General features: G+C 34.0%; 3 protein-coding genes across 4 annotated transcripts; 1 reads left to right on the top strand and 2 right to left on the bottom strand.

Annotated features, from left to right (window-relative positions):
* Nucleotides 1-13418: 13418 nt before the first annotated feature.
* LOC131626883 (uncharacterized) lies at nt 13419-32993 on the top strand. Of its 2 annotated transcripts, none has more exons than XM_058897721.1 (18): nt 13419-13827; nt 16905-16984; nt 19284-19334; nt 20437-20943; nt 21164-21415; nt 22303-22368; nt 22824-23003; nt 23721-23772; nt 23864-24148; nt 24579-24689; nt 26437-26628; nt 27437-27712; nt 28873-29496; nt 30201-30703; nt 30809-30869; nt 30958-31026; nt 31445-32027; nt 32552-32993. In XM_058897721.1, exons 1-17 carry the CDS (start codon nt 13660-13662, stop codon nt 31529-31531), a joined length of 3564 nt encoding a protein of 1187 aa, XP_058753704.1. In that variant the 5' UTR covers nt 13419-13659; the 3' UTR covers nt 31532-32027; nt 32552-32993. The 2 variants fall into 2 exon arrangements, with proteins under 2 accessions (XP_058753704.1, XP_058753703.1); XM_058897720.1 differs by having other exon boundaries at nt 21164-21419; nt 22307-22368.
* A 3523-nt stretch (nt 32994-36516) lies between these two features.
* LOC131626857 (THO complex subunit 4A-like) lies at nt 36517-39557 on the bottom strand. The gene is made up of 4 exons (XM_058897696.1): nt 39325-39557; nt 39074-39214; nt 37208-37512; nt 36517-36977 (listed from the first exon to the last, which is right to left on the bottom strand). The coding sequence occupies exons 1-4, from the start codon at nt 39469-39471 to the stop codon at nt 36710-36712; spliced, it is 861 nt and encodes a 286-aa protein (XP_058753679.1). The 5' UTR covers nt 39472-39557; the 3' UTR covers nt 36517-36709.
* Nucleotides 39558-43569: 4012 nt separating this feature from the next.
* On the bottom strand, nt 43570-46063 carry LOC131626869 (THO complex subunit 4A-like). The gene is made up of 4 exons (XM_058897705.1): nt 45917-46063; nt 45625-45786; nt 43993-44312; nt 43570-43726 (listed from the first exon to the last, which is right to left on the bottom strand). The coding sequence occupies exons 1-4, from the start codon at nt 46061-46063 to the stop codon at nt 43570-43572; spliced, it is 786 nt and encodes a 261-aa protein (XP_058753688.1).
* Nucleotides 46064-72089: the final 26026 nt, after the last annotated feature.

The raw sequence follows: 72089 nt of genomic DNA, 5'->3' as shown, positions 1-72089 counted from the left end.
ACTCCAGAGGTCGAGCAGCGGAGTGCGAATGTAACTTCGTCCACTAAAAACACAAAAACAAACAAAAACTAAAGAGCCGAACTATGGCGCTCTGATTCCTAAAAAGGATACGTAGGCATTAGGTCGCGGGGCCTAAGTGAGCACAACTATTTATAAACCTTATTTTCCCCGTGTTTCTTCTTCTTTCATTTGCATGCATTCCCTTAGCATTAAGCTTTAGATTTATACACCCTTAGAATAGAACAAACATAAGTGGATCCTGTGGAGTACCACAGACATGAGGGGTGCTAATACCTTCCCCTTGCGTAACCGACTTCTTACCCGATCTCTGGTCGCTAGACCTTTTCTTATCCTTTCTTTATTCTAGGTTTTCTGATATTCCTTTCCCTCTTTGTGATAAATATATTGGTGGCAACTCTGTCCATCATTTCGCGAGCGTGAAACAGCTGGCGACTCTGCTGGGGATTAAGCTTAGTCGATCCTAGCTTCTGTTTGTTTTATTTTCTTTGGGTGTTTATTTATTGCTTTATTGCTTTACTACTTTATTTCTTTATTGCTTTACTACTTTATGGCTTTATTGATTTACTTCTTTATTGCTTTATTGCTTTATTTCTTTATGTATCGCATTTTATTTTCATATACTATGATGCTGTTCTGTTGGGATGGGATGTTACTGATTTGAGGTAGAAGGCCCAATACCCAGGCCAGAGTGTTACTTAGGCTACCTAGGATAGAGTGGATAGTCATGACGCCAACAGAATGTCAGGTTCTGTTGATTGTGATCATGAGACCCATGACCAGTTGAGGTTCAAATGAGATACCATTGTTGGCATGTATTTGCAACAATGATGGTGTCTCAGGAGAACTGTTAACGCTGGAGACCTTTTAACCTACCTTGTACTAGATCATACCTGTGAGAGGGGTTGGGAATTTTGTTTTGCAGGAAAACATGCCTCCATCCCACCCTATGCCCATTCAGACTATCTATCATAATCAACGTCGAACCTCTGAATCTGGAGGGTTCGACCTTATGTGACTTATGCAAAGGTTATCTATCCTGAATTAACATCGAACCTCCGAATCTGGAGGATTCGACCATCTTTGGCTTATACAGAAGTTCTACATCAGTTATCTATCAGAATCAACGTCGAACCTCTGAATCTGGAGGGTTCGACCATCTTTGACTTATGCACCGCCTATTTATCAAGAAAGTAACGTCGAACCTCTGAATCTAGAGGATTCGACCATATCTTATTGACCATGAGAAGCTGTTATCCAAGAGGCCTTGATCCTTGATCCTGATTCCTGTTGCATTTGCATCATCATTAACATTTTTGCATTCATGCATATGCATCCATGGTTACCAAGACTCTTACACTCTTCCTCTCCATCAGATCAGTCAAGACGATTCCTCCACACCGATATCTGACAATACAACAGGCAAAGAATCATGGGGAATTACAAACAAGATCAAGCTACTATCAGAAAACTCCATGCCTCTTCATGGGGGCACCTTCCACCATTGGAGCCTAAAGACTTTGTGTTTGTTAGAGAATATTTCATTAGCATTAGAATAAGGCCAAGCCTGCCATTGTTTAGACTTCTCAAGCATTTTCAATTGTTCTATTTTCGTTGTTATCAAGTACTATTCATTGTAAGAAACTCATTCTGTTTGAATAAATAAAAATAATGTAATATACATGTTTTTCTCAAATCATTTCATCCTTGTCATTATGTTCATTGATACTTCACTCATTTGTCTTAAGCAACTAAAAAAGGAGAATGATGAAAATCAAAAACACATGAACTACTAACTGTATGCCTTTGGAACAAGATCCTGCTGACGATGTACAAGCATTGTTTCAATTCCTAAACACCGGAGTTATAAGGGTGTGAAACCTTTGTCAACCCCTTTGAGCCTAAGGAGTAGTAGTTTCTTTTCAAAAAATACAAAACCCTCAATCTTAACCAGGGACAGGGTAGTCTTCAGTTAGTGCGATCGAGCGCTCAACTTTCAGGTATTCCATCAGAGGATCAATCATATCTCATATCTCACAACAAAGAAGAAGAGCACAATCCACAAGGGATGTCTCTCATTCACTGAGAATAAGGCAGTCACAACCTTTCCATCAAGTCAATCACAAAAGTCATACAACTTGTTCCCGAACGAGACAAAAAAAAAAGAATGAAAAGAAGGTTATGAATCATGGTAAAAAAGAAAGAAACAATAGCCCGCTAAGTCAAAAAGAAGGAAAAGCTTTGAAGCAAATGACTTAAGCAAAAATTAGGGCATATCCCGCTGGACAACGGAAACCAAAATCAAAAGAAACTTTTTGTCCAGGCAAAAATTAGGGAAAGCAAAAGGCAAAAGCAAAAGAAAAAACCTCCAAGGGACAAGTTGTTGTGGTCATCGACAAAAGCACCAAAGGATGGCTGCCACTTCCATGAAAGCCATAAAGGATCCTCATCCATCATAATCCTTACTGAAAGGTGAATACTCGTGTCAAACTAACTGAACGTAGGACTGAAGAACATCACGAAGAAGGGGTGGGTTAAGTAGAACTTGAGCCTTTATCCTTTGTTTCTTAAACCATGAACCCGTCCACGTTACAACCCTCACAAGTCCTAATTGAAGCAGGATTCGTTCCGAAAGCATACAAACTGTAAAATCATGTCAAAACTGACTCCTAATGTTGCTTGTCACTTGTGTTAGTATCAATACAACCTTTTGACAAATAAAATCTTTCCTTTGAGATTAACATGTGCATTGCATTCTCATTATCTTTTTCAAAACAGAATTGTCTCTAACCTGAAAGTAAGTACTTGATACCAAGGAAAATCCAACATTGAAATTCCATCGAGTAATCTTACACAGGCAAAGGTTGGTTATCCGTTGAGCAAATATCTGAAGCATCCATCTGGTGGAACAATTCCTTTCAATCTAGGGCATTCATTCCATGATCTACACTGGGGCAGACCATTACAAATCTCCATGATTCAAGCATATTATAATTCTTTCTCAAGATCCAACAAGCTGGGGCAGACTAGTGAAAATTCATTTCTTCATCTTCAATCAAGTGTCAGATATCGAGATAGGTGTCGAGGAGTCAAGCCGAACACCTCACCTTCATAAGTTCTATCTTTCAAGCAATGACCTTTCAACAAAGGCATCCTCCATCCACTCCTTGTATCCTGGAAACAATCATTCCATTCATGATCATACATTCATCATACATATCATTGCATTCTCATTGGCATATCTCCCTCAATAATCCAATCATCAATAAAGCAGGGGCATCCACCCTACCTTCAATCAAGCAGAGTTTCAGAACTCCACCTAATCTATCCCTCAAAGTAGAAACTATGATCAATCAGTACACTTCATATAGAAATCATTGGACCGCATCTTCAGAAGTGCATAGAATAAATCAAACATTGCATATGAAGCATAAGCCAAGTTACTCATCAGATGGGTTCTCTACAAACATTCAATTAATATTCCACTGGATCACTTAGAGTTACTATTATGGTGTCATCTCCCAAAGTCAATCATGTTCATCTTTCTTCAACCCAGAGTTGACGGTTGTCTTTTCTTTTATTCAACCCAGAGTTGATTCTTCTCTTTTCCCGCTCAACCCAGAGTTGACGGTCATCTTTTATCTTTTCCCACTCAACCCAGAGTTGACGATTATCCTTTGTTCAATCCAGAATTGATTATTTCTCTTTCCCACTCAACCCAGAGTTGACGGTTATCTGTTGTCTTTTCCCACTCAACCCAGAGTTGACGGCTAACCTTTATCCTTTTCCCACTCAACCCAGAGTTGACGATTATCTTTTATTCAACCCAGAGTTGATCTTTTACTTCTCAACCCAGAGTTGACGGTTATCTCTTGTTCCTTTTCCCACTCAACCCAGAGTTGACGGTTATCTTTTGTCTTTTCCCACTCAACCCAGAGTTGACGGTTATCCTTTGTTCAATCCAGAATTGATTATCCTTTTCCCACGCAACCCAGAGTTGACGGTTATCTTATTCCCCTTTTCTCGCTCAACCCAGAGTTGACGGTTATCTTTTATTCAACCCAGAGTTGATCCTTTTCCCGCTCAACCCAGAGTTGACTTTATTTCTAATTATCCAATTCCTCGTTCAACCCAAAGTTGATTTCCTTTTCTTCTTCCTCAACCCAGAGTTGACGGTCAACTTTTGTCTTTTCCCACTCAACCCAGAGTTGACGGTCATCTCTTGTCTACTTCCCACTCAACCCAGAGTTGACGGTTACCTCTTGTTTACCTTTCCCTCTCAACCCAGAGTTGACGTCTATTCCTTGTTGATTCTCCTTTTCTCACTCAACCTAGAGTTGACGGTTACCTCTTATTCAATCCCGATTTGATTCCCCTTTTCCCTCTCAACCCAGAGTTGATGTGTGTCTATTATTCAACCCAGAGTCAATTCTTCTTATCTCTTTCATCTCGCAGTTGATGTTCATTTCTTGTTCAACCCCGAGTTGATCTTTTCTTTTCTTTTAACCCAAAGTTGTTATCTAGTTTCGTTTCAACCCAGAGTTGACTTTCCATTTCTCAACCCAGAGTTGATATCAATTTCACCCAGTGGATTCCATCTTTCCTCAGGCAAATTTTTAGGTTCTTTTGATATTTAATCTTCTTCTACCTTGAATGTTCGAAAGGCTAGCGCCAATCTCACCTTCAGGTTTAAGACGATTAAATAGGGGCAGCTGTTGCACCCCAAAATTTGCCCATCTTAATTTATTTATAATTGGCTTAAGTTTCACATTCATTTGCATACCTTTATTAGGTCATCTAACACTCATGCATTCATTTAATCAATAACATTGACAAGGGATCAAGGATCATGTAACAAATCAGTGTCTCATATAAATTTTGGTACAAGCTTATTTATTTCTTCAAAAAAAAAAGCTTTATACTTTATCAGGAGATGAATTAATGGCCAGATGTTTCTTCTTATGATTAAGGATTTCTATGTACGGATTAGTTCCTAAATTGGTAGGAGGCTTATTTGATTGCATACAAAGTATTGTCAGAAGAGATGTTGGTGGATTTACTTTCTATCAAGATAAATTTTATTCTCATCAGGGTTGCTTCAATTGCAAGTTGACTCAAATGTTGAGAATTAAAGTTAGAAGCCCATCAAGAAGTTCATTCATGTTCAAATATTTAATCTAGCTTCTAGATGTGATCGAGCAAGCCAAGGTCAATTCATGTGGTTTTTTGTTATTCAAGTCAAGCTCACAAGAAGAACATCATTCAACAAAACCAAAAGAGAACTTGAATTTTGGAAAGAAAAAAATACATGTTCAGACTTCATGTTTGAGAAGGATAACCTTGCATTACAAATTCAATACATTTCGAAGACTTATTTCAATCCAATTATAAGAGAGTTTTCATAGTTGGAGCACATTACAATCCATCACAGTGTTCATTACACCTTGAATTAACTCATAAAGTCCAAAATTCTACATGTTCAAAAAAAGAAAAAAAACAATAAAACTTGCTGCAACTATCACAATTCAGCATCATACAGCCATTACAAGACCTCCATTCATGCTATATACTTGCTGCCAGACCAGAGGCGAACGTGTTGCGAGCCGACACAATGATACGTCGTTAACAGCAGTCCTGCAATACAAAAATACCACCTGCAAATCAACCGCAAAACCAGAGTTCAGAAATTTAATATTGAATAACAAACTGTTAACCCTCCAACAGAATCACAACTGTCAATAACCATTCCCTAACAGTCCCCCAAACTTTCAACTGACTGTTAACAGAATTGTAACCTCCCACTAACAGTTTTCATAACAACCTAGTACTAATTCATAACTAACTTTTCCAACCCTTCAACCAATAACTAACTTACACTCAACACACATTTCAACACTAACAGTTTTCATAACCTCGTAACAGAATTCAGTTATTATTCCCTAATCGTTTCTAACCTATAACAGAAATAACTACCAACTAACAGAAACAGATCCCTAACTGAAATCTAACAGAAAATTCAGAGAACTGAGCTAACCTGAATCTCTATATAACAAAGATTTCCATCATTCTTCAGGCTCTTCACTTCATCACCGCTTTCACACATCTTCATCACCTGCAACATTTTTTTGCTCTTCATTCTCTCTGCAACAACATCAACACACCATCAGTAATCAACGCATACAACAACTTTCACAGCACTCAGAAAACGCAAAGAATAGAAGATCGAAGAAGAGAAGAAGAAAGATAGAGGAAGAAGGGTAGAAGGCGAACGAAAGAGAGAGGAGCAAAGTCATTACCCGAGCTTCGCGGTGGTCGGGAATCTCCGCCACCGCACCGGAGGTTCAAGTCGCCTTAACAGGTTCGTTCCCTGTGACCTTTGACCCATATCTATGCATCTATGATCTGATTAGAACTCCGCTTGCTTCAATTTTGTGTGAATCATGCTCGAATCTGGAAATCCCAAAATCTAGGGTTCTTAGTTGAATGTCGATCTCGTTGATTCAGGAGTTTGTTGCTAAATCTAGCTGCTGATTCGCAATTGGAGTATAATTTTAGATAGGATTGGTGTTTTGATTGTGGTGATTAAGGCGGTCGGAGGCGGAGATGGCCGCCGGAGAGGTTAGGGGTGAACGAGAACGAGAGTGAGAGAACTCGAGAAAGATGAAACGTCATAATTCAAAACCCTAAGTTCCCAATTTCTTTTTTTCTTTATTTTTATAAATCATTCTTTTTTATTTTATTTTAACTCTTGTTTTTTATAAATAAAATGAAAATTGGATCACATAATAATCATTGGGCCAAACGAGTTATGCACACCCCCTGTGGCCCGTCACTGTCATTTTTTGGCACACAAGAAAAATCTGATAACAAAAACAATCTGTGTGGGCCGGTTCTTTGGGCCCTGCGCCCAGTTTCTCTTCACACCCTGTAATTCAGAATTACACCCCCCTGTTTCCCTTAATTTTAATTTAGATTTTACTTATTTTTAGTAATTTCTTCTAGTAATAAAAATACTAATTTTCTACCATCATTTTAGACCTTTTAATACAAATTTTGACATAAAAATAGTCACAAAAATATTAGTTTTAGGCTATTTGTTTTTAGTCTTTTACTTGATTTGTAATTCAATTTCTCCCATAAAAATCAATATAAAAAATAATAGTATTTTACTTCATTTTGTACTATATTTTGACTTGTTACTTCATGCTTGTGTGTATCTTTGTACCATTGTATCATTCTCAAATCTTTGCTTATAATTGTGACTTTATTTTCATGTCTCTTTAATTCCTAACTTTAGGTAGAAACCATGATAACATTAGGATCTAGAGATTCCCTTTTAAACACTTAGGCTAGTTACTTCATTTTAGGCTAGTTTGCTTTTCCTTTTTCTTTTCGACATTAAAACATTAACAAATGGAGATGCGAATCACATTAAGAAAGTGATAGAGAAATGAGTGGGATTCATTCCATAATCTGTTTCTCAATCACTTAGTGGCATAGAAATGAGTGGGATTCATTCCCTAATCTGTTTCTCGGTCACTACTTAATGGGAGAGAAATGAGTGGGATTCATTCCCTAATCTGTTTCTCGAACATTAACTAATGGGATAGAAATGAGTGGGATTCATTCCCTAATCTGTTTCTTGAACATTAAATAATGGGATAGAAGTGAGTGGGATTCATTCCCTAATCTGCTTCTCGATCATTATACATTTTCATATGATTCGAATCGCGAAGTAAATTCCCTTAGGCTATATTTGGGAGTTTGGAGGGGAAGGGAGGGGAGGATTTTGGAAAATAGGAAGAATTGGGTGAAAATGATAAAAAGATTTTGGGTTGGAGGGTTTTGGAGGGTTTGAGTTTATTCATAACACCAAAAACCCCATAAAATGGGGGAACTCAAAAATTGTATTGAAGGAGGGTTTTGAAGGGTGTTGAAGGGCTTATATAAATTTTCCAAATATCTTTTAGGTTGTTATAGTATTCTGAAAATTAAAAATTTAGTAATGATAATGACTATTTTATCATTCTAAACAAAATCATTTTTTCAAAAAATGTCAAATATTTTCCTATATTTTTTTAAATTTTTGTTTTTGGAAGCCTTCCCCTCCCCTCCAAACTCCCAAACATAGCCTTAAAAAACACTCAACCAAAAACATCTAAAACACTTAATAAAGGCTCAGACCTAAATCAAAGTAATGAAGTGGTGCGAAGCCTTGTATTGGGTTTTGTTCATCATGGAATTACATCTAAAAGACACAAACCAATTTTCTCTCTTCTCTCTTACCTCCGAGGCGTTCTTTCTCTTGCCTTCAGGGCATTTTTTCTCCTAATCGGACACGTTATTTCGCTCCATTCCCAGCTTAAGACTCCAGAGGTCGAGCAGCGGAGTGCGAATGTAACTTCGTCCACTAAAAAACACAAAAACAAACAAAAACTAAAGAGCCGAACTACGGCGCTCTGATTCCTAAAAAGGATACGTAGGCATTAGGTCGCGGGGCCTAAGTGAGCACAACTATTTATAAACCTTATTTTCCCCGTGTTTCTTCTTCTTTCATTTGCATGCATTCCCTTAGCATTAAGCTTTAGATTTATACACCCTTAGAATAGAACAAACATAAGTGGATCCTGTGGAGTACCACAGACGTGAGGGGTGCTAATACCTTCCCCTTGCGTAACCGACTTCTTACCCGATCTCTGGTCGCTAGACCTTTTCTTATCCTTTCTTTATTCTAGGTTTTGTGATATTCCTTTCCCTCTTAGGGATAAATATATTGGTGGCAACTCTGTCCATCATTTCGCGAGCGTGAAACAGCTGGCGACTCTGCTGGGGATTAAGCTTAGTCGATCCTAGCTTCTGTTTGTTTTATTTTCTTTGGGTGTTTATTTATTGCTTTATTGCTTTACTAATTTATTTCTTTATTGCTTTACTACTTTATGGCTTTATTGATTTACTTCTTTATTGCTTTATTGCTTTATGTATCGCATTTTATTTTCATATACTATGATGTTGTTCTGTTGGGATGGGATGTTACTGATTTGAGGTAAAAGGCCCAATACCCAGGCCAAAGTGTTACTTAGGCTACCTAGGATAGAGTGGATAGTCATGGCGCCAACAGAATGTCAGGTTCTGTTGATTGTGATCATGAGACCCACGACCAGTTGAGGTTCAAATGGGATACCATTGTTGGCATGTATTTGCAACAATGATGGTGTCTCAGGATAACTGTTAACGCTGGAGACCTTTTAACCTACCTTGTACTAGATCATACCTGTGAGAGGGGTTGGGAATTTAGTTTTGCAGGAAAACATGCCTCCATCCCACCCTATGCCCATTCAGACTATCTATCATAATCAACGTCGAACCTCTGAATCTGGAGGGTTCGACCTTATGTGACTTATGCAAAGGTTATCTATCCTGAATCAACATCGAACCTCTGAATCTGGAGGATTCGACCATCTTTGACTTATACAGAAGTTCTACATCAGTTATCTATCAGAATCAACGTCGAACCTCTGAATCTGGAGGGTTCGACCATCTTTGACTTATGCACCGCCTATTTATCAAGAAAGCAACGTCGAACCTCTGAATCTAGAGGATTCGACCATATCTTATTGACCATGAGAAGCTGTTATCCAAGAGGCCTTGATCCTTGATCCTGATTCCTGTTGCATTTGCATCATCATTAACATTTTTGCATTCATGCATATGCATCCATGGTTACCAAGACTCTTACACTCTTCCTCTCCATCAGATCAGTCAAGACGATTCCTCCACACCGATATCTAACAAGACAACAGGCAAAGAATCATGGGAAATTACAAACAAGATCAAGCTACTATCAGAAAACTCCATGCCTCTTCATGGGGGCACCTTCCACCATTGGAGCTTTTGAGGCCACGAGTGACCCCAAGAGATCCCTTTGGATAATTTTTTTAATTCTCTTATATTCATCCACATCGATGATCGCAAAAATCAGTATTCTTTCTGTGTTGTGACAATCACTTTCAAATGGACCGAAGGCTATTGCATATAGTCTTGCTAGGATGGATCATCCTATGACACATTTGAAGGCGCTCTGACACGATAATATCACAAAATTGAGGATCACCTTTCTTTCGATATCCATTTCTCCAATAATCACCGCCAGATCCACGACTCCCTGAGAATGAACGATTGAATCATGAATGCTAGTAGATCTTCTTCACAGTATGGATTCATATCCACTTTCTAGATTCCTATCAGATCCATCATATTTGAATAGAGGATGTTACACAAACTTTTGTCATCCGCAGAGAATTTGGTTATAATGTGACCAACTATGGTGGTTGCAATAATCAGAGGTAGATCAATATTTGGAATTCCAATGATCTTGTCACGATCTAGGAATCCTCATTTCGACCGATGTGTTCCTCGTCGAGTGTCAACGTCAGTTATAAGTATATAGCGATCTAGTGAAGGATAAGTGTTAGACGGTGTGATATTGTAGAAGTCATGAATCGACAATGCTTGATAAATAACTGATTTAGGGAACGCGTTGAAGTTTCGAGCTATAAATATCTAAATTACCATCTTTGCTTTCCCTGTTGCGGTTAGAAATTTGATTTCAGATCAAAATTGATCTGGAAATGAAAATTAACAGGAAGTATATGTCATTTTTCATTGACGATGCCACTGTTTCATTCAGGAGTCATAAATTGATGCTCCAACTCGGCGAAGGAACACAAAATAAAGAGGATTAGGTAATAATGATCTTGAACGGTGACTCCGATCTCCTTTACAATGGTGTAGGATGGACCTGCATGATTAGCACTTTAAGGCTTAAATCAGCCCAATAATCAAGATGGGTATATTGAAATTGGAGATCAAAGATTGTGTATCTTCTCATAGTATGCAAACTATTTTTATATATCGGGCAGAGTAAAATGAGCTTTTAAAAGATTGAGCCTTAGTTAATTGGGCCTTTGGTCTCTATGACATCCAATCATCAAAGATTCAAAATAAATAACGTGTCAAACTTTTTTTTAATGACACGAAACTACTTAGTTGATTTTCTAAAATAAAATTCCACTATGGTTTTAATATATTTTTTTTTGCATGTTAAAATTTAAAAGACAAGAATTCCAAAATTTAATCTTAAGAAAGGTAAATCCTTGACCTTCCCCTCAACAACAGGGCCTATGATCATTAGGCTAAGCATTTTGTTTGTTTAGAATTTACTAGAATTTATGATTTATATATATAATATTAAATCTTTTTAGTTATTTTAAACTTTTATTTCAACTATCTCTCATTCTCACACACATACACACTTACACTTTTATTTCATTATTTATATTCAATATTTTATATTTATTAACATTAATTTATTGTATAAATATTTATTTTATATTTAATAAATTATTTATTAAATATTTAAAATTTATTAAATAATACTTATTACATAATTATTTTAAAAGATATTTAGTATATAATATATCTAAATAAATATTTGTACATATCACATAAATAAGTATTATTTTAAAATTAATCATAATTTAATTAAATATTTATTACATAATACTAATAAAAATATATTAGTTAAAAATATATAAACATTTGAAATTTTAAAACATATAAAAATAAAAAACATACTACTTAAAGTTCAAATATAAAGACATTCATAGAATGACCAATGACCATGCTGCTTAACCATCACACCAATATTTTTTAAAATATTTAAATACATTTACATAGAAAAATACATAAAAAATATATTTGAATATTTTAATGCGTATTTAAATATTTTTAATATATACTTAAATATATTTGAATATCATTTATGACATTTTAAAATTTTAAAATACTTAAACAATTTTTAAAATATTCAAACATATCTTAAAAAATAGTTAAATATTTTAAGACTCTCCTTGTCAAAACAAAACTCAACAAAACATTTTTTCAAGAATAATTTTTTCTAGTATACTTTTTAATAATATTCAAGTTTATATAATTTTTAATATATTTAAATAATGTATTATTAAAGTAATTCATTTTTAAATAATTAATTTAAAATAATATTTATTTAGAAATTATATATATATATATATATATATATATATATATATATATATATACACTTAAAATATTGTGTATTAGATATATTTTAAATAATTATGTAATAGATATCATATAATAAATTTCAAATATACAATAAATAATTTATTAAATATGAAAAAAATATTTGTTATATAAATTAAATTTATTAAATATAACATATGAAATAATGAAATAAAATTGTAAGTGTGTGAGAGAAAAATAATTCAAATAAAAGCATAACTGAATAATTAATTTTTTTTAATATTATAGACCAATTATATAATATGTAGACATTTTAACAAAATTATTAATCAAACAAAATGCCTAAACCAGTGGGTAAACTCTATGCCATTAAGGAAAAATCCTGGGTTAAATCTCTCTCGAAACTAAAATTTTGATCCCTCTTAAAATTTTTAGTTTTTAAAATGAGAAAAGGGGTTATGCACTAACAATGTAAAATATTTTTACACTGTCAACCAATCACCACCATGCATCCAATTAAAACATTATTTTATTTAAAAAAACTTTAATGACATGACACATTCATGACTCCCTATTGGATGACAGTGTCAGTGCACTACCTTTTAACTCTTTTAAAATTAAATATAAAAAATTAACAAAAAGCAACATGAATTCAATTATAAAAAGTAAAAAAGAAATCAACTAAATAACTTTACGTCATTAAAAAAATTAAGAAAAAAAAATCTGATTATATAAAAGTCTAAGACAAAAGAACCTTTATAAATTAAAGGAGAATTCAAATTTTTTTTATAAATAAAAATTTTAAATTTCATTTATTTATATAGGAGGACAAAATACCTATTAATCCAAAAATTTATTATTAATTTTAGGAGAATCTACTCATAAAAAACATATTTGACTTGGTATATTTTTTATGGTTAAACACCATCGGTTTAATTCGGTTCAGGAATCAGTTCTGGTATCAAGTGGTTTCAACCCCTTCAGATCGCAGTTACGGGGATCGAACCGTATTTTTCCTACGAAATTTTGTATATTTTATTTCTTACAAAAACAACTTTTAAAACCTACTTAAGAACAAAATACTCCTACAAAATACTCGTACTCAAGATGGAAATCATCCACCATTCCATTGACGATTTCCAAACATGGAAATCATCGGGCCTAAACATAAAGATCCAATTTAATACCTAAATTACCCCCACTCAAATGGAAACTAAATCTAATTTAATTATTTAATACCATAAATATAATTATTATTCACTCTTTAGCGCTTGCCAGCTATGTAAATCACACAACTTTTACAAATATAAAAAACGACGGCGTTACATTACGTACAGCTATTACAACACAAGTACACACACAACACAACACTCTCATAACCAAAATTCACATCAAAACTTTATAACTTTTAATTTTCCCTTTTCTCTCTCTCAAATCTCAAACCCAATTTCAATTAACGCTATTGTTCAATTCAAACTTCAAATGTAGAACAACAGAAAAAACTTTCAGAAGCTTCATTTTTATGCAATTTCAGATTCAAAATTATAACCGTCGTTGATTTTTCGGTTAACCCGACCCGAAATGGAATCGAATCCAATGTCTTCTTCCAGTTTCTCTCCGCAGTTAATCGGCGTCTCTAGGCTGAGATCTTCTTCCGTTAAGAAGTTGCCGGAACCCTTACGCCGCGCCGTCGCTGACTGCCTCTCTTCGCCGGTCACCTCCGCTAACGAACCTTCCAGAATTCTTCGGGTATTCAGCTTTTTCTTCCTCGCCGCTTTTTTATTGTTCGATTTCGATTTGTTTCCAGTAGTGTTAGAAGAAATTAGAAACTGAAATTCATATCATATTTTTTTATTTATTTTTCATAATTTTATTTTAATTATTGTCGTTATTATTATTGTTATTATTATTGTTGTTTATATTTATCATAATGCGATTGCGAACTAGTTGTTTGGTAGAAAAATATATCGCTATTGTTTTTCATTTCTGAAATACATTTATTGCTGAGAAATTTAGTAGTGAAATGGGGAAAAGGTAGTTTTGTCAATGTAATATAATATGGCTTGTTTTAATGAAGTTCTGGGAAGAAGTGTTACTCAATGATTCTACTTACTCATGTATGAATCCATCAAGCATTTACAGGTTCTAGGTTTTATATTTAATATCAATAAATGCTTCACTACTCAAACTGGTTTAGAGTCCTATACTAAATTTTTGTGAGGGTAGACTTTTAAGTTGTAGTAACTGATGTAGTTGCGGTTTTTTAATATTGCGGAGAGTTGACGAATGTAGCTGATGTGACCTCGATCGCGGTTATGCATCATTAAATGTGGTGAGCTGAGTAATGTGGATGATGTGGCCTCAATTACGGTTATGCATCATTAAACGTGGTGCGCTGACGAATGTGGATGACGTGGCATCAATTGCGGTGATGCATCATTAAATGTGGTGCGCTGACAAATGTGGATGATGTGGCTTCAGTTGCGGTTATGCGTCATTAAATGTGGTGCGCTGACGAATGTGGATGACGTGGCATCAAATGCGGTTATGCATCGTTAAATGTGGTGAGCTGACGAATGTGGCTGATGTGGCCTAAATTACGGTTATGCATTATTAAATGTGCCGTTCCAGGTGTTTCTTTAAATCTTGCGCGTGGGTAAACCATATAGTAACTCCCTGTTGGAAGTTTAATTAATGTTATAAAAAGTTTTTTCCTTCGGTTTTGTTTATACTTTATAAGTTACCAGATAGCAATATTAAATGGATTGATGATGATGATGCACAGGTGCTAGAAGTTTTAGAAACGACGACTAAATAAATGAGCATTTCTTGTTTTTGTTTATAACTCATAGTGCAGATTATCTATATTAATACTTTTAGGGGAAGGTTTAATTAATATTCATGTTAATCACATAACTTGTAGAGAAAATGTAGCTTTGGTTTTTTGTAATGGCAAATACATATAAAGAGAAGTAAGTATGGGGATACAAAGATGAGAGAGTGTCATAGGTACTCTAAAGCCAAGGAAATGAAGTTCACTGAGCGGCAATACAACAACACAAACAAGAAAAAACCACTAACAAAATAAACAAAAACTCCCACCTCTTTGAGAAAGTAAGGAGACACAAGAAGCAAACCACCTGAGATAATCCTAGGAAATCATATTCCCCGCCTAACAAACCAAATCCGTAAAGCCTCATAAGCCTAGCCCCTAGTCCTCTAACAGCTCAAGTAGAGGAAAGGATGAGTCAGCCACTCAAAAAAGTATAGGAGTAGCAAGATGTCTTTTCTTAATACCACTCCTAAGTATAAAAGATAATTCTATCGGCCAGTTCCTCTACAGTCAAAGTTTTACCAGAGAAAATAGTCATGTTACGAGATTTTCAAAGGTTCTTTTCTTTTATCCATTTGCATCCAGAGTCATGTTAGTGGGTTTGGTGCGAAGTTGAATGTGCATTCTCATGATAGGGAGGTGATTGCAAATGTTGACACATATTCCAGTTGTGGTGATTGGGGTCTTGCTATTCAAGTTTTCAATGAAAGTGGAGTATGGAACTTGATCATTTGCAACTCTGTGACTGAGGGTTTCTATTTAAAAGCATAGAATAAGAGTGTTTTGCATATAAATAATAGGAAAGAAGAAACCATATCAGTATCTTTATCTGTTCATACAGTGAATTGCTACATGGATGATATAGAAAATGATTTTCTTATGTTGATGGAAAATTTTATAGCAAATTGTCACATTGCTGGGTATTATAGGAGTCACAACATTAGATATATCGGATGCTTCAAGTAAGGTTTTTGTTGACTTAGCTGGACCTATGAGTGATTATGCCTAAACTTTGGTAAATTTGTAAGACAACAACTGCAGGTTGACACCTAAAGGCAGTGAAAGTGAAATTGTGCTGCGGGTTTGGTCGTTTGAATCCTGCTCATCAAGTTTCCAACAATGGGATCCTCGGGGCAAGGGCTTGATTTGCAACTATTACAATACTAAGAGTTCTTGAACTGTTCTATACATCAGTTGTTTTACTGGGATTTCTTGTGCCTAAATTCCTTGCTCTCTTGCAACTTGTTCATACCATGGTTATGCTACCAACTGTTAGTGATAAGATGTATGCAACATGTCAGTGTCTTCACCATATCCTTGAGGACAGAGCTGTTTCTCTAGAGGCTGGTAGTGATGGTATACTGGATTTGGGTCTTAGTCCCATGAGGGGCTGAATAGGGAATTGCTGAGGTGGCCAATTAGTTAGAAGAGGCAGCGCAGTTATATGGAGATGGAGGGTATTCAGAAATATTGTTCAGAGTTGGTTAGGAGAATATTCTCTCTGGTTAGAAGCATTCAGAAATATTGTTCAAAGTTGGTTAGGAGAGTTTTCTCCCTGGTTAGAAGCATTATGCTCTGGTAGGAGTGTCACACTCTGGTTTATTTTTTCCTTAATCATTTTAAGTGGGCTTTACTCCATTTTCGTACTCAATATAGACAGATTTTCCTTTATGAATGCACAGGTTCCATCGCATATTCTGCAGGGGAGAAATATGTTTGTTGTTAGTAGTAAGTAAAGTATTTCTACATATGTGCTGAATGTGCAAGCACTAGCTTCTTCTTTATAGGGGTTCCTAACTAACCATGGCATGACTTGTGTATCTTAACACAGCCAGATTTTAATACCATGAGAACCTGTAATTCTCCATGATATCCCATGACCCAAATTCAAATTGGTTGCAAATTATGATGCCATTGTATTTGAATTTGATACTCAGTATCCAAAGTCACATCCTTACCAATTTTATTTTATGGCTTAAATATGTTATTGCAGGACTATCTGAAAGGTCCTATGACCACAGACATGGCTTACAGTGCAATTCTGGAACATACTATTGCGGAGAGGGAGCGCAGGTAACTGTCTCATTCATTTCTTGACATGGTGTAGTTGCTGATACCATCCAGATTGCTTTAAAACTGTTGCTTTAATATCATTTTGCTGTATACTTCAGTCAATGCCATGCACTAGGTGAACTAATTATGTTGTATGAAACAGGCAGAATGCATCCTTATAATTTACATGTGTAGTATACTAATCAATCGCTGCAAACTTTTTATGTGTTTAGGATTAGAAGCTAGCGTATCTATTTGTGCATGTGGAATTGGATGCTGTCATATTTATGAAACATATGGTGCAATTAGGGTTTTAAGACATTGATAGAAGGTATACATGATAACAACAAGATATTTATGTTTAGTGTGTATTATTACCTCTATTACTGATAGCAGTACCAGCAAGAGAAAAGCACAGAGAAGCCAAACTGAAAAATAGAAATAAAATATAGATAATCCAAGGCTTTCAAAAAGCCTTGGTCCCTCCCCCCAATATCCCTCAATTCAGCCTTGGCCCCTTCCTCTATTTCCCTCAATTCAACCTTGGCCCCTCCTTCTATTTCCCTCAATTCAGCCTTGGTTTGCCTCCTTATTTCCCTCTCTCCAATTTCCCTCGATTCAGTAATAAGATGCCTCTTGCTGCCTGTACAGGCAGTTATACCCTTTTCTATGCTTTCAAGTGGTCAGACAACATGCATGGCTCTCATGAGACTCTAATTATGTCGTCCTTTTATTTTTCTTCCTGTAATGCACCTGTTATTTTTATTTTTTTTAACATCACTAGTCCCCCTCAAGCCATTTCCAGTTTGATATTGACCTCCAGATGAAAGTAAGGAAATTGATCTTGGATAGTTATGAAAACCTGAAAGGTTCCTGCGAATCCCCAGAGTTTGGGCGGCACTTCCATAAACTAAGGACTAGAAGGTCTTCTCTAGGTTAGTCCTGGGATTTAAGACCTCAGGAGGCTGAACTTGAACCTGTAATTCCCATTCTTGGAAGCGTGCTAATTAGGAACAGATTTAGAGAAGAAGTGGAAGCGTACTTTTTCAGCAAGAAGACACGAAAAGTTTCAGCCTGTGAAGCACGGATACTTCAAAAATGCTGCCGAATCGTATCCGATACGCCGATACGGCACCGATATGTATTGTAGGAGTATCCGAAATTATTTATTTAAAAAAATAAATAAAAAAATTCCGATACGGCGGCGATACGTTTTCGATACTCTCCGATACGTGACTTTTCAATTTTTTTCATATTTTTTTAATCACTCTTATTAATGCTTTTTAACTCATTACAGCAGGTGTTAAATTCTTTCTCACCAATTCCTACTTTCCAAGAACTGTTTCATATCCCTGTAATTTTTTTTCAAATCTCAATATATCCAATTTATTATACTAATCATAACGTTTTTGAATCATCATTATACCTTTTATTTTCAATTCATATAATATGTATTATATATATTCTTAATATATAAAATTTATATTTATTCTTACTATAATGATGACTTTTTAATTTTTAATATTTCATTTCAATTCCGATAGTAAAATTATTTTCTTTCCATTCTCATTATTAGAAATTTACTCATATTTAATTATAAGTTTTATTTTCTTAGATTTAATATTTTTCAGTAATATCGTAATGTATTAAGATTCTGTTATGAAGACTTTGATTTAATTAAGTATTTTATTTTAATTTTTATATACGTATCTTAAACGTATCATCTCTAGTATTAATTGAATAGTAACGTATCTACGTATCGGATACGTGTCGTATCCGATACTCGTATCTTGTCCGTGCTTCATTGGTTTCAGCCTGTATGCCACTTCTTGCACTACTTTTCCACTTCCAGTCAAGGGACGAATGTATCAGGCCTCTCATTTTGTATGCCACTTCTACTTTTTTTCCACATCCAGCAAGGGCCATATGTACCTGGCTTTTCATTCACTCTTTTATTAGTGACCAAAGTCTAGGGAATTGAAACTTAGAGTACGAGCCTGTTATGTTTTTCATAACGGAACGAAAAGTAGCTTTGGCACCTTTGAGTAGGACAGATGGATGCTTGTCATATAAGGCTGTTTATGCAGATTGCAAAGTTTTGTTTAGCTGAATTATTGTAATTAGTGTTGTACCATAACTTATCCTAGCTGAGTTGTTTTGGCCGCTTCTTAGTACTGTTAGATACCAATCAATTATTTTTTCCTTTCTTTATTGCTTAGATACCAATCAATTATTTTTTCCTTTATTGCTTTAGCCTGTTAGAATTATGTGAGCCGTTTGTAATTTCTGCTGTTTCTGACATTGACACTATTTTCACCAGTCCTGCAGTAGTTGCAAGGTGTGTGGCACTATTGAAGCGATATCTTCTAAGGTATGTTACCGGTTATCTGCATACATGGATGGTCAATATTTTCATAATTTTTTTATCTTTGAGCATAACCCATCTCTTTTCCATCCCCGTTTCATAGACTTGCGTGTTAATATAGTATTGAAATCTAAATGTCCTTTTCTACATCACAGTCTCTGTTAGATAAACCCTCAATTGGAAATAGTTGATTAGTTAAATAGTTAAATAATGTGAAGGAGAGACTAGGTTACCTTTGGTTTTGGAAATGAATTTACAGCAGGGGAGAGCTAGGTAACCACAAATACCTTAAATATGCTTCCTCCGTTTCTAAATGACTGTTGTTTTAGTAAATAAAATTTGTTTCAAAATGAATGTCATTCCCACTTTTCAATGTAAAAGTGATTGCAAATTTTCCAATTGAGTCCTTTAATTATCACTCTGTACACTACTTCCAAATTCCAATACATTTATAAGGTTAATTTAGTAAAAGTGTAATATCTTATGACAACATTATTACATTCCTTAATCTGTGTGCAATAACCTTAAACGACCGTCATTTTGAAACGAAGGGAGTAATATGTTCTGTAGCAATAAATACTATTTCCTTTTGTATTCTTAACCAGCACCTAAAACTTTTATTTCTCTAGATGTTTGGGAACTATTGAAAATTATATGGACAAATAAATAATTTTCCTTCCTTTTTTCCGGGATAAAATATAGAATGGAAAAATCTGCATAAGTGAACCATAAAATGTTTTTGAATAGAAATCCAAAAAAAAAAAAAAAAATCAAACTGAGAAAAAAGAAGACAGTCAGTCAGACCATGTTTCCAAAAACATATTTTAATATATAATTTACTTGGCTGATGGGATTGCCTTAGGGACAAACCTTCTTTATTCTCATGGATAAAGGGGATAGTTCGTGAATCCTTTTAGTATTGTGCTAATTTGTTTTATGTTGAAGGTTCTTCTATCTAATAATTTATTAATAAATTGCATTTGACTTAGATTTATTTAATGTCTGGAACATGCAGCCGGTGTCTTTCCTTGTATGACTGCATATTGTACATCTTGCTTTGTTGCTATTTAGCCATTATTAAGTTTTTAGAGCTTGTTCATTAATACAGATACAAACCAAGCGAGGAGACATTATTTCAGATAGATCGTTTTTGTTCAGCTGTAATTGCTGAATATGTTATTAACCCAAATCAGCCATGGTCACAATCTATAAATCGACAATCTGGTGCTTCCACAACTCCATCTCCTTTACTTGTATCTAGTGTTGCTTCTGAGGCACATGTGAAGTCACTGAGTTACGTGCGTTCCCTAGTGGCCCGACACATTCCCAAACGGATTTTTCAACCAGCTTCTTCATCGGGAAAATCACTGCCAACATTGTCATCTTTGCTGAGTAAATCTTTCCACACTCAACGTAGTCCTGCTATTGTTCCAGAAACGCCTAGTTCTTCAAGTGGTCCAAAAACATTACAGGAAGACTCCATCATGCGCTCTGTCTCAAAGTCATTAAAACATGAAAAAGTTAATGAAAAGAATGAATTAGGGTTCATTGCCCATGATGTTCTGAAATGGCGCTGGCTTGAGCAACCACAATCGTCATCAGTTGGGACTGAAAGGTAAATCATCTTTCAGCATGTTTTCCCCAGCTTATTTTGAGAAAAGAATTGTTTTTTTAAGCTGACTATGGAAGCTTTCAGAAATTAAAGAAAAGCTATTGTGGTCTCAACACGAGCTCATCCAAACATGCATTTAATACTTGTTTTTGGTTTAGGTGTCTTGAGTTTTCTCTCATAGTGCTTAAAAAGTTTACTCTATTATTTAACATGATTTATGCAGTGATCGTGGTCAATATATGACATCACACAGTAGTTTCTTAGAAATAGGTGCAGCAGCTTTACTTGTAGGAGACATCGAATCTAAGATGAAGGGGCAACCATGGAAATTTTTTGGAACTGATGATATGCCTTACCTGGATCAGCTATTGCAGTCTTCTCCTGTAACACCAATTACAAATTCTGTCTCTGCTCGTTGCCACCTGAGAGCAATAACAGCATCTAAGCGCAAAAAAGCAGGCTCTCGTCATATATGGCACGTTCTCGTATAACTCGCATAGCTATTACTTTCTTCCATTTTCTTCTTACTAGTGGTTTTTAATCTGATTTCATACCATGATAAATCTTACTAAGTTTATTATTTTTCTCTGCCATGTTCATTTACTTTTTCTTTCAATTTTTTCCTCTGAATAATATCTTTATTCAAGGTCATACCATGATAAACCTTATTAACTTCATTAGCTTGTTCCAAATATTGTATCAGAATATAGAGGTCATGAAAAATTAAATACACAAGAATTGAAAGGAGTCTGCCTAGCCTCTTAGAATTTTAACGTAGTCTGAAAAATGAAAATGTTACGATTTCTTGTGTTTTTGCGGTGGTTTTCAATGCCAAAATTCATACATAAGAATTATATTTGTACGTTGCCTTTGGATTGACATGTGCGGGTAAATGATACTTTTTCTGGAGAATCTTCTGTTTGCTGTATGGAGATTTTATGGTTGATTAGTTGGCTGCTGCAATGATTTTATAAATTCAACTTTTCTCTCTGCATTCTTTTCTGAACTCATTCTCATTCTTGTAATCTTGTTTTTCCTACTTCATAAGTTCTTTATTCTTATTCTGAATAAAAACTAAGTACTGTTTATGCATTTTTTTTTTTAATTCTGACTAGTGAGGGATAAGTTAACCACTTATTACGGAATGTTCTGTGACCTATAATGCTTTGTATGGGGAGATTATGTGTAATATTAAATTGCTCCTCTACAGTTTGATATTCTCTCTTTCCCTTTTGAGATAAATATTTGATATTCTTTTAACTCACAAGGCTGACTAAAAAGTCTGTATATTTCTTTACTACTTTTGCTTGTTGAAGGATTTTCTCAATTAATTTGCTGTTCTGAACATTGCTATTTCTCCAGGGAGGATTCTCCGGTGATTACATTTCGTCCCCGAGCTCGACAGCTTTTCCAGTATCGTCATTACAGGTATTGCTCATGTTCACTTAAGATACTTCAAAGGAATTTATTGACAAATTTTTGTATCTCCTGTGTGCATCTGAGAATCAGTACCATAACACAAGCTTTGTCCTCAATCTTACATTGCCAAACTTCAATTGCCATAATTGCTTTGCTATTTGGATTCCAAACTGTTTTCATCATTCAATTAGTGAAACTGCAATAAGAATACATTAATGTAATGATGGGCATTGCTTTTCAATCAAATGATCTCATGATTCTCAAGTTTATAAGTTTCCTTAAAGTGATTCCCAGGATATAATACCTATCAACATATTTGTTTATTTTGCTTAGGTTTTTATTGCAGCCTTAGTTGATTATAAAATACCTTACCACTTTTTTTTTAATCGTACTCTAGTTTTTAATTATTGATTTATTTGTTTTTCTTGCTTACACCTTACAAAATTATCTCTTTTGCCGACCAGTGAGCAACAACCTCTACGATTAAACCCTGCCGAGGTACAAGAAGTTATTGCAGCAGTTTGCTCTGAGGCTTCTTCCCCAGGCACCAATGTCATGACAGTGTCAACTATACTAGGCAATAACAGTGGAAAACCATCGACGGATGTGGCTGTTAGCGTCCTTATTAAACTAGTTATTGACATGTATGTTTCAATTAATTGTTGCCTTATTTGTTTTATTCATTTTGTTTATCCTATGGCCAGAGGAGTGGCTGATATCAACCATTGATGGAAAATGGTGTGGGCCCACTGCTTATTTAAAAAAGAAATTAGTCAAGCAAATATTTCAGATTGGTTAATATTTTTATTGAACCACAAGTGGAGATAAGAAAAATAGTCATGGAACTTAACATGTTTTTATCTATAGTTTCACTATAGATTCATGGGCTAAACAGATAAGTTCACTGTGTTATAAGCCCAATTCATTACTTTGGTCAAACAATATTATATACATATACATATACATATACGTATACGTATACGTATATGTATACGTATACGTATACGTATACGTATACATATACATATACATATACATATACATATACATGTGAGGATAATATGTTGACTGGTATTTTGTTAATGTCCATTTAATTGTATTTTGGGTCACAAGATTATTTATTGTTAACATAATGTTATATGAAAGCAATACCGAGATGTCATTATAATATTTCGAAATGGAAAAGATCTTATTGAACTTTTTCATGTCAGGGGTATATCAGGTTGAATGCTGGATCACTTCCCCACAGATTAACTTTCAATCCATTTACTTGATTGAACTTTTCTGATTATTTCACGTATCTATGGTTGTGTTGTTCTGAGTTTATTGTGTATGATGGTCACAAAAATATTATTCTGTAGGTATGTTTTAGATTCTCAGACAGCTGCTCCTCTCATTCTTTCTATGCTTGAGGTGATACATTAATAAATAGTTTTTATATTTTTTTGTAACTAAATCCATTTGTTTAATTTTTACTAATTTATATTTCAACTGTACCTTTCAGGAGATTCTTAGTTCTTCTGAAACAGGTTGCAGGATTCGGGCTTTCGATTTGATTCTAAATCTAGGGGTTCATTCTCATCTCCTAGAACCTATGATTGTTGACGAAGCTTCCATAATTGAAGAAGAATATTCTCAAGAACCCTACTATGACAGCCACACTCACATTATGATGCAAGGAAGCAGAAAAGGAAGTTCTCAGAATAAATCAGACACAGTCTCTGCAATTGATAATTTTGAGCCGTGGATTATAAATATTCTGTATGAGATACTGCTTCTACTTGTTCAGGTATCATTGAGCAGAAAAAGAAAATTGTTGGACATAATCATCGCTGTTTTTTTGTATATATTTTCTTGGGTAGGATCATCTGATTGACACGTCAATATTTTGATTTCCATTCCCTAACATATTGATACCTGTTATACATGATATGATGCTTTGTCATTTGAATTGAAGCATGTATGCCTTCATTTTATTTTCTAATGACAATTGATTGAGAATAAGAATACAAAACAAGATTGCAATCTCATATCTTGTACTTTCAAAATTTCAAGATGAACTCTGCTTAGTTGTATTAAGAAAAACTTTTATCATCTGTTTCACAAGGAGATTTTCAAGAACCCTATGTCTTTTCATTCAATTTTTTCGTAGATAACGGTTCATTCACGTTGTTCTCTCAATTTCTTACACTTATATGACAATCAATTACTTTGTACAGACTGAAGAAAAGGAGGAATCTGTTTGGGCATCTGCACTCAGCTGCTTGCTTTATTTTGTCTGCGATCGTGGAAAGATCAGGAGAAATCGCTTACAAGGACTCGACATAAGGGTGAGAAACAATATCCCCCTCCTATTTTTCACTCTACCAGTTTCCACGGACATCTTATTACTTGTTTCGTCGTACTGCATTCTGCAGCGTAGTTTTTTTGCTTAACTTTTTGTAATATTGGACAGAGGGTTTGGATGAAAAGAAAGGATGCTTAATGATTAGTGAATATGGAGAGTTCCCTTTTTTGGTCTTGCTAGAAAGTAAGACTTACATTTAAGAAAATGAAAGCACGAGGACATGAGATAATTTGTTGAGGATGTGAGATAATTTGTTGAACAAGATAACTAAAAGAATCCGAGTCAACATTGTTCCTCTTACTACTAGAAAAAATATGGAAGGAAAGAAAAGAAAGTCAGAGCCTATATATTCTGTTTTAAATACAGAAAGTAAAACTTTTTCAATTGGATAGTTGTATTTTTGCTCCCTTAGGTGCCACGTTTGTGCAATTCTGCTTCCCCTTGTTTCAATTGTGCAAAATCGGGTCTCAAGGTACATCCATTGTTGCAATTTGTCCATTATTAGTTGTCTAAATTGTAACACTAGAAGCCTACTTAGCCAATCCAGACCTAAGTTGGAACAATTAAACTTGGTAAGTTGAAGTTGCCAAAAAAGTATCTTTGTGACTAGATGTAGAGGCTCTATGGGAAAGCTTCCAGAGCAACTATTACCATACCTGAGGGATCTTCTCTGGGCACACGGGCTTCCCAGGTTTGCCTATTCAGATCTAGATTGACCTTGTAGACTCTTGGCATTAAAAATTAGTGTTAGTGAATGGAGGGGCTTGATGTAACACTTGGGATACGAGGGGATATAATTTGTGCGTTTGGAGTCCTTAGAATTAAAATTGCACAATCATGATACTCGGGGAATCAAAAGTATAATCAAGCCTTATAATTAAACGGATCTGAGGCTTTTTCAAAATTTGAAAAACTAGAGCAAGTGTAAAATCTTTCTGTGAACCATGTTTTCACCGTGTCAGTTGAGTCCTAACCTTGTTTTCTATCAAGTCCCTCTTACTTTCAAAGTTTCACTTAACTAATGAATTGTTCCACCTGATACTCTACTGGAACTTTTTGAACTGTTGGTATTTGGACCTCCTCCATGCTTTATACAAATGTTGCTGTTGGTTTTTAAAAACCCTCCAAGTCTAAAGGCTTCCGGATAATAATACACATGTAACTATTAACTATTGGACTACTGCAATGGTAGTTATCACTTCACTTACATCTACTACTATTCCTGTATAACTACTGTTTAACTGACTTGAGGGACTTCTGATTTTTTTGAATACAGATAGTTATGCACACTTTTAGTCAGTGATTTCTGATTCTATATCTTCATGTCTTCACCACTTGGCAGTACCCTTTCTGTTTGATTGGGTTATGTGTTAGAATTTTTCAGAAAACTAAAAAACACAGGTGCAAAGGCGTTCTATTATTGTAGATTCAGATTATAAAAGTTCTTACTTTCCAACTGTGTTTTCAAATATTTATTAATACAGTTTGTTTTTCAGTCTTTGACAGAAGACTAAATAATTTAAGTTGGGTGGTTTTATGCATTTCAGCCATGAAAAAATTCTTACTATGCGAGTTTGTGAATGCTCTTCTTTATCTTGGGTTTTTAATGCTCTTCTTTATCTTGGGTTTTATGAAGTCATTCGTTCACTACTTTTTTAAATTGTCAATGTGCCTTGTATCATTAACTATGATATCTGCCTATAACTTAGTTACTCCCAATTTTCCTTTAGGTTCTGAAAGAACTTATAAGAATCAGCAGGGAGAACTCCTGGGCAGAATTAGTTCATTGCAAGCTGATTTCCATGTTAACCAACATGTTTTATGAAGCTCTTGATGAAGTAACAGAGCCTGTTCCTAGAAAACCGAAATTTCTTGTGGATCAACTTGATCTGATTGGAGGAGTTCAATTTATTTTCATTGAGGTATGTCTATATTTTCAATGTTTTTTCTTAAAAAAAACTCAATATACTTCCAAATTCCATTAGAGTTCATTATTACAAATTTACAACATCACTGTTATGTTATCCCTTTAACAGTGAATACTGATAATATTGCGTTGTATATTTGTATGGGACTGATGTTCTTGGACTTGATGCTTATTGTTAAGAAACGGGGTTTGTGCCTAACTCAACCCTACAGAACCGTTTGGTAGGGTGAGGACTGCTCCCACTTATAAGTACACGTTTAGGTCATATATTGTCCGATGTAGGACTCTTAACACACCCCCTCACGTCCAGGACTAGACAACTGGAGCTTGGAAATAAATGGTGGGTGACCCGATAGCGGAAACCATAATAGGTGAGCCACCGGATCTTAAACGAGGCTCTGATACCATGTTAAGAAATGTGGTTTGTGCCTAACTCAACCCTATAAAACCGGTTGGTAGGGTGAAGATTGCTCCCACTTATAAGTACATGTTTAGGCCATATAGCCATATATTATCCGATGTGGGACTCTTAACACTTATCATATATGACTAAGTTATTTAGATTGTTATGCTCTTTAATTTGGAGATTTAAAGCTCTCCTTAATTTTTTCATGACTGCCACGCTTGATTGATGTGCCCATCATATATTTTTCATATCAATTTAATGATAAGATTCTAGCTTCTTTTTATTTCTTATTTTCATAATAGTATAATTGTAGATAAAATCCTGAGCTAGCATCCTCACCCAGTGTTGCTGAGTTTCCAATTGTATGATTTCCCCCATTTTTTCTATGTTGGTGCAGTATGCCCTTGTAAACTCAAGAGAAGAAAGGAAAAATCTGTATTCCGTGCTTTTTGATTACATTCTGCATCAAGTAAATGAAACATGTACAGCTACAGGTGTAAATGAATACAGTGATGATGAGATCCAACCTCTCGCTTCTCTACTTGCTCAAGCAAATGCACCTGAGGCATTTTATATTTCTGTTAAACTTGGGGTAGAATGCATTGGGGAGATTTTGAGAAGATCAATTGCATCTACTTTGTCCAGATATCCTAACAGTGAGCGACTAAATGTGGTATGTCTCCAATATTATTTTCTCGTCTGTTGACCCCCTGCCCTCTTCTCTCCTTTGATGAATGTTTATTACCTTAGTTGGTGGGCATAAGAGGGCCTTCAAGTGTTTTCTTAAATATCAAAAACTCGAGTACTAGGTTTCTTTGTAAAATATAGTAAAAAAAATTCTCAATATGTTTTTTGGTTAATTAAGTACTTTTAACCATTTGTACACCGGAGAAGATATGCAAAAGAGTTCATCTAGTATTTTATTTATGGTTAAATTTATAGCCTTATGTAATTCCTTCAGGAAACTTGATGTGCGAGAATTCACCTGGTATTTTTGAAGGTTATGGAAACAGTTTATGAAACACAATTTTTACTTGCTTCAAATGCTATTATAAACAATAGTTTTTAAGTCGTATGGATTGCGCTTGATTTATTATGCAATAATCGGAATTATTCATTAATTTGCCATTCACGCTATTAATATTAAGGGATTGTCTTTCATAATTATCTGTTTTTCAAAGAATTGGCGGTTTTTTGAGGTAATTGTAAACTATTGTATATTGGATGGATTTGCCAAATTGCCATCAGCAATATTTTTTTAAGTTGTATGTATTATGCATGATTTATGATGCAATAATTGGAACTCTTTAGTAGTTTGCCATTTATGCTATTAATATTGAAGATTGTTATACAACACAATACTCTACTCTAATAAAGATTTGTCTTTCATAATTATCTGTGTTTAAAAAATGAATGGAATCTTTAATTAAATTTTCTTATTTGAAGTTAGTTTTTTTTTGTAACCGAAATTGAAAATCTATTTTTCTCCAATTCCACATTGTATATTCGGGTCCTTCAATTGTCTGCTAGTGTTAGATAACTGATTGGAAATAAGAAGTAAGGTCAGGCAATCAAATGCTTTTACTGAGGTTCACCCGCTTCTACCATAATGTTTGCTCTAATTCACTGAATAATATTAGGATGAGTGCTGCTTTTCTTCGGTTATTATTTTGGCATTTTCCATTAATTTTACCTCCATCCCATTGGTTAAAAATCAGGAAGTTGTTTGTGACTTTCAATTTGAGATATATTTTCTTGTTTTTGTGGCTTAAATTAAGTCATTTTGAACTTACATTCATTTGTACCTTGTGTGTTTCTTTTAAATCTTTGCAGCTTCTGGAAACTGTTGCAGAGAAGTTTGACACTGTAATAAGTTCATTCACTCATCTGGACAAGGAATTCTCTCTTATGATTCAGATCAGTAAATCTCACAAGTTTTTTGAAAATATGGATAATGCGTCTCTGCAAAATGGCATTAAGTTGCAAGCAAAGCATTCGTGGGTCACTTTACATTCCCTTCTTCATTCTGATAGAATTTCGTACCGTCAAAATGGGTATATCTGGTTAGGAGATCTGCTTATTGCTGAAATTAGTGAGGAGAGAGGTGAAAGTATATGGTCAAGTATCAAATACTTTCAGCAGGAAATTGCTCAAGCAGGAACTCAGGATTTTGTGGATACATCAAATATTCCGTTGTCCATTTTACTTCTGTGTGGCCTTCTAAAGTCCAAAGACAACTACATTAGATGGGGATTTTTGTTTGTTCTTGAAAGACTTCTTATGAGATGCAAATTTTATCTAGATGAGCATGAAATGCAGCTATCAAACAGCAAAATTCTAGAGCATGGCAAGAAAGATTGGCATCTTGAGAAAGCCAATGCAGTGATCGACATAATGAGCAGTGCTTTATCTTTGGTGTTTCAGATAAATGAAACAGACCATATCAATATTCTGAAGGTAATCGTATCTGAATCCTAAATGCCTTTTTGCTAAGTATCCTCATATCATAACATGAAATGCGTAGAAAAAATTGGAAAAAACAGTAATTATCACAAAATTCCGCAATTAAATATGCATGTTCTTTATCTTATCATTGAAAGAGAAAAACACCACAGTTTGCCAATTGGGTTTGTTAGAGAAACTGTTAGAAATGTTTGGCCTTCATGATAGAGCATGGTCTTTTATGAGGTGTAATAAAATGAATTGAATTCTCAATTGCATTTGCAGGTGTATGTTATCATAAAATGAAATTATGTTATGGAAAATCTAAATATAAATGAAATGTTTCTTTTGTTATAAATAAAACCTTATTTCAGAATTATCGATGTAAAGTCAAATCCTTGGAGGAATGTTTAGAGAATGTTTGGCCTTCATGATAGAGCATGGTCTTTTATGAGGTGTAATAAAATGAATTGAATTCTCAATTGCATTTGCAGGTGTATGTTATCATAAAATGAAATTATGTTATGGAAAATCTAAATATAAATGAAATGTTTCTTTTGTTATAAATAAAACCTTATTTCAGAATTATCGATGTAAAGTCAAATCCTTGGAGGAATGTTTAGAGAATGTTCTATTTCGGTTTACATTTAGGATGTCGGTTTAAATGTTTGTCATATTTGTTACCTGTTTTGCTCAACACCTTTTCTATTTCTAAACAGATGTGTGACATACTATTCTCTCAATTGTGCTTAAGAGTTCCTACTGCTACTGCTCCACCCTTTGGTGATGATGTGCAGCATGACAAAAATATAAATCTCACTAGTGTAAGCAAAAAATCTGACATTGATAATCATGTTCCCAAACGAGATACCTTCCTCTGGGATGAACACAAGGAAGATTCTAATAGAAGACCTGGCTACCCTAACAACTACCATCCAGATCGCGAGACGGCATCAATGGCAGCTCTTCTCCAAGGACGAGCTATTGTACCCATGCAGTTAATTGCACGTGTTCCTGCTGCCTTACTATATTGGCCACTCATTCAATTGGCAGGAGCAGCAACCGATGATATTGCTTTAGGAGTTGCTGTTGGAAGTAAAGGAAGAGGAAATCTGCCTGGTGCCACATCAGATATTCGGGCTATACTTATCTTACTTCTTATTGGTAAATGCTCAGCAGATCCTGTTGCTTTCCAGGAAGTAGGCCAGGAACAATTTTTCAGGTGATCCAAAATTTCTCTATTTTTTGTAAATTTGTTTCCCTTCTTATTTGTCACTTTTATACATTGAAATGTAATTTAAAACGCGAGTTTTCTTGCATCTGGCAGGGAACTTTTGGATGACACAGATTCAAGAGTGGCATATTATTCATCCGCTTTTCTTCTGAAGGCATGGATTTTAATTGATTTTTGGTGTTGAATGTATTGGGGCCATAAATATCATACTTTTTTAATGTTGTAATAATTTTCCGTTGCAGCGAATGATGACGGAGAAGCCAGAGAAATATCAACACATGCTTCAGAATCTTGTTGTTAAAGCTCAACAGGTACTATTGCTTTTATTGATTTGCTTGAAGCTTCTATTGAAGTAAAGCCCATTAATATTTTAATTTTGCATTGAAACAACCCTTCACATTCAAATTATTTCTTTTATACTACTGTGATCAATGATTATCATTGATGGATAACAAACATAGTACAATTTGGCTTCTGGAGAAGATTTCCAATCGCAGTTTTCAAGATCATAGGCTAATTTCGGGGTTTTCAAAACTCGAACATGTGGCATTAATTAGCAAGACAATCAGTGTCAAATTTCCCCTTTTTTTCTTCAGTTTATTTGTGTTATTTTATTGAAATGAAAACAATTATTCTTTCTTTCGAATCTCTAGATGTTTGTTCCTTTTGCAATTTTCTTAATATTCGCTTTTTTGTTTATTACCAATATGATTATGCTTTGCAATGCAGAGTAACAATGAAAAACTGTTGGAAAATCCATACCTTCAAATGCGTGGCATAATTCAGCTGGCAAATGATCTTGGATTTGACTTGTGATCTTTATTACATGACTTTCTGGAGGGATATATTGTTTGGAGTTGGAGATCTGTATTGGTTTAAGAAAGTGTCACCTTTGGTTCTCATGAAGATCTTTCATCATTCAATTGGCTTAGATTTTGAAATACTTATATCCATGACTTGTTTCCTTCCATAAACAGATTTATTTTTAACATGGCCAATGAGGGTATAAGTTTGGCCAGAGAATGAGAATGTGACCATAGAATGAGAGCCAATGGAATCGGGCTGCACATAATATTGAGCGATTTTTCTGAGACGTAATTAACAGAACTCGACATGCTGCATGCCCTCAACTCCTGTTGATCTCTTCAGCGATATTACTTTTTTGGAGACCATGTTTTATCTGCCATCACTCCTTCATCTTCCCGTGTATGTGAACAGCAACTGAGAAGGCAGAGATCTAATGAGGAATAATTTTGAACGCACCTGATTTTGACCCAACTACTGATTGTTGCTGAGCTAGGCCTGCCTTCAGGTACATCTTTCTCTTTTTTCTTGCTTTGTCGAGTACCCATTTGTTATTGGTAGGGGCTTTTGCAAGCAAGTCTGTTCATAAATAGTTACAAACTAACTAGAACTAAAAAAAATATATTTTCTTGGAAAAGTTCAGTCTTGAGATGAGATGGTTTGTACAGCCCTTTGCAGGCGTTAACAGCCATGCTAAACTTTTTGATAGGCCTTTCTGTATCTAAGATACTCATGTCTTTCAGAAGAAAAAAAAGAAAGGTTTATACAATCCAGTTTTAAAACCTGAACCAAGTCAGCCAATTCAATAAAGTTTGGTTCAACTGGTTTTTATTTTAGATCCTTTACTTTTTATTTATTTGTCATTCAGCTCAAGGTTGAACCTATTGGACCATGACCCAAAGGTCTCATGGGTTCAATCTCCGGTCTGATTATTAAAACATCCACACAATCCATCACTTATTTGATTTTACTTGGTAGGAATAGTTTTTTACGGCATTTAATTACATAAACAATTTGTGTGCTTGCTTGCAGTTGCTGGCTGGCGGGCATTGATTTCGAATGAAATTATGTGCAGAAGAACTACATAAGATTCTTTCTTTTGTACAGGATTAGATTCCCACAAGGCCTTCAAATTTTTTCATTTATGAAGGCTGCCTCTATGCTTGTTTTTTACTAGGCATACAGGACCTGTCACGGGAAAAGATAGAACTCAGTTTTGTAACTTGTCAATATATATATCTCACAGGTCACAAGGAGATCCATCCTTTAATAAGGGGTATCACGGGGTGTCTACTTTTAGATGCATCCCTTGCTGCTCTCCTTGTTCTCTGTAAATGTGTGATTTAATGGTTTTCTTTTCCTTTATGATCCATTCCTTTTTTTTTTTTGTTGCGAAAATTGTAACATGTAGTGAGAAGTTACTGTGTAAATTATCTATTCAGAATTTTATTATAGGAATGGTTGTGTGTAACAATTTTCTTTATAATAACAGCCCCGTATTTATTCCTTATATTAAGATATAAAAACAATGCAGATCATAGTTAGAAAGTGATCTTTAGCTCAAGTTGATGGCAAATGCCTCATCAGTTCTAACAGGTTGTTATCGTGCAGTACTACAGTCCAGACTATCAAAATAAAGGAGATATTATCTGACATTTGTTTAAAATACGGAAGAAAAAAAAGTAACTTTTTATAATCAAACAATTCTAGTTTTTTGTTTTGTTTGAAATACCCAAGTATTGAAACAATGTTACACAAATAACCATCTTTTGAAATTTTTTACACAAATAATCATGTTTTAGAATTTGTTTACATGGTTAAGCCATATGAGATGGTGCATCCTTTTAATTTTACAAGGGAGATGCCATATGAGATGGCTCTAGGTGTATTGCTTTTTACCTAAGCCATCTTATAAGGTGTGCATGACTTAAATGTGTTATGGTCAAGCCAAATGATATGGCGTCTATGATCAAATATTGAATGGAGGCGTCATCTCACATGACGTGAAGGTAATGCATGCGTCATCTCATATGGCGCTTACGTCATCTCATATGGTGCTTACATGCAAATATAAGTGCATGCGTCATATGAGATGACTTGACCTTGTTTGTCTTTTTTGAAACATGATTATTTACGTAAAAAAAATTAAAAGGTGGTTAGTTATGTAATATTTTTTCAATATTTGGTAATTTTAAAAAAAAAAAATTCACAATATGCGTTTGGTTTTGTTTTAGAAAACCTAATCGCAAGAAAAAACCACAATTATTTGGAGCTTTTGAGGTGATGTGGTTTTTCAATTTGAAAAAGAATACTAAATATTTGTAATTAATATGTTCTAAGAAATGGAAACTAACTTGGGAACTAGAAATTATGATTATTCTTCCTTCAACAATAAAACTGTCTAAATAATATTAATTGATAAGAATTACTTTTATATTATTTTATTCAAACATAAATCAATTCTACTAAATTCAGTTATGTTAAAATCAATTTTCTAAAAATCAATTCTATCGACTACCAATTCAAACACACTTTAAATCAATCACGATGTTTCTTAACATGCACGTGTCACAAACACTAACTCATTAGAACAAATTTGTTGAATTTTGTTATTATAAGGATATAAAAATAGCATTTTTTGAGTTCAAGATGAAAAGTGTATTTTTATGGTGTTTTACAATTTCATAATGGATGTGTTTTCTGAGTGGATTATGAAGTTGGTGCGTTTAGAAAACAACTTTTCCATAGAACGAAGAAGAGTTTAATAACGACAGAACGAAAAAGATTGAATAACTACGAAAAGGATTATGTTATGTGTTGAGATTTCAACCGGTCACTCACAACTTATACCTGACACATAGGTTCGGTAACTTGACAAAAATATTTTTATAACTTTAAAATTTAACTTTTTAAAAATAATATATTTGATTTTTTTTCAAAACACAATGTATAGCCTCTGATATTTGCTGAAAATTGTCGAATATTTACAATTAATTAGTTTTTTCTTTAAAATGTTATTTTTTGTCTTAGTAGGAAATATTCGATAAAATTGCATATATTTAATGCATTATTATTGGAGTTTTTAAAAAATCTAGTAACAAATGAGTTTTTGCCAATTTTTTACTAATATCTAGTATAAATGAGATTGTAGAAATCCTGTTCATAGACAAATTTGTGAGTTGTTCAATCAACATTTGCTAATGGCAATTGCCTAAACAAGAAATTGGTGGGATCGGGTGAATTTTTACACATGAAAACTTAGAGCAAGTTATTGTAGATAGAAAGGTTATTGGCTCAAGATCTTTGGGCATCTTGTTTATGTTAGCCGTTTAAGTGTTTGTATCAACAGAAGAAATTATCATGTGATATTTTATTGTAATCAAAATGCTTGTATCAAACTTATCAAAATAGTAAAAGATTGTTATTTCCCGATGGTTCTTTAACACCATTGAAGAGTGGAGTAGGCAAAACGAGAACGAACGCCGAACCACTATATATCTCTCGGCATCTTTTCTCTCTTCCATGACCTCCTTAATTTTTCAGCATTCATTGATATTGCTATTGCATGAGTGCATTATTCCAAAAAGATTTAAGATGTCGGAGACATCAAATTCTAGATAAATGTATGCAATTAAGTAGAAAAAATCATTGTATGGGTTAAAATAATCCGAACACATGTTGTATAATAGGTTAAGTGAATATTTACTTATAGAAAACTATTAGAGTAATTCCATTTGCCCCTGTGTTTTTATAAAAAACAATATTTGATTTATGATGATTGTTGTATAGGTTGATGATTTAAATAATATTAGAACCAGAAATTAAGGAAGCAAGAGATTACTTACAAGAAATAATTTGAAATGAAAGATTTATGAAAAATCAAATTTAGCCTTGATTTGCAAATTAAATATATTAAAAATGGTATACTGATACATCCAATCAAATCAAATTGTCCGTAAGAGGTATTGAAAATGTTTAACATTAAAACTGAGTATAGGAACTTGGTTGGGGTTTCTTACCATTGTGAGTCTAGATGATGATATTGTTCTATGTGATTAGGTGGTTCATTGAAAGCATGAAGTTGATTTTGGGTTAGTGGAGTCAATAGTTGTTACATACACCCCATTATTGTTCTATGTGATTAGGTGGTTCATTGAAAGCATGAAGTTGATTATGGACTAGTGCTAAGTCCATAAAGATTGTTGAAGCTGGGCCAGTCAGTATTAAGCCCAAACGCATTATCAAGTTACATGTGAATAAGGGTGACAAACGGGCATGTCCATCTTAGAAAAGCACGAGCAAAACGGACATGTCCGTTTTGCCACCCCTACGTGTGAAGCTCTAAGATTATGTGATATACAAGTGACATTAACTGATGAGTCTAGAAGCAAACCTTTCATTAGATTCTGGTTGTTGTGCAGTTGGGCCAGCATAGAATAATCCTTTGTGATGTGGCCATTTAGTTTGTTATTGAGTATTCTGTTGTTTCCTTTATTTAAGGAGTTGGATTCCCTTGTAAGAAAATCATGAACGAAATAACAAACCACTTCTCTCATCTATATTCTTAAGGAGATGCTCAGTCCTCAAACTCTCCTCAAACTCAAAGAATTATCCCCTAACAAAGGCTATGATGGTCTTGCTCATATAGAAAAATGAAGGGTTGAATATAAGATCGAAGGAGTTTCAGTGTATAGAAGAATAAAACAGAGGATTATGGGAGAGTCAATTTGGATTTGCATATTCAATGATGTTAACTAAACCGAAGCTGATATTATTGCCTACTAGAGAGATCCAGCAATGGGATATTCATGATATTTTTTAATTGAAAATTTGAAATTTCCCTATGATGTTGACTTGTTTGAGTTGAAGGAAACGAAGATGCATTGACCTATAGATTAATATTCACCACCCAAGCAACATGTCATGGAAATTTTGATTTTCTAGTGTAAAGGAAAGCAACGGTTCATTCTGTATCTACACCGAGCCATCAGAAACAAGTAAAATCCGTGGAACATTTGGCCAAATATACTTGATAGGTGTGTGTTAAACATCTCGATGAAGGGCCAAATCTGTAAAGAAGTTTCAAAATGACATTTACAAAGGGCAAACTAATACTTAAGGAAAGTCATGCAAATCAAAAGTGCTTCCCTGATCTATTTACTCATAATAGGTTGCCATTCAATCGAGCTATCAATCCCGATTTCCCTTTCCATTTTCTTTGCTAATCCGCATAGCCTCTAGGTGATACTTATCCAGATCTTCATCAAGATCTTTCACAGACAACTTTTGGAAATTGCGTTTTGCTTCTACGGGGCGGCGGTCATACCTCCCAAAGTCACGACCGATAGCTCTAAAAGACACTTTCCTTATCCACTTCTCTTCTCCATGGCCCATTGGAAGATATCCACCATGTGTAAAGCTGTTAAGGTACCTGCTACCTCCAATCTTCCTTTCTTCCCTGTGGAAAAAAATTATATATCCAACTATAAGTAATTAGAGAGGAGATACTTAACTCAACAACTACATGCATTTAACACCATATCCCTGAAAGAACATATATTTGCTCACGCGCACGAACACACACTAATAAAACTTGTTAGCCAAGATACTGCACACTCACAACTCCGACTAGATACATGAAACTTAGAGAGCTAAGAGTACATAAGATCAGGAATCAGAATTTCCCACCTTGCAAAGACACGATCATTTGGTCTTCCCAGTATGCTGCTTTTTGCAAAGACGCGATCATCTGGTCTTCCCAGTATGCTGCTTTGACTGAGAGGGGTATTGGCAGGAGTAATAGAACTTGTTCCAATTCCGACAAGCTCAATTTGCAATGTCTTTCCATCAAGCTTCATATTGTTGTACCTTTTGAGGGCTGATAAAGCATCAGACTGCTTTGTAAAGACAACTTCTCCTGTTCCTTTTGATCTCCCAAACTGATCATAATGAATGGAATACCTTTCCAACGCACCTTCCTCCGAGAACAACAGCTGTAATAGGCAGACAAGAGTTTTCAATTGTTCCTGTTATTTGAACAGAATACAGTTTCTTCCAAAAGAAAAGTTCTAAAAAGAAGGGGTAAGCGGAAAAATATCATTGATGAGTATCATTTGGGAGTAGTATAAGTATTAGTGTTTGGATGCACGCCAAACCTTCAAATTTCAATTATGACTCCCTGATTTAACTCAAAAAAGGATATTAAAAAGTCACTTTGAAACTCAAATTCAGAAACCAGATTGATATGGGGTTGTCAAATTGTTATCATCATAAATAATATTTGTTAACAATACTAATTGAACACACTTAGTAAACAGTAATAGGCAGCAACGTTCTCACTAGTCAGTACCAATATTTCCATAGTAAAGTATAAGTTCTAGAAAACAGTTCAAAGACATGAACTTCAGTAAAACTAGGCGCTCGCAAAAGCTTGACAGCTAGATGAAATTGTTGCACCAAAAAAGGAAAAATATGATAGACACGAACACACACTACACTATTCAGAATCAAAATGACACAGATTATGCTAGAGTATGTGCATTTTTATTCTGAAAGAAAACCTAGTAGCATATGAAATGCACAATTTAAAATTATGCAGGGAATGGCCATGCTATGAGGCATGATGTACTACTCAACTCTCAGATTTCAACTTTGTCCGTAAACTTAATTCATTAAGATTTATGTTCACACACGACTATATATATAATCCGAAGCAATTCACACCATAAAACCAAAGTCTGATTTCAGAAACTACTGACCAAAGGCTCAACAGAAACAACATAAATAGATTAATAATAATCAAAATAGAGGGATCAAATTACTGTTAGAGTAACTTCAAGTATAGTAACTTCGTTCAATAACTCATTACAAACACTTTTTAAACCAATCCAGCTACTAAATTAAAAACTCTTCTTAAATGGATCAACTCTACAATTTTTTATAAAATTTCAAAGCTATTAGATACTTCATCAAATAACTTCAAATAAATCTATCATAATTCTTAAAAAATAAATTAAGTAAATGCCAACTATAAGATTACATAATTTCAATTTTCAAATTTATATACAAAATTTTATGGACTTCATCATAAATACAACATGAAATTAATCAACATTTATGTTGCTGAAATTAAGTATTTATAATGATTTATGGAAGTAACTAAGCTTAATACTCACATAATCTCTAAGGCCTTTTCATAATAATAACCTAACCTCTCTAGCATCGACACCTCGTAAAAAAGGTGTGTCAATATCGTATCTGAAACAGACATCAACACTTACATTCAATTTATTCATTTTTTTCAAAAATATGACTGGTGTCAGCGTGTCAGTGTCGTGTTTCGTCGACCTGTCAGTGTCGTGTTTCGTCGACCTGTCAGTGTCGTGTTTCGTAGATAATATTGCAACAACATGATATTGCACTAGCAATAACATGATATTGCAACAATAATGACAAATAACAATAATATTGAAAAATAAGAGAAAAAGTTAATAACAATATTTCAACGAAGATGATGATGATTGTAAAAAATAACAACAAAAATAGTAATAATACATGAATATCTTCGTTGGAAACCCTATCATCCAAGTTAGACAAATAGAGTTTAGTGATAGGTCGAGTTTGAACAGCGTCACGATCGATAATCGTTTCCGGAACATCGACGCTACTTCTTCTTCGCAACGATTCTCTAGCAATCTGCATTTGCATCACTTGCTTTAGTTTTTTCGTTTCAAAATCAAAAAGCAATAACACTCTTGCAGTTCGTTTTTTCTGTTGTTTAAGAGAATGGATGATCGCGAAGTTACCTGAGACGGAGGAATAGAGTACGGCGTGATTCTGATCGTGTTACGAACACCGACGTTGCGGTTTGGTCCGTGAGTTCCGGTGAATCGGCGGCGAGCGGTGGTGGTGTTGATGATATCGTCGAGTGACATGTCCATGCCGGCGGGCATTGGCGTCGGAAAATGGAGTGAGAGTAGGGTTTGTAGAGAGAGAGAGAGAGAGTGTGTGTTGTTTGCTTGTAGTGAGTGAGTGAGCACAGAAAGAGTGAGTGTGGGTGTTTGAGAAATGAGAAATAGAGGGAAAATAGAGAGAGAAAGAGAGGGTTTTGTAGGGTGCGGAAGGGAGCATGATGCATGTGGTGTGGAATCTCGGTGAAGGCTGAATAATAATTTGACGCGTGTAACTTACGGTGAGCAATGTAATTCATTTTTTATTTGGCAAATTAAATTATTTTGAAAAAAACAAAAATCAACCATTCCAGTCCTAAAAATAAATTCCTGTCAAAAAAATTCCTAAAATAAATACTAATTGTCATAATCTTAAAATATATCTTTGTTGTTATGTATTTGTTCTTAGTCTAAATATTCTTTTTAGTATCTTATCTTTAGTTTGTGATTTATTTTGGTCATTTTTGTAGACGATGTTTATTTTGCACGTGTGGCATCTTACATAACATATGTTTATACGCCCGGCATATGTTCATTACAAAGTTCTTTCATGTATGTTATGGTATGTATTAGGTCAGACACAACATTATTTAACTTGGAAATTGGTAAACAACACTAGTTTCTTTTTAAAGGTTACTTTACGAGATCAACTAGGGCATCTCAGGACAATGCTTCAGTTTCCAAAATGTTTTAACAAGAGTTATAAGTTAATTACGTTGTAAAAGCGTTCAACACATCGTCGAAGTTGTTCGTTTGCATAAAGGAACGTTCAAAAAACTTTGAAAAAGGAAAGAACAAAACTTGTAAAGGGTAATAAAACTTGGAAAAAATGTAAATGACATAACATTCGAAATTGAAAGAAAGTTGGTGATTCAAACATACATTGTCCTTGCTTGAATCATTTCGCTCGTAGCTTGGTTGCTTTGAGTGCTAGCGTACATGTTTGTGTAAGTTTGAACACCCCTACAACTATTTACAAAGTTTTATTATTAATATATAAAAGTGTAACTATTTTTTTGGCGGTCTTCGTCTCTTTGCACGCCGCCACGTGTACTATCAAAATCTCCAAATTTTTCTGCTATTGGACCCACGTTCTCCATTTTGGCTACCCACGACTAATTTTACTTCGTACGAATGGACTTTGACTGGGCCTTTTTCTTGCACCAGATTTTCCAAATCTTAAGGTACTTCAGTTTCTAGACCCAGTCGACTTCTTCATATCTTGCTTATGGTCGACTATGCTTTTATACTCCCTTGGTGAGATTTCGCCTTCTGTCCAAATCCTAGCCAACAAGCATATGTTGTGAGCCTTGTAAGAAGCTATATGGCCAATCCTAAAAAGGTACATTGGAAAGCATTGAAGTGGATTCTAAGATACATAAATGGGTCTCTAAGAAAAGTCCTTGTTTATGGTGGAGCCTGTGGTAATGATAGTAAAGTAGAAATCGAAGGATTTGTGGATTCTGATTATGTAGGTTGTATAGATTCTATAAATTCTATTTTTGAATATGTTTTTACTATGTTTGGCACAACAACCAGTTGAAAAACAACACTTTAGAAGGTTGTTGTCGTATCAACCACTGAAGCGGAATATTTGGCTCTCACGAAAGCTATGAAAGAAGCATTGTGGCTTGAAGATTTTACTAAGGAGCTGAAACTTCAAGGTCGAACAATCACTATTAAGTGTGACATCCAAAATGCAACACACCTATCAAAGAATTCAGCCTATCATGAGTAGGGATGGCAAAAATATCCATACCCACGGATATTTGCGGATAAAATTCGTCACGGGTACGGGGCGGGTAGTTTAATAGATATCCGCAGATAAAATAAATGGATATTTAGGTACCCGTTTATTAATGGATATGGATTTGGGTTTAAGGTTACCGTGCCCGCGGATATTCATATCCGTTAATAAATTATAAAAATTACTTAAATATTATTAAAACATTTATGTTCTATACAAATTTTATTGGTCATTTCATATTTAAGCTTCTTCTATACTTCATACCTCACTTCAACAATTTCACCGCTCATCCAAACAATATCGCACTTTTCTTTTCCAACTAGTGTCATCCTTTCTACTCCTCCGTCGTCCTCTCTTCCACCATAACTCACAATCACAATATCATTCTTTTTTTTTTTGTTAAAAGTAAAATGTATGAAATATAATGCTATGGTGAAAATGAAGGAAATTAATTTCATAAAATTTTGTTGTTAAAATAAGAGGGATTTGTATGAATGTTATGTGATAATAACGTCTTGTGTCTTTAAAATAAACAAAAATATTTTTTTCAAAACATAATTTTAGAAAAATAGTATTATCCATGGATATTTGTAAATATCCGCGGATATCTTAAAACTCACGGATTACCCGTTTAGCGGATATGGGACGGATATGGATATCATATTTATCCAACGGGACGGACACGAATATCGTACTATCCGTCTCCATGGATATCCATTTACAGCTCTAATCATGAGCGAACCAAGCACATCAATGTGAGGCTGCACTTTGTCAGAGAGATAATCGAGCTTGGAGAAGTCCTAGTGCTGAAGATTTTTATTGAAAACAATGTTGCTGATATAATCATCAAGACATTGTCAAGTTGCAAATTTTTCCACTGTGTGCAGTTAATAAAGCTGCGTGAAAAAATCTAGTTTGTTTCTTTGATGTTGTAGAGTTTGTTCCAAGGTGGAGATTAGTGATAATTAGATCGAACTCTAGTCTCATCAAAGTTTGGTTCGACAGAAGTCAAAGTCTTGCATACTGTAGTTGAAGTTCGTTCTAGCATACAATTGTCGAAATATGCTATGTTGTTAGCATGCCAAATTGGGTCATTATGTTAGCCCAATTTCTTAAGTTAGCTTAGTATTATATAAATAGACTGGATCACTTAGATTGTTGAGAGAGTATTGGTTGTTGTTATTCACTTATAATCTTTGAACCCTAATAAAAAAAGTGAATAGTAAAACAGTTATAATCAATCCTGATTTTCTTTTTTCTTCTCTATCTTTCATAAAACTGAAGGATTTTCTGTGTTTGTTCAAGAACTCAATCTTTCTCATAATTTTTAATTTGTTTTTGATGGCGCTCGTTACAATAACATTCGTGATATTTTTTATTTGAAAACTTGAAAATCTTATGATGTTATTGTTGTCTCGTTTGGGGTATTAACTTACCTAAAAGAAATGAGGTTGTTTCTTACTTGCACCTTATATATAACTAGTCAAAGAAAAGTGATTTGATTGCATAAAAGTGATTTGATTGCATTGAGGAATTGAAGTAAGAGTATGTTTGATTTTTTTAGAAGCGATGAATTTTTTATATTGGATGGTCTTTTTTGGATTAATGAATTTTGTTGATTTTTTTTAGTTGTGATGAAGAAATTAATATTTGAGTTGTGACGAAGAAGTGAATATTTGAGATTTCTGTTTTTTTTTTAATTACTTAAGTATTACTTTCGTGAATCCCAATGACTATAACATCGAAAGAGTGTATTTAGATAAGGTAATTGAGAATTTTAAAAAATATTTAAATTTTCAAGTAATTTAACTTAAATAAAATACTTCATTAATTTACACAATTCTAACGGTTCTCTATATTTTTTATTCAAACAATGAATTTTAGTTGTCATTTTAAATTTTCTCAAATTTTGTCGAATGCTTCATCGAAACACATTTTAAACGTTCTGCTAGATTAAAATATCACAAAAAATATTTTAAAAATATTTAATTATATATTTTAAAAATATATGTTAGTTGCAAATTTGAAGGATATTATTTTATAAAAAAACACAAAAATTCATCTCAAATCTGGCATATATTTTAGAGCTGGAGTACTAGAATTCTAAGCGCATTTATTTGTGAGTTTGAATTTAAGAAAACGAAGATGCATTGACCTATCTACGCTGAGTCATCAGAAACAAGTAAAATCCATTGAATATGTTTGCCAAATATACTTGATAGGTGTATGTTAAAGATCTTGTTGAAGGCCCAAATCTAGAAGTTTCAAAATGACATTTACAAAGGGAAAACTAATACTTAAGTCATGCAAATCAAAAGTGCTTTGCTGATATATTTACTTGTAATAGGAGTCATTCATTCTTCGCGGCTACGGTCATAACTCCAAAAGTCGGGACCAGTAGCTCCAAGAGATATTTGCCTCATAAGGAACATCTCTTGTCCACGGCCCATTGGAAGATAGGTATATCTTAAGCTATTATGGCACCTGCTGCTTCCATTATTCCTTTCTTCCCTGTCAAAATAATAAAAATCAAACTATGAGTAATTAGAAAGGAGATACTTATCTCAACAACTACATGTATTCAACGCCATATCCATGGAAAATAACATATATGTGCGCGCACACTAATAAAACTTGTGATTATTTCATGGAACAACTGCAACATTTACTGGATTTTTTTAGATGATACTTAAGATACTACACACTCACAACTCAGACTAGATACATGAAACTTAGAGAGCTAAGAGTACATAAGATCGGGAATCAGAATTTCCCACCTTGCAGAGACACGATCATTTGGTCTTCCCGGTATGCTGCTTTGACCAAGAGGAGTATCAGCAGGAGGAGCAAGCGTATCGGCCGGAGTAACAGGGCTTCCAATTCGCGTATCGGCAGGAGTAATATTAGAGCTTGTTCCAATTCCAACAAGCTCAATTTGCATTGGCTTTCCATCAAGCCTCGTATTATTGTACCTTTTGAAGGCTGATAAGGCATCAGACTGCCTTGTAAAGACAACTTCTGCTGTTCCTCTTGGTCTCCCAAAGTGATCATAATGAATGGAATACCTTTCCAAAACACCCTCTTCCGAAAACAACAGCTGTAATAGGCAGACAAGAGTTTTCAATTTTTCACGTTACTTGGCCGATAAACAAACAGTTTCTTTCGAGAAAAAATTTATAAAAAGAAGAGGGTAAGCGAAAAAGACATGAACTTCAGTAAAGCTAGGCGCTCGCAAAAGCTTGACAGCCAGAGAAAATTGTTGCACCAAAAAGGGAAAAATATGATAGACACAAACACACAGTAGACACTATACGCAGAATCAACATGACACAAATTATGCTAGAGTATGTGCATTGTTATTATGAAAGAAAATTTAGTAGCATATGAAATGCACAATTAAAAATTATGTCATGAGGCATGATGTACTACTTAGTTCTCTAATTTCAACTCTGTCTGTGTACTTCATTAAGATTTATTTTCACACATGAAAATTTATTTAAGCCAGGGCAATTAACACCATAAAACCAAAGTCCGATATTAGAAACTACCGAAGCCTCAACAGAAACAACATAAATTGATTAATAATAATCAAAATAGAGGAATCAAGTCACTGCTAGAGTACCTTCAAGTATAGTTACTTTGCTAAATAACTCATTACAAACACTTTTTTTAACCAATCCAGCTACTAAATTGAAAAATCTTGTTAAGTAAATTAGCTCCACAATTTTCTTATAAAATTTCAAAGCTAGTGGAGCATCATCAAGTAACTTCAAATGGATGCATCAAATTTTTTATAAAATAAAGTAATGCTAACTATAAGATTACATAATTTCAAATTTCAAATTTATAAATGAAATTTTATGGACTTCGTCATTAATACAATATGAAAACAATCAACAATTATATTGGTGAAATTAAGTGTTTATAATGAATTATGAAACAAAGTAACCAACCTTAAAGTTACTCACAGAATCTCTATCTGAGGTCTTTTCACAATAATAACTTCTTTAGGGCACCGGCACATAAAAAAAGGTGTTACGGTAACACTTGTGATTATTTGTGATTACGTTCAATTTATTTATTTTTTTAAATTATTATGGTATTAGACGTGTCAATGTCAAGTCTCCAATATCCGATACGGACACCAACATTTGTAATTAAGTTCAATTAATTATTTTTTTAAATCATTATCGGTGTCACCATGTCAGTGTTTCCGGTGTCCCTGCTTCATGCATATAATAATATATATGAAAGTATTACTATAACAATATAATATAACATGATATTGCAACAACAATGACAAATATCAACAATATTGCAAAATAAGAGAAAAGGTAAATAACAATATTTCAACGAAAATGATGATGATTATAAAAAACAACAAAAAAAAAAATAGTAATAATACATACATTAATATCTTCGTTGGAAACCCTATGATCCAAGTTAGACAAATAGAGTTTAGTGATAGGTCGTGGTTGAACAGCGTCGTGATCGAGAATCGTTTCCGGAACATCGACGGTACTTCTTCTTCTTCGCAACGCTTCTCTAGCAGCCTGCATTTGCATCATTTCCTGTATTCGTTTCGTTTCAGAATCAAAAAGCAATAACACTCTTTCAGTTCGTTTCAGAGTCAAAAAACAATAACACTCTTTCAGTTCGTTTTTTATGTTGTTAGAAAGAAGGAGTGGATCGCGAAGTTACCTGAGACGGAGGAATAGAGTACGGCGTGGTTCTGATCGGATTACGAACGCCGGTGTTGCGGTTTGGTCCGTGAGCGGCGGTGAATCTGCGGCGAGCGGTGGAGGTGTTGACGAGGTCGTCGAGTGATATGTCCCTGCCGGTGGACATTGGCGTCGGAAAATGGAGTGAGAGTAGGGTTTGTAGAGAGAGAGAGTGTTGCTTGCTGGTAGTGAATGAGTGAGCACAGAAAGAGTGAGTGTGTGTTTGAGAAAGAGAGGGAAACTATATATAGAGAGAGAAAGAGAGGGAGTTTTGTAGGGTGCGGAAGGGAGCATGCATGTGGTGTGTGTGGGTGAAGGCTGAATAGTAAATTTTTTTTTTTTGGTAATATGAATAGTAATATTTAATTATAAAAATATTTGCATCAATTGTTTCTATTTATAAATTTGGATCAATTGTTTCTATTTATGAAAGTAATATTTAAGATTCAATCTTTAATTTTGAAATATTTTTCATTAATTAATATTAGTAAAATTATTACAACAATAATATATAGCTAAATCTTCCATATATTTTTTTTAAAAATATTGTTTCTTAAATTAAAAAAATTGAATAAATATATTATTAATATAAATAATTAAAAAAACTCGTATTTTGTTTCATAGACTATTTTAAGAATATTTCCTTTGATTTTTTATACAAAAAATATAGTAATTATTTTAATAACAACCGTATAATACAAAAAATACAAATCATAACTTTAAATTAAAGCAATTTATGTGTATGATTAACATCACATCACATGTATGATTATAAAATAAATTATATGTTCAGAGTTTTTTTATACAGTTATGATAAATAGTCGTTTTTAACTAATTAGTCAATAGAACTATTTCGAATAATTGACCAATAAAAAATATTAAAATTTATTTAAGATTTATTAAAAGAGCTATTTGTTTAAGATTTATAATTGACCACTAAAAACTATTTTAAAATGCATGTTTGAGATTATAGATAAAAATTAATTAAATATGCATTATTTAAATTATTAAGTTAAATAAGATTTTAATCTATTTATCACTAACATCATATAAATAAACATTTAGAACATGTCACTGGAAATTTTGTAAAAAATAAATTTTAAAATAAATTAATAATAAAAGATTTAGAATATTCATATTCATATATTAAAGAAACGTTTAGAAAAATTAAAAATGAAAGGTGTTGTATATAGAAAATAAAAACATACTTATTTCTACATTTAATCTTATTAAATTATAAATTTAAATAAAAAAATCGTTTGATATAATTGATTAAAATTATTTTAATAATTTATTATTTTCATCTACAATATAAGAAAATACACTGTCTTGAAAATGACCGATATTTCTTCTTCTTCTTTCTTCTTCCTCTTTTTATCAGTATTCTTTAGATAGTACTTCTCAATAGTTTCACACTTGAATCGTTCATTTTATAAGATTTACTTCTCTCATTATTTAGCATCTTACATTTTAACTTCGAATGATTTTTAGGATGTATTTCATTATTGACAAAGATTACGTTTCCATCTTCTTCAGGTAAGTTTCTTATCCTTATATTTTGTTTGTTTTGTGTTTTACATAGATTTGAGAATCAGACTTTTAGATTTCATTATGTGTTGTCAAGAGCTGGGGAAAAAGTATATTTGAAAAATATAGGTATGGAGAAAATGGGTATGGAGAAAAGTATATCTGATTTTTCCCAAATTTTTAGAGTTGAAATATTTGAAGGATTGGTTCTTCATGTTTATGTGTTTTATTTTCTGATACAATAGTACATATAGATTAGTCATTCTTTTGAAAAATACATGATTAGTTTATGTGTGTATTAGCAAGAGATTTGGGTTGTCGGAGAGATCTTGGATGAAAAGATTGTAAAAAAATTTGTTTAAGATTTTCTCTTATTTTCTATTGTTTTAAATTTTTTCGATTTTTAGATTTCATTTGTTTATTCCGATTTTCTATTGGTTTGAATTTTTATTTTTAAAATGATATTTTTTGTTGTTGTTTTAAAAATGATCTAAAAAATTTTATTGTGATTATTTTTTATTTACAGTGAATTTTATTAATTTTATTTACTGCATTTTTTTATAACTTCTGGAATGTTTCTTTTTTTTTGTTTTTTTTAATAAGCAATATATTGATGGGGAGTAAAAGGGTTACTCTACCCCGAATACACAAGGAAAGCTCCTAAGCCTCAAAACACGAGAGCGGAAGGAAATTCCAATGATAATTTGACATGACACCATTAACATATTTAATATCATTAATTGTTTTTTTCAATAAAATGTATAATATTTTTATTTAATATCATATACTCCCTCCGTTTTTTATTATAAGTCGTTTTAGACTTTTCACACAGATTAAGAAAAATAATAATTGTTGTATGAAAATAAAAAATTATGAAGGTTTTTACAAAATTATCCTTCATTAATGTCATGTGGAAGATAAATTTATATAATTGAAAGGAGAGAGAATAATAAATATTTAAGGATATAATAGGAAAAATAGCATTAATTATTCATTGGAATTGTAAAGCGACTTATATTTAAATACAAAACTTTTTTTCAAAATGACTTATAATAAAAAACGGAGAAAGTATTATTAAGCAATAAACAATTATTATGACTTGGATTTAAATATTTTATATATAAAAAAAATCTTCTCCTTAAGTTACCAACAAACCAACAAAAATATAGTGTTGTTTACTTACATAAAAATTAGTTAATAGAAATATTAGATATTATAAGAAAAATACTGCATATAGTTAGAAATAATAGATAATAATAACATTGACTAATAAAAAATATGACTAAATTGTTGGATAGAAAGAGCTGTCAATATGGACTACCCAGCCCATTTAAGGCTGACCCTCATGGACCTGGGCTTTTTAGGGATGGGTAAAAAAAGCCCTATTGTAATATGGGCCTCAAAATTACTACCCGAGCCCGACTTCGGGTTACCTGACCCTAAATGGACTTTTTTAATAAAAAAATTAAAATAAAAATTCATAATATTGACTATAAATAAAATAAAAAATTATATTATTCGAAATATAATATATTTCTAAGTACTATATTATCTTTTTATAAATATTGTAATGTGTTTTTATATACAATACATGTCTAAATAATATAAAATAATACTCAATATATTTAACATAAGAGAAACTAATAGAATACAAAGGAATAGTGTTGATTATATTAATGTCTAATATTTAAAAGAGAAAAATTGAATAGAATAGAGACATAATTTAGTGAAGTGAGAAAAATTAATGTATTATTTTGAAGTAACATAATTTAAAATTAATATAATTTTTTAAAATTTATAATAAAGCGGGCCTAATGGATAAACCACGCCTCATTTGGGCTAACCCTAATGGGTAGCATGCTTTTTAGGGCTCGGCTAAAAAAGCCCTTAAAAATATGGGCTCTAATTTGAAGGCCCAAGCTCTATGATTTTTCGGGCCGGGCGGACCGGACCATATGGGCTAGCCCATTTTGACAGCTCTAATAGAAGTGTAAGATGAATATGTAATAGTATGTAATAATGACATTGTCAAGTCACTTAGTTTGCTTTTTGTATAATCACATCAATACTTTATTTTCAAGATCTTCTTTTTATTCTCTCCCCAAGAAAGATATATTCCATTTTCCCAATACTATATTTTGATTAAAATGTAATACTATAATATTTTTGTTTTTTTTGATAAAAATATTTTTATTTTATTTTAAATTATAGCTATAAAAGTCTAATACCTCTTAATATTATTATGTTATTAAAAATATTGCATCTTAAATTAAAAATAATATTAAATTATCTTTTTCTGTTATAAAATTCAATTGGTGTAATAAATATAATTAAGTTAACTTTTAAAAATTAAGTATTATTTTAAATGTAAATTAAGAATCATTTAAAATGATTAAAATAAACTTTCCCTTTATAACAAAAATAATATTTTTATTGTTTGTTCTTAATATATAAATTATATGACACAGGAAAATTAAACCATTGAGATAAAATTGAATAATAATGAAAACAAACTTAATTGTAAATTAAAAATATGCGTGAAAAACCATGCTATTTAATTTAAATATTTTTATGTCACATAAATCAATACACGTAAAGAGAAATAATACTTTGTCATAATATTGATAATAAATAGGAGTATAATAATATGTTTTGATAATTGCTTTTGTATTTATATTCCTTATCAATATCATTATACAGGTGCACATCATAAATTTTTATGTATTTAATGGAAGAAATTTTACATATTTAAATTCATTACAAAATCAAATGATACTTAATGACCATTATTACAAAATTAAACACTAATTAATAATCACTATTATTACGTTCTCTATTTATTATTTTATATACAAATCTCTTTTTTTTTTTTATTATTTTATAGTATTTATTTATGATAGTGAGAAACACATCATTCATCATTTAATAATAGTTATTTCAAATTGATAGTATTTCTAAAATTAAAATTAATATAATTATTGATAATTTTTTAATAAATAAAATAGTCTTCATAATGCTAATTTGTTCTAGATATGATTGTAAATATATGAAAGTATAAATGTTAAATATTTATATATGACGGTTGAATTTGATATTTTTTTCAAAATTAAAATAGTTAATACAAATTTTCTTAACAAAGACTCTTAACTTAACAAATCAATCATATGAGAAAAATCATATAAAATTGTATATAATTAATAAATAAAAATATGTTTCAAATTTATAATAAATAATAAGAATATAAAATTCTAATATCCTAAACTAAATATATTAAAATTATGTATCAATCCAAACACGAAATAAATATTGTTGTTTTTATAATTATTTATACTACTAAACTTTTTAGTATTTATTTTTGGATATATTATCATAGTCTTATTGATCTAAATATTTTTACGGGTACCAGACATTTGTCTATACATTTAATTATTATTTTTTCACGGGTACGAGACATTTTTCTATACATTCAACTATCATTTGTTCACGGGTACCAGATTTTTTCTATAGATTCAATTATTATTTTTTTACGGGTACCAAACATTTTTATATTAAAAAATATTCATTTAAAACAAATGTACGTCCTGTACTAGAACCCATGTGAACGCACGGGTTTGTTACTAGTTTTAATTAAATCATAAACTTGTAGTATTTCATTTGAAAAGTTGTACAGCTTGTAGTATCCTGTGAAAAAGTATCCCTTGAGACTCACAATGTGTCAAATCTTTACACTTCTAATTGTCTAATCGTTTTATTTTCTAGCTTTTCATTTTCATAGTACTACTACTTGGTATTTTACTTCTACTATCTATTATCTACCCATTACTAAACAATTGATCAATTTTTCTAATTTACCCTTTGCTCCATTTTTTTACCCTAACAAAAGGTTATTTTTGTAACATTCTAATTAAATCACTTTTTATTATAACTAGTAGAAGACCCGTGCGTCCGCACGGGTAAGTTCATTCATATCTTAAATTTTGATACAACGTAATTGTTGCTGATATAATTATCATTATAAAATCACTAATACTAAAAATATTTAAAAAATAGATATGTAATGAATCATCAATATGATAAATCTAATATGTCTAATAACTATAAATATCTACAAATATTTTATTGAGTAAAATAAAAATGATATTGTGGTGATAATGACCCGTGAAAATAGTGAACTTCAGTCGTGAATTATTAATTTGCAAATGATAATAGATGTTCTAATAGATTGTTTCATAAAGATTTTCATAGCTAAATTATTTCATTGACTATTGTAAACTGGCTTTGTATTTTAGACATGAAAAAAAATATTTAGACATTACCAAAAAAAATTACTACTACAAAATGATTAACAGTTAAATTTAATCATAGAATAAATGAACTAATAAAAAAAATGTCATGATATTAGCAATTGAGAATCATGATTAAATTTAAAATGGGTAGAAATTTATAGATGATATTGAAAGCAAAACAAATATGATTGCAGTTTAGAAACAACCACATGGATAGAAGATGGTCAATTTGCTAGCATGAAATATGATTTCTACCATTGACTTGAAATTGAATTTCAATTGATAGTGCAGAGTATATCAAAATATTAACTGTCATAGTTGATATTAAGTGGAAAGGTGGATCTGGAGTTGATGAATAAGTGTATGAATTGTGTATTGGTAATCATAAATATTCCATGTTAGTTTGAATTTGCATTTGATTTTAATTTTTAATAATTTATATTTCAATAGTCATTATCCACCCTTACTTACTTTGATATTAATGTTTCATTCCCAATTTTAATATTTAATAGTCATTAAGCTTTTTCATACAGTAGCTTAAGCTTTTCCTCTAGTAGTTCATGACATGGCATCAAGGTTCTATGACCAAGTAATCAAGAGTTGATTCTTGGAAAATTTCTATTGTATACAAAAGAGAATAGAAAAAGACATGTTCATAGTTAGTGTAGTATGTGATACATAAAAGTAAACTATCAAACACACATCCCTTCAAAAACAGGTGGTACAATAGCTAAAATATTATTGCCTTCTATTTGACTACAGTGCATCGGAGAAAATCCATAAGACGATTTATTTTCCCCATATCCTGTGTAGATTCAATTTCTGGTACAATCAGTTCAGTGCTTGAACCAAGCCTTACAACAGCCAAGAACACATAGTTTCACTAAAAATCGGATACAAGTTTCTGCAGGTGACAACATCAAATTATAAAATTATTATACAATTCACAAATCAATTGAATAGGGCATTAAAGACACAACAATTAGACAACTTTATACTGTAAACAATTATATAAGCATTCAGAACATTAAAAACAGTAACCAATTAAATGACTATGAATGTTAATTTTTTCTAGTTCTAGCTACTAATATATCATTAATGGTAAATAATATACATAAAAATTTGGTGTGCCAAACCAATAAACATGAAAAGTTGATTCTAAAAATGGTTTACGAAGCAACACAAGCTTGGAACAGAATTGGATACCAAAGTTAGGACTTAGGAATGAATGGAACTAAGATAAATAAATTTGATTTGGAAATGAGTAACTTAAAGATGATTGACAGTATAGCAGGGTAATGTGTACCAAGTAACACTCACATTTTGAGGCTTCATGTGACAGTGCATGTGGATGAAGCAATCCTATTCTTTACTATTGTTTCATGACTGTAGCAACATATTAGTAATTATGCATGTACCAGCTACTATTGTTAGCTATAAATTGCATTGTAGTTCCAACGGTATCGGCATATGATTCCTACATATGATATTATGATTAAAATGGAAGGAGATAGAAAAGAATGAATAAAACAGAACCATAACATGTTACTCTTAGAGAACATACATGTTAGAGGACAATAATTTCTCCAATTTTTTTGACTTCTCTCATTTTGGAGAAAGTCTTGCATTCATATTTTGTTTGAGAAGCAGATGCTTATGAAATTGTTTGTGAAACATTATGGGATAGCACAATGTCTTGGATTCTGAAAAGGAAAACAATGTTTAGGTAATTCTACAAGAAATCAGTGTACAGCTTGTAGTATCCTGTGAAAAAGTATCCCTTGAGACTCACAATGTGTCAGATCTTTACACTTCTAATTGTCTAATCGTTTTATTTTCCAGCTTTTCATTTTCATAGTACTACTACTTGGTATTTTACTTCTACTATCTATTATCTACCCATTACTAAACAATTGATCAATTTTTCTAATTTACCCTTTGCTCCAATTTTTTTACCCTAACAAAAGGTCATTTTTGTAACATTCTAATTAAATCACTTTTTATTATAATTATACACAAACTACCAATAAAGTCCTTTGATCAACATATTATACATAGCTCACTTACTCCTACTACAAAGGATTTATCAGTAACTACATAAATAAATAAAAAATTATGTACTATAGATCTCCCAACTACATGCCATTTGTTCGCTTCCAATTGGTCAGGTAAAAAAATTACTTTTCCCTCATCCCAAAACACTTAACTATACACAAGGTATTGAGTGAACAGTTGCGTATCTCTCTCCTTTGTGAACCTCAAGTTTGCTCGGCGTTCTCTATCGCCAAGTTTGATAAAAAAAATCGTTCCAAATCTTGCTCTGCTATAACTCAAGTTTGCTCCTTCCACCATGTATAAATTGCATAATTTCTCCTCCTTTTGTTCACCAGAAGCTTTTAGTTTCACATCTCTACGTCGATTGGAAAAATGGGTCGTTTTTTGCTATGATTTTGAAACTACCCATCGTTTATAAATAGTTTTCATGAATACCTATTTATCAAACTGGGTCGTTTTGAATACTTGGTCGTTTTATTAATAGCTTCATCTGAAAATTCTTTCTTTACACAACATTTGATAGCCACATGTTTTTATGAATACATGTTTTCTTTATTTGACAGACTCTGTGGGTCGTTTGTTCCTATGAAGAGTTTACAAACTGGGTTTTTTTTATCCATTTATGTTTCTATGAATAAAGTTCCAATTTTTATGAATAGGTTTATGTTTCTATGAATAAAGTTCATATTTTTATGAATAGGTTTATGTAACTTGAAATAAAGTTTGAAATAAAGTTAATATATTCTTTACATACCTATAAAATTTTATAATCCTTGTGTTTTCATAAAGTTCTTATGGAAATTTATTATTCATACAACAATTGATAACTTGGTGTCCATTGAATAAAGTCTTTCTTTTTTTTTAACAGACTACGCTTTGAATATTGTCAAGGGCTCCAATTCTCATCAAATATCTGGTCAAGGGAAACCAAGTGTGGAATATGCATATTAGGGTTGTTGACCTGTGGGTTGTCAAGGAGAAAACTGGCCAGCAACACCTTGAATTGGTCATTCAGGATGGAAAGGTTTGATTTTCTATCACATCAATTACATATTTTTTATTAAGTGAAGAACATTTTAGAAGTTCATATATGTCTAAAACCAACAACATTGTTTTCATGAACATATTTTATAATAACATTGTTTGTTGGCTGGCTATTCTTATTTTTCACATTGTTTGTTCTTGGAATTTTTGTAACATTCTAACATATTTGTGCTTATTTATACTTTGTTTGTTCTTTAATTTCACTGGGTGATAGATTCATGTCACCACTAGGAGTCAAGACTTTAAAGATTGGATTGAACAAGTAAAGGAGAATGAAACATATTTTCTGTATAATGGAGAGCCGGTTCTTAATGATGGGCCTTTCAAAAAGGCGCACGTTTGGGGTTCCGGTTTCTTTTTACGCAAATTATTTGTTACGTGTTGTTATCCTCATCTATGAATAGACCCGAACATGTTTGGAGATTGACTTGGATGTCTTTATCGGACGACATTCTTTATGATCAACTATTATTGGAAGGAGATCAAGGTATTTCATTTTGAATGATTTTTATAGTTTATGTTACTATATATTGAATGATGCTTTTGCTAATATATATTATTTGTTCTATTAAATTATAGTGTCTTTTAAAATATAGATGCAGTTTTCATACAACATACCAGCCTTAAAAATTAACCGGGCCATGTAAACTTAGAAGTACAGTTTGATATTTGTGATATAAAAGATTCTTCTATGTGTGTGCAGCCATGAAATGAATATGGAGAGATGTGAAGTATATATTATGCACACTAGGAATCAGTTGCCCTTGAATTGATTCAAGAGAAATCAATATTGTTTATGAAACAGCTCAGCGCACTCAGTAAGCAAATAAAAACAATTGATTCCTATATAATGTAATTCAAAAAATTTCAAATCACCATGCTATGATAAAGTAGGTTGGGTGGTTTTCATAACAGAGTCTGTATGTAGTTCTAGCGTTTATAAAATATGTGTCGTTCTACCATTTTCATCAATAACTTTTGCTGATAGAAGGGTATAGGAATTGATATATTTAATATTCATGCATAATGAAAGATCTCTACATTTTTATTTCAATTTTTTGACTAAAGGTTTGACACTAACTGATGGGGAGCTAAAAGAACTAACGCGAATGGCTATTGAAACACTATTACAAAATAATGATAGAAGTTTGAAGGACTTCAAGCCAATGCCATATCCAAAAGACTTTATTGTTTCCTTTATAGGAAATAGGCTTCTTTATGAAGAGCGTCAATACGATGTTATTGCTCAACAACAAATTTTTTTAAAATTTGTACTCTTCTCTTACAGATAATATGACTTTAATTGAACAATAGTTTACAATAATTCTTCATTGACATTATATAAACAACTTTGTGAAACTTCTATTTTTTGTAGATGAGCAAAGAACCATTTTTTAGGAAATCATGGATGTTGTAAAAAAGCAACGAGGTGGAAGAACAGTTCATTCTAGGTTTAAGATTCCTGTCCCAACTTTAGAAAATTCTATTTGCAACATTAACAAAAAAGATGCATCTTGTCGAGCTTCTAAAGATGACAGATCTAATCATATGGGATGAGGCTCCTATGGCTAACAGATTTTGCTTTGAGTCTCTTGATAAATCCTTAAAAGATATTATGAGTGGAAGTCCACATGCATCTGATAAAATATTTGGAGGTAAGGTTGTTGTGTTTGGTGGTGACTTCAGACAAATTCTTTCCGTTATACCAAGAGGTACTATATCTGATATTATCCATGTAACAATTAATTCTTCTTATATTTGGAATCACTGTAGAATGGATTTTATAGAGTGGATTATACTACTAATGACATAAGGAGCTTTTTAGAGTGGATTTTAAAAATTTGAGATGGAACCATGTGTGAGCCAAATGATGGTTATGTTGATATTTGTATTCCAAATGAGTTTTTATTTTCAAACTTTTCTAATCCGATTAAGGCAATTGTTGAGGATACATACCCTAGTCTCATTCATAACTATCTTGATTCCAACTATCTACAAAGTCGTGCAATCTTAGCTTCTACAATTAAAGTAGTAGATGATATCAACCAATATATCACAAACCTTCTTCCAGGTATTCAACTTGCACTCATTCCTTCTAAATTATGTTAATGTTGAAGACCTATTGATAGTAGTTATTTTTTTATTTTGTAAATTTTTCAATTGTTGTAGGCGAAGAGAAAGAATACTTCAGTAGTGATTCTATAGATAAATCTGATGCTACTAACTTTGATGCATATGAGCATGTCACATCGGAGTTCCTGAATGCTCTTAAAACTTCTGGATTGCCTAATCATTCAATCAGGTCGAAAGTTGGGGCCAAGATAATGTTAATGCGCAATCTAGATCAGTCTGAAGGCTTGTGCAATGGTACACGACTCACTGTAACCAGACTTGCTGCTCATGTCATTGATTTATATTCCTATAATGTCTTTGTCTCCCTCACAGTCACCATGACCATTTAAATTGGTGAGACGCCAATTTCCAATTATGGTTTCCTTTGCCATGATAATTAACAAGTCTCAAGGGCAATCTTTGGACAATGTTGATTTGTATTTGCCAAAAGAAGTTTTTAGTCATGGTCAATTGTATGTGGCTATTGTTGCACCCCAAAATTTGCCCACATATTTAATTTTTAACTGGCTCAGGTTTTGCATTCATGTACATACTTCATTAGGTCATCTAACACTCATGCATTCATTTTTAATCAATAAATTTGGCATGGGATCAAAGATCTTGAAAAGATTAGAGTTGCATAATGGTTTCAGATTTCTACAACAAATGCAGTCTAATTCTTCTGATTCATCTGCTTCTTTCTGTGAATAATAAAGTGTGAAAATAGGGTGTGAAGTGTGGTTATCAGGGACTCATTCCTCATCTAAAACAACAGAGTGCTTGACACTTAATCAGAGTATTTCCATGCATTCCTTGACCTAGGGTTTATTTCCCTATTTGGATTTTTGTCATCATTGGGTTTGTTATTCGAGTGTCAAAGAGAAATTGATTCGGTTGGTTAGAATTCAAGAAGCTGTACAAAAGTCAACATATAAAAAGTGTCCAAAGTCTTTTGTTTTGACAATTATCTTGGTGCATTCACACCATGATCCTGAGATTCTATGCAAGACATCTACAAAGAAAATGAAGACTTCAAATTCAAGTTAGAAGGAGAATTCTCTTCAAAGGTTCGAAGTGTTCCATTCAAACAATTTCCTTTCAAGAACTCTACAATTTATCAAAATACAATGTCTATCACTTTCCAAACATTCATTCAAAAATCCATATTCCTGTTACACAATTCATATTACATTCATTCAAATAAGATTACAAAAATCCAATTACAAAGAAAAATTACACCGAAAAATACAACACTTCCTAAAACCTATCCTTCTCTTTCTCCATTTCTTCAAAGATGTATCATTTGTGCCATGTTGATAGGCGTTTCGTATTGTTCGAGCAATGGTGCATTTCACTTTGATAGACCTTGCTCCAAACTTGATGCCAACCTGCATAAAGCCAAGCAAATATCAGTCCAAACTTCTTTCAATCATCCTGTAAAACCAAAACAACCATATGCATCAAACCCACCTGTTGACAATAGCAATATCCAATTTCTAACATTCACTCATATTCATTCATTTCACACAAAATCCACTAGTCAGCATCATATTTTCATATACATTCAGCTGTACTATACCAATTCCATGCCAAGCTTGCTGCAAAACCACACACATCCAGTTTCCAAGACCAAACAGTTTTCATATTACACTCAGATCATTTCACTTCTAACAACTCAGCCATTTCCTAAATAAGCTTGCAGCAGCTAACAATAACTAATTTGAATCACCAAACTAACTTTCCTAAACCTATTCGAAACCAATTGTAACAGAAAAGAAACAGCATTTTAACTGACTATAACAATTCTAACAGAATTAACCATACCTATAACTAACCTCTAACCAATTTGTAACCAACATTTTCCACCCCTAACTAACTTTCTAGCCAGTTACTAACAGAATCATAACTGACTTTTACTAAATATAACTACCTTCCTAACCAATCTAATAACTCTAACAGAGTTAACAGAAATTCAGAGAACAGAAAAAAGGAAGCAGAGTGGTGAGAGATAACAGAAAATCATAGGAAAACTCACCTCTATATATCACCAGCATCATTCACATTTGAAGGCCTCCACCATTTTCACCAATCCCACGATTCTTCATTCATCTCCATTTTCATCTTCTTCTTGAATCCATTTTCATCACCTTCTTCAATCATCACCTTCATCCCTCACCTCAATTTCTTCATCTTCATCACCTTTTCAAAATCGCAGCAATCTTCATCTGTTCAATCTCCACACACAGCTTCATAACCGCAAGAACAACCTTCATACCTCACCTTCACAGCACTTCAATCTCCTATCCAATCTCCAGAAAATCCTTAACAGAATCATCATCACATAGCAACAATAACAATAGCAAATCGTTCAGAAATAAAAAACAAGAAACGTGACAAAAATTCAACGGAAGAAGAAGAAGAGATTCTTAGGAAAATATATGGAGGAAAAGGTTGTAGCAAGAAAACTTACCGCGAAATCTTCATCGGAGTTCTTCATCAATCGCCGGAATCGGTTTTCATCGCTCAATCCTCACAATCACGATCCTCCACGTAATCGTCACATTCATCACCATCAATATCCAATCAATCTTCAACCGAGAGCCTTCGATAATGCATCGTCATCAACAATTTCGCTTGACTTTCATCATCATTCATCGTCTCTGAAGCTTCTTCGGCTGAATCAAGCATGAATAGTGTGATTTCGAATTAGGGAAGAAGGAGATCGGAATGAGAACGCGAGGGAGGTGCGAGCGGAGAGTTTGTGTCGTTGTTCACGGTGATGGGGGAGTGAGGAGGATCTCCGGCCGCAGTTTCATCGCACGTGAAGAGAAGAGAGCTGAGAGGTCACTAACAAGGTAACCCTAATCCCTTTCCTTTTAATTTTTCTTTTTAATTAATTAATTAATTGATATTTGAATATTGAATAAAAATCTGAATAAAAATAAATCTGGATCGATTATCCCTGGGCCTTGCACGAAAACGCTGATCACACCCCTCTTTGACCCATGCTGCTTCAATTTTTTGGCTAAACAACTAGGACAAAAACACCCTTGGGCCTTGTCATACCCCAAATTTGTCCTACCCCTTTACTTTTATCTGGCTTATAGCTTTTGAATCACATGCATACCTCCATTAGGACATTAACATAACTTTGCATTCATTCATTAAATAAAACATCTAAAAAAGGCATGGGATCAAGGACCATAGATAGATTGGGGTCTCACAGAAGTCTTGGCATAAAGGCTTATTTATCAAGAAAAGAAAGAGGTGTTTGATACTTATTCAGAGGGTTATGACTGGCTGAGGTCTCTTGGAAGTGCATTTTATCAGATGATTCTTATCTACGTAGGGTTCTTGACCTAAGGTTTATTTCCTTAGACGGGGGTGCTCACGAACCTCAGAGGATCAGGATTTGTAATTCATTGCTGAAGCTTAATCATGGTCATCAATTGAGGATGCAATCAGGGTTCATGTTAAGGCTATTTTGGTCATACTTTTTCCCTAAGTTCTGCATTCATTCTCAAAGAGTTCTCAAACATGCTCATTCCTGATAACATGAGTCAGTTAGTGTTTGAACATTAAAGGTTCATCCAAAGTTCAAAGTTCAAGTATATTCAAATTGTCATCATCATTCAAAGTTCATCTTCAGACAAGGTCATCTTCAAAAGTGGTTTGCACCAAACAAAGCTTATCATTCAACCACAAGTTACAAATACAAAGAGTAAAATATTTGAAAGTCAACATTCATATGAAATGTCAACCCATTCGAATTCCATTACATCCCTTATTCCCTTGCCAAGTGTCCATTACAATATTCCCTCAAAGAAAGTTACAAAAAATATACATTTTTACACGAGTTGACTTTTGGGTCAACTGTTGACTTTTAGTCAACTGTTGACCATTGACCCTGTTGACCAAACCATGAACTGTTCACCTTTGGACTTCTAACTAAACATCCCTCCTCAAACTTGTTTTCCAAGAGTCCGCCACTTCCGCTTTCGTTTGTACACCAACATCAAGTTGTTAAGTTGTCATGAAGATACACCCCAAGAGAACTTGCTGCTATCTACCTGCATATATACACAAAAATGATTCAAATCAGAACCTTACACTAACAGGGGCTGAACTCTAACCTACTACCAGCTTGTAACATTAATTCAAATCAATCCATACAAAATAGAAAGTCCACATAAAAACATCAGAATCAGTCCCTGCAACAATAATGAAAAAGGCATATTCATGGCTTGACAATCACATTCAGGTACAACTCAGGTTTTCTACTTGCAGCTCAGACTTACCAACAGAAAATTAGAAAAAGAACTAACTGTGATCCATACATCCAACCATAACAAAATGCCACTCCTGCATATACCAAACTGTGCCATATCCATACTTAAATTCAAGTCTGCGTTCTGTCATCAATTGAAGTGTAGGTGTGTGCACATCTAGGACAGCCATGTCAGTGTCATGACAAATGTCGACAAGATCCCTACATTAGCCTATTCACCTGCACGTCAAGATCACAAACCATGTCTTCCAAAACCTACAAAAGAAACATACCAAATTCAGTTTCGCTTAGAACAGTTGTGAGATTAAAATCAATTACCATACAAAGCATATCATTCCACCCATTTCAATATCAGCAGCATCACCCTTGCTAAACCCTTAAACCATTCCAAGCCACCTTCAATTTCCTCTTTGCATTTCCAAACATCTGCAACATTAAACCATCATCATTATCTTATCAATCCACGATCAAGTTCATATTGGCCCAGAAATTAGATCACGTATCAGCAAGAACACCACATCAAGTAACATTCAAATAAGTGCAAATACAAAGAAAACCGCATCGATTCAGAAATTGAAAAAGAAGACCAGTTCAGTTTGCAAAGACATAGTTCAAACCAGAGGCATAGGTATATCAAGTGTAGCAGTCAGCTTCGGCTAACTTTTACTAATAGCTACAATGTAACAGCAACTAACTTTTTAGCATAAGTAACTTTCAAACTTGTAACCAATGGAAGTTCAATCTAACTACTTCACAACTGCCTCTAACCAACTTCCAACCACCAAAAACAGAATTACAACCTACTAACTAACTCAGCTTCAGCCCATAACTAACTTTCTCAAACAATCCTAACCGAAAAACCCTATAACAGAAAAAACCTCATAACTGAATTTCAAACCCCCGTAACTAACAGCTCATAACTAACCCCTAAGACTAACCTATAACAGAGTCAGCAACTAACTGTCATAACCAATAAACAACTAACTTTTTCTAGCAACCTAACCATCCTGTAACAAACTACATAACAGAAAAAACATCATAACCGAATCAGTTGCAACTTCTAACTAACCGATTCAGTAGAAATTGAGAGAAAAGGAAACTAACCTGAGAATTTCTATAAATCTGGACTCTGCTTCATTTCAATCCTGGCTCTCGATTCTTCATTCATTTATAACCGTCACTTCACCATCTTCCCACCATCTTCAATACTCTCTCGACCATTTTCTCACTCTCTTCATCTTCACTTCTTCACTGATTACCATCTCCATTCTCTAAAAACTCCACACTCTCAACCTTCTAAAATCACCTTCCTCATACTGCAAACCCTCACCTTCCTCATACTGCAAACCCTCACCTCTTCACCAATCTTCTCTCCGCTCTGAACAATTGGCCACCTTCATCCCTTTCAAGAATCGTCTCCATTCAATACGCTTCAATCATCATCACACTGCAGCACATCACGAATGCAACATCACCATCAATACAGAGAACTACGGAACAGAGAAGAAGAAGGGGAAGAGGAAAGCGATAACAAGAATCAGTCGAAACTCACCTCTTCATTCTCAAAGACCGGTCCTCTCTTCGTTCACGGTTCACCGCTTCGCAATCTTCATTCAACCCTAGCCGTGACATCGCTTTAATAGCATCATCGCAACGCCTCTTCAACCTTCATAACAACAACGAGAACGCAAATCATCATTGAACCTTCATCATCGTCATCTACACGATTCGAGCATCACGCGAGTCTGAATCGGAGACGAGAGAGGCGAGGGTGGAGCGAGTGAGTCCGAGAGAACAGAGAGATGAGACGAGTGAGGAGGTTGTTTTGTTGTTTGTTGTCACGGCGGAGATGAAAGAGGGAGATGATCGGAGTTGAGAGGTTGCCGCGCCGTTTTCGTTGAAACGAGAGAGAAGAAATTTCCAGGTTCACATTTAACCCTAATCCCCTTTCATTTTAATTATTTTTAGTTTTTATTTAGTTTCCTTTTTTGATAGAAATTCTGATTGAATGGGAAAAATGAGACAAATCTGAATTGGATCAATCACTTGGGCCATGCACCGAAAATGCTAGCCACGCACCCCTTGATCCAGTGCAATGTTTTTCTGGCTAGTAGAAACTGCAACAAAAATAGTCCCTTGGGCCAAATGCTGTGGGCATGCGCCTGATTCCCTAATCCATACATCATTTCTGATTTCAAACCCTCCTGACTACATGTTTTCTTATTAGAATTTAGGCATCGACATAATTTTTTGTTATTAAATTTCTTTTTGATAAAAAGCATATAAAAATATCATAATTTTCTCATTAGATTTTTAGGTGATAACAATAGTTAGAATCATAACTTTGTTAGATTTTTAGGTGATTAAAAACAAGAAAAATTAGTTTTAGGATTAATAGATTTTTAGTGTATTTAGGCTTTAACTAGATTTCCTTTGTTGACATTAGAAAACTCATAAAAATAGTAGACTTTAGGTTGATTTGACATTAATCCTTTGAATTCTCTTTCATAAAAACGCCATAAAAAATAGTAGTATTTTTTCTAGTTTCACTTTTGTGCTAATGCTTGAATCGTTTTTGTACTATTTCCATATTCGTTTTATATAATTGTTATGTGACTTTGTTGCTTGTTTTGGGCCATATTTTAGGCCTATGTCGTTACACCATTTAATGCTCCTTTTAGAATCTAGTCACCATGTTAACATTAGACTTGTAGATTAGAATGACTTAGATTAGAGAATAGGTTAGTTCCCCTTTGTTCATTCTTTTTCTTTTCAATCTTAAAAGACTTAATAAATACTGATAATGATCATACCGTTTTCTATTTTGTAGTAGGAAAGAAATGATTGGGGTGTAGGCCCCGATGTATGTTCTTTCCTACTAAGTGGAAGAGAAATGATTGAGGCGTAGGCCTCGGTGTATTTCTTAACCGCTATTTAGAGAATCGATTGTGGCGTAGGCCTCGATGTGCATTCTCTAAATATCCAAAAAAGTGTTTTATTTAGAGAATCGATTGTGGCGTAGGCCTCGATGTGCATTCTCTAAATATCCAAAAAGCTTTGTTTACCTCAACCGCTATTTAGAGAATCGATTGTGGCGTAGGCCTCGATGTGCATTCTCTAAATGTTCAAAAAAGCTCTTTTTTTTGGTATGATCTAAGTCACGAATAATTTCCCCTTTAAAAGACATCAACCAAAAACACTCAAAACACTAATAAATGGTCAGATTTAAAACAAAGTAAGGAAGTGATGCGAAGCCTTGTAGTGGGTCTTCGTCATCATGGAATTACCCTTAAAAGATACAAACCAATTCTCTCTCTCTCTCTTCCCTCTTTTCTTAAGGGCATTGTTATCTCCGCTCCATTGCATCCTAGGCTGTCCCCTTATGCAAGAGCGCGAGCGTTAACGCCGCCCAACTAAAAAACACAAAAACAAACAGAAAAACGTGAGCCGAGCTACGGTAACTCTGATTCCTGAAAAGGATACGTAGGCAGCGGGGTAGGGCCCGTGCGAGTACAATTCTTTATTTTCCCTACATTTTGCAGTCATTCGCATATAGACATAGACATAGATCACACCCTTTAAATAGAAACAAACATAGGTGGATACCATCGAGTACGATGGGCGTGAGGGGTGCTAATACCTTCCCCCTCGCGTAACCGACTCCCGTACCTAGATTCTCTGGTCGCAAGACCCTGTTCTTACCCTTTGTTAGGTTTTCTGATATTCCTTTCCCTTATGGGATAAATATATTGGTGGCGACTCTGTTCTTTTTCGCGAGCGTGCGACAGGCCTGCCACCGAACTGCTGGTCTCACCCCCCATAGGCCCACGCTCTCACTTGTTTTTTTCTTTAGTCAAAAATTACCTTGGGCTGACTCTCCCCTGGGCCACGCGCCAGTTTCACTAGGCACACCACCATTTTCAGTATCACACCCCCTGAGCCCATGTTTAATTGATAGTTTTTTAGGTTTTTTTACTTAGTTTTTGCTACTTCTTTTAGGTAATAAAAATGCATTTAGTAAACACCATAAAAAATACTAGTTTTTAGGTTCATCAATTTAGATTTTGGTTTGAATTAGAATTCCCTTAACACATTAAAAACCCATAAAAATAGTAGTATTTTTAGGTTAATTTTGCACTAATACTTGAACCGTTTTCTTTATGTTTTGTATCACATCCATGTTATTTTTGTATAATTGTTGTGTAATTTTGTTACTTGTTTTTGGCCATATTTTTGGCCTATTTTGTTTATATCATTTTAATGCTCCTTTTAGAATTTAGTCACCATGTTAACATTAGACTTAGACTAGAATAACAATTAGGTTAGAAATTAGGTTAGTCTCCCCCTTTTCATTTCTTTTTCTTTACAACACTAAAACACCTAACAAATACTCAAAATAAAATCCCTCTAAAAAATACAAAGAAAACACTTAAAAAAACATTAATAAAAAAGTGAAAATCATTAAATAGGGGATGGAAGCTTGAATCTCCCTTGCTTAAGGGAATCATTCGAGTGCTTGGATCTCCCTTGCTTAAGGGAACCATCCGAGCGTAAGTTCCCAATTTCTAAAAAACACAAACCAAAGGGTAACTCGAATCTCCATTGCTTAAGGGATCCATTTGAAACACCCAAACTCTCTTCTGTCTCTCGCCCTCGTGGCATTCTTAAGAACATGTTGAATCCATTCCATAATTAGGCGTGTAAGTCTCCAAAGGTCGAGCATCGTGGAGTGCGACTTTAACCTCTGTTCAACTAAAAAACACAAAAACATAGAAAATATTGAGCCGAACTACGGTAGCTCTGATTCCTTGTAAGGGATACGTAGGCATTGGGTCGCGGGGCCTAAGCGAGCACACTTGTAAATAATTCCTTCTTTTCCCCGTGTTTCTTTTGCATTCATTCGCATTTAGGTTTAGATATTAGACACCCTTTAGATAGAAACAAACATAGGTGGATACCATCGAGTACGATGGGTGTGAGGGGTGCTAGCACCTTCCCCTTGCGTAACCGACTCCCGTGCCATGTTCTCTGGTCGAAAGACCTTGTTCTTGTTTCGAGTTAGGTTTCTGATATTCCTTTCCCGCAATGGGATGAATATATTAGTGGCGACTCTGATTCCATTTTTCGCGATAGCGACAGCTGGCGACTCTGCTGGGGACGTGATAGACCTGTGCTGGTCCATTCCTAGCGAGTCGATCCTAGCCTTTGTTTGTTTCTTTGATTGGGTGCTTATTTATTTGTTTACATGTTTACTTTTTGTATATATGTTTGCATATCATTTCTATTTCCTATTTGCATATCATGCATCTGGACTATATTATGGGTCCCCGTGGGGGCCACATATTTTTCCTGATTTGTTTTGCAGGTGGGGGGTTTGTGTGAGGTAAAAGGCCCACTACCCAGGCCAGTGATACTTAGGATTAGTGTGGATGCCTATGTCAACTCCCGTAGCGTTTGATATGATCGAGCTTGACATGGGGTACCACGACCAGGCGAGGTTCTTTCATGGAACATTGTGTCTGGCACGTTTGTGCCTCAAACACATTGTACCCCATGGGAATCGTTAACCCTGGTGACCATTAGGGACCACCTGTCCGTGTCTAGACTTCATATCCGTGAGATTGGGGTGGGACAGGATACTAGCCTTCATCATACCCGGATTTCTATATTGCAATCTGAAGCCAGAATTTTGAACCTGTATCATTCAGAAAGATCAGTATAATTCAGATATCCAGATTTGTGAGAGATTCAGTCTCACCACTTTGCATTACATAACATCATTCCTTCATCCACTTCATTTGTGGGGGATCATAAAGTCTATTTCCAAAAAAAAAAGGAAAAAAGAAAAGATATTCTATACAAAACAAAGTCTTGAATTCAAAAAAAAAAGGAAGAAAGAAAAGAGAAACAAAGAATGTGAAAAGACTCTAGGATTCTCCGTAAATGAAACATGCATTTCATGGTTCTCTCAGAAGCTTATGGGGGCCCTTTCCACTCAGATTCTGATCTCAGCAACAAAGTTGACTTCTCACCGCTACGTGCTTGAAAGTTAACAATGGAACAACTCCGTGGGGTTTCGACTATGATGAGAATAAAATGGGGACTAATATGAATCGATGTATGGAGGCTATTCAAGTTTTTCTCGTAGACAAGAAGAGTTTAGAGAGGTTCGTCAAAGGCCAAATGCAAATGTTAACTCCACCATAAAGAAGAATGCACATCATGAGAACAATTTGGAAATTGAAGTCTTCAAGTTTCCGAGTATTGAAAATGAAAAAAAAGGTTCCACCTCTTGGAGAAAAGGTTGAAAGCCATAAAAGGTCATGACTCCTTTGAGTTAGACATTGTTGGATTGTGCCTAGTGCCTGATGTAAAGAGCTGCAAAGGTCATTTATTCTCTCTCTGGATAGTTTGGATATGCAAGACAAAATGGTAATCATCTCTTGTACATATGTGGAAGTTGCTTGAGGCTCCCGATCGAGGGATAAGCAAGACATTGTCTATCTTGAGCATTGCACCATTCGCATGCTCGAATCCCTTAAAGCACTACAAATTCTTGTGCAACTTCGTCAGAATATTTTGCCATGTGGTAATCAAGAGTGTTCTGCAGAGGCATTTCTCATTCTCAAGTTGTTGTTTCATGTCATGGGTCATCTCTTCCCGGAATTTTCTTCTCAGTGGCTTTTGCTAGTCAATAGAGAAAGAAAGAATATGAGAAATGAACCGATGTAATTTCAATGCCATGTGCTCAATTATATCCCTGATTGTTGGTATTTCAGTTGGTGTCTTGGGTCTTCCTCACCACCGATAGCTCTCTTGAGTTCGATGATAATGCAACATTCTTTCAGTTATGATGGTGATTACTGATTCTAGCATCTATATTTGGGGCTCCCGACCGAGGGATAAGCAAGACATTGTCTATCTTGAGTATTGCATCATTTGCATTGCTCGAATCCCTAAAGTAAGGCAAAAATGCACCACTCTTGTACGCCTTTGTTGGAATATTTTTCTGGGAAGTAATCTAAAGTGTGTGGAAGGAACATATGATAATGCTAAGTGGCTACCATGCTGGGGCACCTAGCCATTCAACTGAAGGGGGTAAGACATTCAAAGGCAGAATTCAAGTCCTCGTTGATTTCAGAACAACCACATCCACTCCGAGAGGTTTTATGCACAAGTTGAAGTCTCAATGGGGTATTTATACTGAAGAAAGCATTCAAGAGCAAGAAGTCCATACGGATTCAAGTCTCCTCAACAATGGCATTCATTTAAGATCTTTATTGCATTCTCATTCCTAATATTTTGTTGTTTGTTTAAGCATTGCTAGCATGTAAAGAATTGTTAATTTCTGAATGAAAATCATAATACATTGTTTATGTTTGTCTTGAAGTAATCCATTCATTTTCACTCAAAAAATATATATTTTGGCATTACGATACCAACTTTTATTAATCTCTTGCTTAGGCAACGAGCGGAGGGAGAATGATGAAAAAAATGCAAAATCCCTAATTGTGTGTTTTTGAATAAAACCCTGCTGAGGATGTACAGGCATTGTTTCAAATCCCCAAACACTGGAGATATAAGGGAGATAGACCCTCGTTAACCCCTTTGAGCCTTGAAGGAGGAGTTTCTTTTCTAATCATAAAAACCCTTATTTTTAACCTTGGGGGAGGGGTAGTGTTCATTTAACTTGATCAAGTGTTCAAAACTCACAAATGGTACACATCTAAGGATACAATAATGGTTATCCTTCAAAAGGTTGAGGAAAGTCAAAACCGCGATGGTTATCCTTCACCTACCAAGAGGACAAAAGATGACGATACCACAATGGTAATTCTTCATCAATCATGGAATGAGGCAGTCACAATCACTTCCAGCGAATCAAACACAATGCGAGGTCACACGACTTGTTCAAAAAAAAAGAGAAAAAAGAAAAGAAAAGAAAAAAGAAAAGAAAAAAGGATGAAAGAAAAATAGCAATAAAAGGAAAAATGATGGTGAAAATAAAGCAAGAACAAAGTCGTGTGATAATGAATCAAAAGAATAAAAGGTGAACGACTGCCATGTCCGAAAAACCTCAATGATTCCTCAACCGTCTTAAAATTCCTCGTGAGGGACGAACATTCATAGTTGAGTTAATTTGAACTTAGGAGTGGAGAACATCACGAAGGGGTGGGTACTAAATAATTTTGAGCCTAAAAATCCTTTGTTTCTGAAAACCATGAACCCGACCAAGTTACAACCTTCAAAAGTCCTAATTGAAGTAGGGTTTATTTTGAAAGCGCACTCCAATGAGATAGTGTTGAACTGACTCCCAATGAAGCATAACACATATCTATGTTGGTATTGTATGCCCGCTTTACATTTCATTCACAAGAGGTGGCCACCTCATTGCATAAAAAGTTTTAAACTTCAAGACTAGCATAAGCTTTGCATTAGAATTATCATTCTTAGAATTAACATTCTTTTGCATACAAAACATTTGCTTAAACATCAAGGAAATTTCTATGATGAGAATCCTAAAAAAGGGCTTGATCATGTCAAAGTAAAAGAGACTTGAGAACTTCGTAGAGTAAAAAGCAATCACTTCAGAGATCAAAGCAAGTTGTCTGAATACTCCATTGAGCATATGCAGTTTGATTCCATCGTTGTTTGATCGTTAAGGGACAAGTGCTTGAGAACTCCGTAAAGCCTAATCAGTTTGATGTTGTCTTTGATTGGCTACCCTGAGGAGAAAAGGTTGAATGCTCCATTGAGCATGCGAAGTTGATACTTGTTGTGATTGAATACTCTGAGGGGAAAAGTTTGAAAACTCCGTTGAGTGTGGTAAAGTTGCTTCCATAGTTTGGTTGACTTCAAGGAAAGTAAACTTGAGGATTCCGATAAGATGTACATAATCAAGGGCAGTCACGATGAGGAATCTCTCTCGTGAGTTCAGCTAATCTGGGGCAATCAAATCGAGGTTCGACATCTCAAAATTCGACCAATCAGGGTCAATCAAGTCGAGGAATCTCTCTTGATTTCAACCAATATGAAGTAGTGATGTCGAGGCATCTCTCTCAAAATTCAGTCAATCCGAGGCAGTCACGTCAAGATTCGATAAACCTCTTGAGGATCCATTGATCGGGGGAGACTATTTCAAACGCTTGAATATGCTGGGGCAGAATTTTCTCAAGTAATTGTGGTGTAAGGATCCTTTCGAGGCAAATGTCTTTGTTAAATCAGATATGTTCACAAGTCAGGAAGCCTGGGGCATTATCCTTTTGGTTTGTATTGAAGAAACCGTCATTCACCTGTGAGGTGCGGTTGGTCATCACATAGTGGAGAAGTATCACAATGCTTTTCCCCATCAAGTTACTCTCTCCCCAAGCATAGGAGTTTATTTCTCCTGAGAGTTGGTTCTATTCCTCAAGCATAGGAGTTTATTTCTCCTAGAAAAGTCTCTCCCCGAGCATAGGAGTTTATTTCTCCTAAGAATTCACTCTCTCCCCGTGTATAGGAGTTTATTTCTCCTCGGAGTTGTTCCACTCATCCCAACCAGGGTCCCTTATCCGAATTTCTCATCCCAACATGGTGAATTGAGGGAATCTCCTCAAGTTGAAAACCCTCCAAGTAGTAGCACATGGTGAGAAGTCAAAAGTTATTCTTCAAGCCAACAATCAGAAGGTTTGGCTTGCTAGTTAACGCCAGAATATCAAGATCTATCCCCACAGAGTTCTTAACACTAAGAGGATTCTCCCTGGTATTTACCTCTCCCGAGGTCAAAGATGATATTCGATTGGAAAGACAATGGAATATTCCCTGAAGGGACCCCAATGATTTTGCTTCTCTACCACACTAATGCCTTTATTTGGCGTTTTGCATATAGTTTCATTGCATTCATATTGCATCTATAAAAAGCGTAGCATTTCCATGAATATGGAGCATTACACCATGGAAAATTCAAACATGCATCAATGCATAAGCCAAGTTTTTATGTGCTCCAAAAGCACAAAGTAATATATTCCCGGAAGAAGCCTCACCTTCTCTCTCAAGGGTGGATTGGATATGATGTCATTCTCCGTCAGTATCATTGTCTCTATGGTTATTTCCCGTTTGTCAAGTTCAATCGTTTGGATGATCCATACTTGGTGTGTGGCAATTCAAATGATTGTCACTCTTGTAGAACTACACCCCGCCTTTGGCCTAAGGGATCCATGTAGTTCTTATGCTTCGCGAGCATCAATGTTTCCTTGCAAACCCAGTGTTTAATATCATCCCCGATAGAGTCTAGCCACCGCTGGTCTTCGGTCAAGTCCAATGATTATTGGCATCCCTTTCAAGTCCCGTGATTATGGGCATCCTTCGGTCAAGTCTAGTGTTGATTGGTCCTCCCCATTCAAGTCCGGTGGTTATCGGCATACCCCTTCAGATCTAGTGAGTTTTCTAACCCTCGTGTTGTAAATTCTTTGCTTTTCGACCTTCGAGTCGTAAGTTTTCCAATCCTTGTGTTGTGAATCTTTTGCTTTTCGACCTTCGAGTCATCAATTTTCCAACCCTCGTGTTGTCCGACCTTCGAGTCGTTAGTTTCCCAACCCTCGTGTTGTGAATCCTTTGTTTTCCGACCTCGAGTCGTGAGTTTCCGACCTTTTATCGTGAAGATTCCAACCGTTGAGTTGTGAGTCCTTTGTTTTCCGACCTCGAGTCGTGAGTTTCCGACCTTTTGTCGTGAAGATTCCAACCGTTGAGTTGTGAGTCCTTTGTTTTCCGACCTCGAGTCGTGAGTTTCCGACCTTTTGTCGTGAAGATTCCAACCGTTGAGTTGTGAGTCCTTTGTTTTTCGACCTCGAGTCGTGAGCTTC

The sequence above is a fragment of the Vicia villosa genome, unplaced genomic scaffold (assembly GCF_029867415.1).
Source record: "Vicia villosa cultivar HV-30 ecotype Madison, WI unplaced genomic scaffold, Vvil1.0 ctg.000327F_1_1, whole genome shotgun sequence".
Classification (NCBI taxonomy): domain Eukaryota; kingdom Viridiplantae; phylum Streptophyta; class Magnoliopsida; order Fabales; family Fabaceae; genus Vicia; species Vicia villosa.
The sequence above is the reverse complement of the archived record's forward strand: the minus strand, read 5'-3'. Positions and strand labels throughout refer to the sequence as shown.

Bases quoted from the DNA above. Each gene is read 5' to 3' on its own strand.
- LOC131626883 (XM_058897721.1), top strand. From the start codon at position 13,660: ATGGAATCGAATCCAATGTCTTCTTCCAGTTTCTCTCCGCAGTTAATC. The intron at 23,773-23,863 runs GTGATACATTAA...TGTACCTTTCAG, and splicing joins TCATTCTTTCTATGCTTGAG to GAGATTCTTAGTTCTTCTGA. The intron at 26,629-27,436 runs GTATGTCTATAT...ATGTTGGTGCAG, and splicing joins TTCAATTTATTTTCATTGAG to TATGCCCTTGTAAACTCAAG.
- LOC131626857 (XM_058897696.1), bottom strand. From the start codon at position 39,471: ATGCCCGCCGGCATGGACATGTCACTCGACGATATCATCAACACCACC. The intron at 39,215-39,324 runs GTAACTTCGCGA...ATGCAAATGCAG, and splicing joins ACTCTATTCCTCCGTCTCAG to ATTGCTAGAGAATCGTTGCG. The intron at 37,513-39,073 runs GTATTATTACTA...TGCCTATTACAG, and splicing joins TTTCCAACGAAGATATTCAT to CTGTTGTTCTCGGAGGAAGG.
- LOC131626869 (XM_058897705.1), bottom strand. From the start codon at position 46,063: ATGTCCACCGGCAGGGACATATCACTCGACGACCTCGTCAACACCTCC. The intron at 45,787-45,916 runs GTAACTTCGCGA...AAACGAATACAG, and splicing joins ACTCTATTCCTCCGTCTCAG to GAAATGATGCAAATGCAGGC. The intron at 44,313-45,624 runs GTATGTATTATT...TGCCTATTACAG, and splicing joins TTTCCAACGAAGATATTAAT to CTGTTGTTTTCGGAAGAGGG.